This window comes from Salvelinus namaycush, chromosome 11 (assembly GCF_016432855.1).
Source record: "Salvelinus namaycush isolate Seneca chromosome 11, SaNama_1.0, whole genome shotgun sequence".
Lineage (NCBI taxonomy): Eukaryota > Metazoa > Chordata > Actinopteri > Salmoniformes > Salmonidae > Salvelinus > Salvelinus namaycush.
In genome coordinates this window covers 6454688-6508410 of record NC_052317.1, presented here as the reverse complement: position 1 = coordinate 6508410, position 53723 = coordinate 6454688, and the positions used below count along the sequence as shown (strand labels likewise).

The window sequence follows — 53723 nt, the reverse complement described above, 5'->3', positions numbered from 1 at the left end:
GTACAATTTTTGGTGGGAGAAAGACTGAGAAAGACAGTTCTGGTAACTTAAAAAAAAAACATTCTACTCCAAAAATGAATGAAAAAAAAATTATGCTGAAATTGAAAATATAACTCCCCCCTCCAGAAATGAGCCCAATAACATATTGGTCCATATTATAAGGCAGGTGTGCTATTTAGCAATAAGCATTATCACCTGATGTAGCCCACCTGATGGAGCATAATGGCTATAAATAAATAGGCTGAGGGTTGCCCATATGCATTTACCCCATTGAGCAAATCATTGTAACCTACCTGTTACATTTAGCCCCGGTCTTCCCTATGAATTCAACGCCATTGGCGAGCGCTGACGCACATAAACCATGCTAAAAACTCCAGTTCTAAAATGGTGCATTTTACCAATTTATTTGACAAATAAGTGTAGCCTAGTAACACTAGAAAGCTCCAAGATCCTCCTCTTTTAACAATGGCCACCAACACCTCTTTCAAGGTGTTTTCCTGCAACTGCATAATGTTTTTTATTTTTTATTATTATTTTAAAAAATTACCCCTTTTTGTGATATCCAATTGGTAGTTACAGTCTTGTCCCATCGCTACAACTCCCGTACTCGGGAGAGTCGAAGGTCAAGAGCCATGCGTCCTCCAAAACACGACCCTGCCAAGCCGCACTGCTTCTTGACACAAGGCTCGCTTAACCCAGAAGTCAGCCGAGCCAATGTGTCGGACAAAACACTGTCCAGCTGGCGACTGAAGTCAGCTTGGAGGTGCCCAGCCCATCAACAAGGAGTGCCTAGAATGCGATGGGACAAGGAAATCCCTGCCGGCCAAACACTCCCCTAACCCAGACAACGCTGGGCCAATTGTGCGCTGCCTCATAGGTCTCCCGGTCACGGCCGGCTGTGTCACAGCCTGGGATCGAACCCGGGTCTGTAGTGATGCCTCAAGCACTGCGCATGCGGTGCCTTAGACCGCTGCACAACTCGGGATGCCCCCGCAACTCCATTATCAACAATTGAATAGGTAACTATTCTGTTATGGAGAGAACAATTTTTCATTAGATATAAATTCAAATAACCAAAGGTACCATGTCTTAGCATCTGCCTGGCTCTAATTTGGATCATAGGTGCCGGGACTTGGACCCCGCAGGACCCTGCGCAATTTAAGCCCTGGCCGTGTCATGTGCATTCACGTGAAATAAAACATTAATGACACCAACACGGCGCAACAGGGATCTCATTAACCAGTTTTCCACTCCATAAAGTTGAGGCAATGGATGTCCACTCAACCGGAACACATTATGGAATCCAGAGGTCATGGAAGTCAATAATCATCGCGGCATGCTCACACCGGTTCCCTTTGCCTAGCCCATTAATGAGATTTACGCTCTGTTCGACATTTGTCGTTGTCCCTCCTCTCCCACCTCTCTAATTAGAGTTGTAACCTACACAGCTGGAGACATTCCATGGACGATCTCTGAGATCTATTATGGGTATCCGGTGGCAAGACAAGGTCTCCAACTGGGAGGTAATGCAGCAAGCTAACAGCACTAGCATTGAGGCTAACATCAGCTCCGATGGACCGGCCACACCATCAGGATTCCCCAACACTGTCTCCCAAGACGGATCTTCTTTAGCGAGCTGCAGCAAAGGCACCGGAAGACAGGCTGACCCAAAAAGCGCTTCAAAGACAACCATAAACACAGCCTCAAGTTCCGCTATATCCAGCCCGCCAACACAGACATCGTCTCTACCCGATCCACCTGGCACTCCAAAACCCTCACAGTAGTAGACAACTTTGAGAGGGTCAGAAAAACTGTCTTACTGCAGCCAGAGCAAAGCTTCATTCACGCACAACCGGACCAACAAGACCAGCGGAAGCACATGTCTGTCCCTCATGCCTCAGTCTATGCTTCAAAACTTGGACGCCTGAGCCACTCAAGAACCCACAATAAACCGAAGTGACATGCACGAGTAGTCATCAAAACTGACGGACTACCAGAGAGAGAGAGAGCCTACACTCTAAGAAGTAAAGGAGCCTCAAAGAACCTTTTGGGTTCATAATGGGGGAACCTTTTCAGTTCAAAGGTTCTTCGAGGAACCACTCTGAAAAGGTTACTTGAGAAACCCCTTTGTAAAGGTTCAAACAGAAACCTTTTTGTGATGGGAGGTTCAATTATTAACCTTTTATTATTATATTGTAGGTCCAGCAGCCAGATTGGAGGTCAGAAGATTGGAGGTGTGGCTTATAGGAGGCGTGGCTTTCAGATATATATTTTGGCCACCCGTGAGTGTAAATGTCATGCCTGTTAATCTGTTCTGCTGTATTATCATTATAGGTTGAACTTGTACATAGCTAGTTCTGAAGCATTGTTAAAGGCTTATATAAATGCATGTGATATACTAAAGGGTTGAATAGTCACCATGAGAATCTCCAGAGTACCTTAAATCACCTCAAACCTTTTATGAAAACACAACAGAACAACAGGCATGCAATTAAGGGTTCAATTCAATCCATAGCACTAAAAATGCTGCCTATGTTGGCTCAATCAGAAATTACCTTTAAATTCCAATCACGCTATAGCGCTAAACTTTAGCAATACGTATTGAATCAAGCCCTTACTCTCACGGTTGGCCAAAAATAACTATCTGAAATCCACGTCTCCAATAAACCACGCCTCCAATAAGCCAGGCCTCCAATCTTCTGATAGGCTGCTGCCACTTCACTATTATTGCTGTTATCGATATTATTATTATTGTTATTTATAGTAAATATATTATGTGTTAATCAACCCAAGAAAACACACCCACTGTGTGGCCTACCAATTTGATTAGGGAGTTTTTGTTCAATTATTTTTTCTGTTCATTTATCTCAAGCAAACCCTTTAGATACTGTGTACCTTTAATTTGAATTTGATTGGCAGAAGACTACAATGTAGATTATGGAGAATGCTTTCAGAATATGGAAAGATAGCCAAGCAAACTTAAACATATTTGTCTCCGTTTCAGAACCCATGGTACATTTAAAACACAGATTTGACACATTATTTATGTTTAGGGAATCATCATGAATCCTACTTCATGGAAGAATAGGGTGGTTTGATTCATTCTGAAAGTTGTCACGTTCAGTGAATCAATGGCAATGTTGAAAGTAGTATACAATATTATTATAATATGGAGAATAGTATACAACAGTATAATATAATAAATATAGCCTAAAAGCTTCTTAGGGCTAGGCGAGACACCTTGACAACTTCCGGTGAAATTGGAGGGTGCGCAATTCAAATAAATAATCATAAAAATTATGGATATTAAACATTTAGGTATATGCAAGTATCTTATATCGGTTAAAACTTGTTCATCTAACTGCATTGTCCGATTTACAATAGGCTTTACAGCAAAAGCATGCCATGCGATTGTTTGAGGAACCCATGCCCCACATCAAAATATTTTGCAACCAGCACAGGCTTCATAAAATCCCAAATAGCTATTAAATATTCCCTTAATTTTTGAAAATATTCCTCTGATTTGCAATCCAAAGGGTCCCAGGTACAACACGCATGGTCGTTTTGTTAGATAAAATCCTACTTTATATCCCAAAAAGTCAGTTTAGTTTTGAGTAATCCACTCGTTCAACCTGCAGAGAAAGGAATCCAAAAAGCTACCGCTAAACTTTGTTAAAACAAATCAAAATATGTTTCTATTAAATCCTCAGGTACCCTAAAATGTAATTAAACTATAATATTTCATACGGAAAGAAGTATGTTCAATAGGAAATCAAAATTAGCAGGTGCACGTCCTCTTCGTCGCGCGTGCACAGACTGATTTCCAACTCTGACTCCCTGCACTGATCATGAAACTGTTTGATGACGTGCCTAGTTACAATTCTCCATAGTCTACATTGTTGTCTTCTGCCAGTCAAATTCAAATGAGAAAGTCCTGATTTATTTCTACTACAATTTGTATTCTGCCTTCATTAAATAGTATCCACTATTACTTGACCCTCGGCAACAACCACAACAAATTGACAGCGTTTACAGAGGAAACAAATACAGCTAGTGTAACGTCCTAACCAGAGTTCTTATGTGTTTTGCTTGTTTAGTGTTGGTCAGGACGTGAGCTGGGTGGGAATTCTATGTTGTGTGTCTAGTTCGTCTGTTTCTATGTTCAGCCTGATATGGTTCTCAATCAGAGACAGCTGTCAATCGTTGTCCCTGATTGAGAATCATATATAGGTGGCTTGTTTTGTGTTGGGGATTGTGGGTGGTTGTTTCCTGTCTCTGTGTTTGTGTTCTGCACCAGCTAGGACTGTGACGGTATGTTCTTTTGTTATTTTGTATAGTGTATTGTTTTTGTTTTGATTAAATTCATTATGGAAAATTACCACGCTGCGTATTGGTCCTCTGATCCTTCTCGCCTCTCCTCGTCTGAGGAGGAGGACGACTTAGACTGCCGTTACAGAACCACCCACCAAACAAGGATCAAGCAGCGTGGCAACGGGCAGCAGCGACAGCAGCAGCGGTACCAGGAGGAATGGTCATGGGAGCAAATATTTAACGGAGAAGGACCCTGGGCTAAGGTTGGAGAATATCGCCGCTCTCGGGAAGAGATGGAGGCAGCTAAAGCCCAGGAGCGGTGGTCTGAGGAGGCAGCACGGAAGCGGGGCTGGAAGCCCGTGAAGAAACCCCAAAAATGTATTGGGGGGGGCTAAAGGGTAGTGTGGCAAGGGCAGGTAGGAAACCTGCGCCCACTTCCCATGCTTACCGTGGAGAGCAGGAGTACGGGCAGACACCGTGTTATGCGGAAGAGCGCACGGTGTCTCCTGTATGGGTGCATAGCCCGGTGCGGGTTATTCCACCTCCCCGCACTGGGCGGGTTAGAGTGAGCATTGAGCCAGGTGCCATGAAGCCGGCTCTACATATCTGGCCTCTAGTACGTCTCCTCGGGCCGGTGTACATGGCACCAGCCTTACGCATGGTGTCCCCGGTTCGCCAACACAGCCCAGTGCGGGTTATTCCACCTCCCCGCACTGGACGGGCTACGGGGAGCATGCAACCAGGTAAGGTTGGGCAGGCTCAGTGCTCAAGGGAGCCAGTACGCCTGCACGGTCAGGTATATCCGGCGCTACCTTCCCGCCCCAGCCCAGTACCACCAGTGCGTCTCCAGAGCCCTGTTCCTCCTCCACGCACTCTCCCTGTGGTGCGTGTCTCCAGCCCAGTACCTCCAGTTCCGGCACCACGCACCAAGCCTCCTGTGCGTCTCCAGAGCCCTGTACGCACTGTTCCTTCTCCCCGCACTCGCCCTGAGGTGCGTGCCCTCAGCCCGGTACCACCAGTGCCGGTACCACGCACCAGGCCTATAGTGCGCATCGAGAGTCCAGTGTGCCCTGTTCCTGCTCCCCGCACTAGCCTTGAGGTGCGTGTCTCCAGTTCGGTACCACCAGTTCCGGCACCACGCACCAGGCCTACTGTGCGCCTCAGCAGGTCAGAGTCGGCCGTCTGCCCAACGCCGCCTGCACTGCTCGTCTGCTCAACGCCGCCTGCACTGCTCGTCTGCCCAGCGCCGTCTGAGCCATCTGTCTGCCCAGCGCCGTCTGAGCCATCTGTCTGCCCAGTGCCGTCTGAGCCATCCGTCTGCCCAGCGCCGTCTGAGCCATCCGTCTGCCCAGCACCATCTGAGACATCCGTCTGCCCAGCACCATTAGAGCCGCCCGTCTGTCCCGAGCCATTAGAGCCGCCCGTCAGTCAGGAGCCGCTAGAGCCGTCCGTCAGTCCGGAGCCGCCAGAGCCGCCAGCCAGTCAGGAGCCGCCAGAGCCGCCAGCCAGTCAGGAGCCGCCAGAGCCGCCAGCCAGTCAGGAGCCGCCAGAGCCGCCAGCCAGTCAGGAGCCGCCAGAGCCGCCAGCCAGTCAGGAGCCGCCAGAGCCGCCAGCTAGTCAGGAGCTGCCAGAGCCGCCAGCCAGTCAGGAGCTGCCAGAGCCGCCAGCCAGTCAGGAGCTGCCAGAGCCGCCAGCCAGTCAGGAGCTGCCAGAGCCGCCAGCCAGTCAGGAGCTGCCAGAGCCGCCAGCCAGTCAGGAGCTGCCAGAGCTGCCCTCCAGTCATGAGCTGCCCTCCAGTCATGAGCTGCCCTCCAGTCATGAGCTGCCCTACAGTCATGAGCTGCCCTACAGTCATGAGCTGCCTTCCAGTCATGAGCTGCCCTCCAGTCATAAGCTGCCCTCCAGTCATGAGCTGCCCTCCAGTCATGAGCTGCCCTCCAGTCATGAGCTGCCCTCCAGTCATGAGCTGCCACTCAGTCATGAGCTGCCACTCAGTCATGAGCTGCCACTCAGTCATGAGCTGCCACTCAGTCCGGAGCTGCCACTCAGTCCGGAGCTGCCACTCAGTCCGGAGCTGCCACTCAGTCCGGAGTTGCCCCTCTGTCCGGAGTTGCCCCTCTGTCCGGAGTTGCCCCTCTGTCCTGAGCTACCTCTCTGTCCTGAGCTACCTCTCTGTCCTGAGCTACCTCTCTGTCCTGAGCTACCTCTCTGTCCTGAGCTACCTCCTAAATCATGTGGGGGCCTTGGGGAGGATTCTTAGGCCAAGGTCGTGGGCGAGGGTCGCCACTCAAAGGACGCTAAGGAGGGGGACAAAGACAGTGGTGGAGTGGTGTCCACCGCCGGAACCGCCACCGCGGACAGATGCCCAGCCAGACCCTCCCCTTGAGTTTTAGGGGTGCGTTCGGAGTCCGCACCTCAGGGGGGGGGGGGGGTACTGTAACGTCCTGACCAGAGTTCTTATGTGTTTTGCTTGTTTAGTGTTGGTCAGGACGTGAGCTGGGTGGGAATTCTATGTTGTGTGTCTAGTTCGTCTGTTTCTATGTTCAGCCTGATATGGTTCTCAATCAGAGACAGCTGTCAATCGTTGTCCCTGATTGAGAATCATATATAGGTGGCTTGTTTTGTGTTGGGGATTGTGGGTGGTTGTTTCCTGTCTCTGTGTTTGTGTTCTGCACCAGCTAGGACTGTGACGGTATGTTCTTTTGTTATTTTGTATAGTGTATTGTTTTTGTTTTGATTAAATTCATTATGGAAAATTACCACGCTGCGTATTGGTCCTCTGATCCTTCTCGCCTCTCCTCGTCTGAGGAGGAGGACGACTTAGACTGCCGTTACAGCTAGGCTAAATCAAACAATGTAATGGAAGGATACGAATTTAGGGTAGGGCCTACCAACTGAAGGGAACGTACAGTAAATTGGCAGTTAAATAGAGTATACATAGTTATTACTTACGGTTGCTACTGATAGTGGCTAAGAATATTTAACATACTGTATCGCCTACAAATGGAAAGAAACAGGAAAAGTCAGGGCATATGACTAAAACTTTCTAGACAGCACAAAGGTTCAACTTAGCGCAACTCTTTGCATTGTCATCCCATTGGTTTGGGTCTCCAAATTGAATTCCTACATGTTATAAGGCCATACAATTAAAATTCTGCATAACGACACAGCATTTCATTTTTCACTGTGGGAAAGGCGCATAAATATCTGTCCTTTTGATATGCTTCTCAGTTTCCTGCCATATGGCTGGTTTCACATTCATCTCCAGCGATCATAAGGCAAAGTACTGTAGATCTAAAACAATTGTCATTTTGCCTATATTGACAATCCCCTTATCCAAACGGACTACTCATTTACATAGCTCGTATCAATAGCTCTTGTCAATTTATAAATTACAGTGCATGGTTAATGCTGTTATTTCTATCAGGGAAAAATTAAGAAAATGTTTTTCCACTCGCTGAACCTTATTCATGGTTTCCTCACGCGTAAAGGTGGTGGAATTATGAGGCAATTACAGTAAATCAAGTTCAGAATAATACGTATCTGTAGACACACCTCTGCCACACCTTCTCCGCCCAAAATGTGTACCTGGCTGGCACTGGCATTTCCCCATGCTGAAATTCAAGGTCAGAATACGCATAGAGAGAAAAGTGCATAAAAAGTGAGCTAAATTGCATTTTCATGCACATACCTCGGGTCTGAATTCCCCCCACAGCCCATAGCTGACCAGTCACTTAGATTATGTTTAATTAAAACGCATTCAGAATTCCTATACCTAGAAAGTCATGCTTGGCAAGCCCAAGACAAAATAATGTGGCGCCTCTTATTGAAGTTCACCTTGAAAGGGAAGGAGGCAGGCCGGTAAGGGGATAGCACACAACTTTATATGATTAGATACTGTTGGAGCCCAGCCATTAGTAAGGCTACTACCTCTTCGACTGAGTGGATTAATCCTATTAGTGCAGAAGGTAGTAGTACACTTCCCTAACAAGTTCATGGCACAGTGCTTGGTGTCGACAAGGTCCAATGAAGACTACTATAAGGCGCAAATTAGAAAATGTCTTTATACTGAAGGTATTTTAAGATTAGAAGAGGTAGTGCCGTAACCTCGCGAGCCGCCTGATCATGCGAGTTTACAGTACATGAGTGGTTTGCTAGTAGTGCCGTGCACACTCTTAGAAAAAAGCTTTCCAAAAGGGTTCTTTGCAGAGGGATAGGGTTCTACCAAGAACCGTTTTCTTCTGAAGAACCCATTTTGGAAGAGAAGGGTTTTTTGTAAAGCATAAATCATAGCCCACGGACGCTGAGATGTGACAGTTCGGCGTCCCGTTGCGACATAGCAATGTGGCTCTGAGACCACCATCCATGGGGGACGGACAGCCCGAACACGCACGACCCCACAATTCCCAACCAACACATCTCCAGTACGCGTCCTCTATTTGAATGTGTTAACAGTTAGAGAAATTGCTTGAGCTGCCCTAAGAATTTGAAAAGCATGAAAGCCAACGGTCCAATATTCTAGAACTCTGCTGTGCACACACATTTGGTACTCTGATAGACCCTTTTTGATATCACATTGCAAACCACCATAATGTGACAAATTAAGAAATATTCAAAAAAGGCTTTACACCTGTATAATTAAAAGGAAGTAAACTGAAAAAGAAATTTATTTTGCTGGAGTTGATTGTTAATTCAAAACAACACTGAAAATAGTAAAATAGCAACTCTTTGAGAGTTGGATATTTACTATATTTTGTGTAATTTTAACTCCAAAAATATCAACATCATCACCAGAGTAGGTTTAACTAAATTGGGACCCCCCAAAATTGTTACATTTGACTCCATAGGTGTTGCGACTTTACTGTGTACACACTATTATGACTCCACCATCGAAAGGTGAGACTCTCACGAATATGTCATTTTGCTCTAGGACGCCCACAAGCCTCACAAGACTCATCTGAAGGTAGCCCGGTCCCCGTTAAAAAAAATTATGAAAGTATATGTGGAAGTACTTTCGTGGCAAAAAAAGGGGTTAAATATGGCTTAAAAAATATATAATAATTTCCTGAGATTTCTTATATATCTCAGATATAAGACACAGACTTCAAAACACTTCCTTTTGATAAATTGTTTGACTATGTTATGAATATGTTATTCAATGCATTTCTATGGGCTACTAGCAGTAAGGCCAAATAAAAAAATCCTCAAATATACAATACCAATCAAAAATGTGGACACACCTACTCATTCAAGGGTTTTTCTTAATTTTTTATTATTTTCTATATTGTAGAATAATAGTGAAGACATCAAAACTATGAAATGACACATATGGAATCATTTAGTAAGCAAAAAGTGTTAAACAAATCAAATATATTTTAGATTCTTCAAAGTAGCCACCCTTTGCCTTGATGACAGCTTTGCACACTCTTGCCATTCTCTCAACCAGCTTCATGAGGAATTTTCCAACAGTCTTGAAGGAGTTCCCACATGTGCTGAGCACTTGTTGGCTGCTTTTCCTTCCCTCTGTGTTCCAACTCATCCCAAACCATCTCAATTGGGTTGAGCTCGGGTGATTGTGGAGGCTAGGTCATCTGATGCAGCACTCCATCACTCTCTTTCCTAGTCAAATAGCCCTTACACAGCCTGGAGGTGTGTTGGGTCATTGTCCTGTTGAAAAACAAATGTTAGTCCCACTAAGCGCAAACCAGATGGGATGGCATATCGCTGCAGACTGCTGTGACTTGCAGGCCTGGTGTGGCCTGTAAACCAGAAATTTCCTAACACCACTATGTTAGGGTATAACCAATTGTGTATATAAACCCTGGTTTGCTGATGCTATGGATTGGCCAATGAGAGGCTTTGAAGCCACTGGTCAGCCATATTGGCACTCCCCAAAAGAACCAGTCCTCCATCGGAATTAATGGAATTCTACAGTATTTAAATTCAATGTTTCAAGGCCAAAATGAAATGTATTTAAGTATTGGGGACAGTAACATTAGAACTTAAAAAAAAAATATATACTTTAATTTAAAAAAATTTATGTTACATATTATTTCGCTCACATAATATATTTAAAAGTATGCATGAAGGTGTCTGTAATAGAATAAACATGGCAAAAAAAATGTAGACATTAATATTTTAATTTCTATAGCTTTCAAAAAATAAATACAATAGGAGAGTACCAAGATGGAGGAGCGGTGGCTTCCAAACTACGCCTTCTGTCAGTCATCTAGTGAACATGTAAATCATTGATTATAACTAGGCCCTCAAGGAAAGGTGTATGTAATGTACTGTCATATATGTAATGTATTGTCATAAATAGTTAATATGAGGCTAATATGGCTGGTGGAACCGTTTATAGAGGGTTCTAGGATGAACACTTCAAATATAAAAGGTTTCTTGGTAGAACCCTTCATAGAGGGTAGAACTCTCTGCAAAGAGATCTACTCAGAGTCATATATAGAGAGTTCAGATAGGTTTTAAAACGGCTTCATGTTAGTGCCTATATTCTCCAAATTTTGGTGATGTAACAATAGTAGAGCGCCTCCGACAATTCCCCACGAAATGATCCGCTCGCTGGCAAAACAAAACAGAGCTCAATTTGACCGACTATTTATTGATTAGCGCTCGGGATAATGTGTTTCCAAATCTGTACTGTTTTGAGGTGTCAACAAATTGCATATCTGCTTTCACTGGAGATCTTAATAGGTTCAGAAAACTATTAAAAAAAATAAACAACACAATGCAGAAGTGTCAATTATTACTTAGCAACGGCTAGTTAGGAGAAATTGGCACTCTTAGAACATTCAGACAGAAACCACATTGGCCCAACTCTCTATTCATGGGTTGCACCTCCGTCACTTGGTTGCGACATTGCTATTTTTATCAACGTTCTACAGATGCCGCAGCATATTGTTGTCCGACTGATGGTTAATCAGTCTTTCTGAACAGGGACTAATGACTGTTTCATCAACATTACTGTAACATTCGTTCTCCTCCTCGTCTGAGGAGGAGCATGGATCGGACCAAAACGCAGCTTGGGTAGAATACATGTATGATTTATTAACTTCTTATGGCTGCAGGGTGAATATTGGAAAAACTGGAAAATATGCGCACATTTTCAAACGGCCTCTTAATCAATTTTTGCTTTTACAATATGCATATATTTACTACTATTGGATAGAAAACAGTCTCTAGTTTCTAAAAACGTTTGAATTATTTCTCTAAGTGGAACAGAACTATTTTTACAGCCCATTTCCTATCCGGAATTGAGATTTCCAAATGCGATGTCTCTCTTTAAGAGCTTGTCTATAAAAGGTCATGTCACTTAGGACTGTAGAAACATGTCACACGCCTTCCTCTGGGTGTAATGCGGAAGTGAGAGCAGAAAGCAGTTGAATATCTCGTCCTGGGATTGAACACAACCTCTTGGAGTGAGACTTGCGCACTTTATTTTTTTTTCTGGGCGCGAAGTAGAATATGGACTCGGCTCATGGAAAACGCTCGTTAAAGGTGAATATGAGCTCTGGCTACGATATTATTTGATACATGTCACAAAATCATCCTAAAGTATGTTTTTTCAATATAGTTTAATTATATTATTGAAATTTATTCTGGACTTTAGACATGATGCGACGCAAGAATTGTTTGAAGAAAGAGAGGTTAGCGCCGCACGGCCAGTGTGCTTGCTAATCCAAGAGGGAAATAGTTCGTTCTGGAACCCAAACAAAGACTGTACTGGACAATGGACCCCTTTACAACATTCTGATGGAATATCAACAAAGATAAGGACCCAATTTGGGATGCTTTTTCATATATCTGTCGAACTGTGCTATGCTACCGTTTGACTAGAATCAATGCTGCCGTATGCTAGCTAATGTAGTAAGCTAATATAACGATATATTGTGTTTTCGCTGTAAAACACTTCAAAAATCGGAAATATTGGCTCTATTCACACGATCTTTGTCTTTCATTAGCTATCCACCATATATTTTTCTGAAATGTTCTATGAGGTGTAATTAGTAGTTGACGTTGGTGTCTGTATTTTCTCTGGCTACTCCCGTGCGATTTCAGACTGTAGCTATGATGGTAGCAGTAATGTAAAACTGATTTATAGCTAAAATATGCACATTTTTTGAACAAAACATAGATTTATTGTGTAACATGTTATAGGACTGTCATCTGAGGTAGTTTTTTCTAGGTTATTTAGGTTGGTTCTAGGTTAGTTAGGTTGGCTTGTGCATGCTACTTGAATCCTACTTGGGCTGTGAAAAATGTCTGTCCTCTTTTTTATTTGGTGGTGAGCTAACATAAATATATGTGGTGTTTTCTCTGTAAAACATTTAAAAAATCGGACATGTTGGCTGGATTGGCAAGATGTTTATCTTTCAAATGCTGTATTGGACTTGTTAATGTGTGAAAGTTAAATATTTTTAAAAAATAGATTTTGAATTTCGCGCCCTGCAATAGAGCTGGATGTTGTCATATTGTGGGCGGTGTCGGGCTTGCAGCCCAAACAGGTTAACGAAAGACGAAGACGGAAAAACTCTTAACAAACTACAAAACAATAAACGACGTAAACAGACCTGAACATGAGAACTTACAGACAACGAAGAACGCACGAACAGGAACAAACTAACAACCGAAACAGTCCCGTGTGGCACAAACACTGACACAGGAACAACCACCCACAAATCCCCAACACAAAACAAGCCACCTATATATGATTCTTAATCAGGGACAACGATTGACAGCTGCCTCTGATTGAGAACCATATTAGGCTGAACACAGAAACAGACAAACTAGACACACAACATAGAATGCCCACCCAGCTCACGTCCTGACCAACACTAAAACAAGCACAACACATAAGAACTCTGGTCAGGACGTGACAGTACCCCCCTCCTGAGGTGCGGACTCCGAACGCACCCCTAAAACTCAAGGGGAGGGTCTGGGTGGGCATCTGTCCGCGGTGGTGGCTCCGGCGCAGGACGAGGACACCACTCCACCACTGTCTTTGTCCCCCTCCTTAGCGTCCTTTGAGTGGCGACCCTCGCCCCCGACCTTGGCCTAGGAATCCTCCCCAAGGCCCACACATGATTTAGGAGACAGCTCAGGACAGAGAGGTATCTCAGGACAGAGAAGTAGCTCAGGACAGAGAGGTAGCTCAGGACAGAGAGGCAGCTCAGGACAGAGAGGCAGCTCCGGGCTGAGGGGCAGCTCCGGGCTGAGGGGCAGCTCCGGGCAGCTCATGACTGGAGGGCAGCTCATGACTGGAGGGCAGCTCATGACTGGAGGGCAGCTCATGACTGGAGGGCAGCTCCTGACTGGCTGGCGGCTCTGGCGGCTCCTGACTGGCTGGCGGCTCTGGCGGCTCCTGACTGGCTGGCGGCTCTGGCGGCTCCTGACTGGCTGGCGGCTCTGGCGGCTCCTGACTGGCTGGCGGCTCTGGCGGCTCCTGACTGGCTGGCGGCTCCTGACTGACGGGCAGCTCTAATGGCTCGGGACAGACATGCGGCTCTGAAGGCTCGGGACAGACGGATGGCTCAGATGGCGCTGGGCAGACGGATGGCTCAGATGGCGCTGGGCAGACGGATGGCTCAGACGGCGCTAGGCAGATGAGCAGTGCAGGCGGCGTTGGGCAGACGGCCGACTCTGACCTGCTGAGGCACACAGTAGGCCTGGTGCGTGGTGCCGGAACTGGTGGTACCGGACTGGAGACACGCACGTCAAGGCTAGTGCGGGTAGCAGGAAGATTGCGTACATGGCTCTGGAGATGCACAGGAGGCTTAGTGCGTGGTGCCGGAACTGGAGGTACTGGGCTGGAGACACGCACCACAGGGAAAGTGCGTGGAGGAGGAACAGGGCTCTGGAGATGCACTGGAAGCCTGGTGCGTGGTGTAAGCACTGATGGTACTGGGCTGGGGCGGGAAGGTGGCGCCGGATATACCGGACCGTGCAGGTGTACTGGCTCCCTTGAGCACCGAGCCTGCCCAACCTTACCTGGTTGAATGCTCCCCGTAGCCCGTCCAGTGCGGGGAGGTGGAATAACCCGCACTGGGCTGTGTTGGCGAACCGGGGACACCATGCGTAAGGCTGGTGCCATGTACACCGGCCCGAGGAGACGTACTGGAGGCCAGATATGTTGAGCCGGCTTCATGGCACTTGGCTCAATGCTCAATCTAGCCCGGCCAGTGCGGGGAGGTGGAATAACCCGCACTGGGCTATGCACGCGTACAGGAGACACCGTGCGCTCTTCCGCATAACACGGTGTCTGCCCGTACTCCCGCTCTCCACGGTAAGCATGGGAAGTGGGCGCAGGTTTTCTACCTGCCCTCGCCACACTACCCTTTAGCCCCCCCCCCCAAGAAATTTTGGGGGTTTCTTCACGGGCTTCCAGCCACGCTTCCGTGCTGCCTCCTCATACCACCGCTCCTGGGCTTTAGCTGCCTCCATCTCTTCCCGAGAGCGATGATATTCTCCAATGTGAGCCCAGTGTCCTTTTCCCTCCAAAATCTCCTCCCATGTCCAGGAGTCCTGTGTAGCTGGCCGCTGCTGCTGCTGTCGCTGCCCGTAGCCACGCTGCTTGGTCTGAGTTTGGTGGGTGGTTCTGTAACATTCGTTCTCCTCCTCATCTGAGGAGGAGCATGGATCGGACCAAAACGCAGCTTGGGTAGAATACATGTATGATTTATTAACGAAAGACGAAGACGGAAAAACTCTTAACAAACTACAAAACAATAAACGACGTAAACAGACCTGAACATGAGAACTTACAGACAACGAAGAATGCACGAACAGGAACAAACTAACAACCGAAACAGTCCCTTGTGGCACAAACACTGACACAGGAACAACCACCCACAAATCCCCAACACAAAACAAGCCACCTATATATGATTCTCAATCAGGGACAACGATTGACAGCTGCCTCTGATTGAGAACGATATTAGGCTGAACACAGAAACAGACAAACTAGACACACAACATAGAATGCCCACCCAGCTCACGTCCTGACCAACACTAAAACAAGCACAACACATAAGAACTCTGGTCAGGACGTGACAATTACACTATAGTGGCTTGGAAATACAATGACATTGCTAAAGTAGACAAATAATGAGTAGAAAACAACTTTGCCATCATTATGATTTCGTCAAGTTAACTTTAGCGAGATGGCAATGTTGCCAATATACTCAAAAGTGAATCAGCAATAGCCAGCAATGCTAAAGTTAGCTACCTCAAATTCCGGTGCCCTTCCCTCAATCTTAGCTAGCTAGCTAAAGTTATACTGCATCTAAAGTCATTCTGGCGACATCACAATAATGACAAAAGTTTGCCCTACTAATTATTTGCCTTCTTTTGTCACCAGGTTTCCAAGCCAAAGTAAAGCACTTTAGACTAAATCTTAATCAGCACCTATTGAAACTGAATTTAGGAGAACGCTCAGCTGGACATCAATCCAAAAACGAATGTTAAAAACAATCTTATAATGAATATGGCTCTGTTTCTACCTAGCACCAAAAAGGGTACAACCCGAAAAAGCCTATATAAGTGTACTTAGCACCTTTTTTTCTAAGAGTGTATGGCTTCTTATGATGCCTTCAGTCAAAGCAGTGTTAGGGTGCAAATGAGAAAGTGTCTTTCTAGGCTTTGGTAGTATAGTACCTTCATAGAGCTTCCTATGCTCTGCAACAGGGTCTCATTAGAATATGTAAAAAAAATAGTTACATTTAACCATTGTATGTTGTATGTCACTTATGTCTGTAATTTCCTTACGTTTAAGGTACTACATGTAACAATTCAACCCCGAACCGTCTCTTGCTGTCAAGTTGTCTGGGGCCAGCAAATCACTTGTTGTCAAATTGACTGTGGACAGCAAATCTGTTGCTGTAAAATTGACTGGTCGGTTGTTGACTTGACAACAAGATATTTGCTCCCGAGTGACGCAGCGGTCTAAGGCACTGCATCGCAGTGCTAGAGGTGTCACTACAGACCTTGGTTCAATCCCGGACTGTATCACAGCTGTGATTGGGATTCCCATAGGGCGGCGCACAATTGGCCCAGCGTCGTCCGTGTTATCAACTCACAGTCGTTGATATCGTTTCCACGGTAACATGCCTTTACATGACGTGATAAAACTTTGAGTTGCAAGCTACTTTGGTAGCAAGGTGTTTTAGAACTAGTGTCTCATGAAACACATTCCAGACACTGATACGTCTTGCTAAATTGGCATAACTGTGATATGACAGAGAAATATCAGCTAGCTAGATAAATACATCTGGCCAGCCTATCAAATCAAATCCAATCAAATTGTATTTGTCACATGCGCACGAATACAATCTTACCGTGAATTGCTTACTTACAAGCCCTTAACTCTATTTCTTGAACTGTCACGCCCTGACCATAGAGGGCTGTTTATTCTCTATGTTGGTTGGGGCGTGACAGTGTCTAGGGTGGGTCATCTAGTTCAATTGTATTTCTATGGTGGCCTGATATGGTTCCCAATCAGAGGCAGCTGGTTATCGTTGTCTCTGATTGGGGATCATATTTAGGTAGCTATTTCCTCATTGTGTTTCGTGGGATCTTGTCTACAGATAGTTGCCGGTGTGCACACCAGTAGCGCCACGTTTCGTTTGTTCTTGTGCTTTATTGTTTTGTTTGGTGAGTTTCAATTTATTTAAATATGTGGAACTCTACGCATGCTGCGCCTTGGTCCAATCATTACGGCGATCGTGACATGAACTGCATTGTTGGTTAACAATTGTAAAAAAAAATCTAATATAAGTAACAAAATAAAATAACAATAACGAGGCTGTATAATTCTGTTGTTTTTCTGTTTAAAAAAGTGTGACTTTGAGAACAAAACCGGAAAAAATGTAAACCTGTGAATTTCGGGCTCAGTTGACAGACGAATTTATCTGTTTCAATAGTAGGCCTAATATTAGCCTACTTGCACAGTACATCTTGGGTTAGCCTGAATGTGAAAGACCAATATAGGATTGATATAACTTTTCACACAAGGGCGCTTTTCCTTTGCCGGGTGGCCTGTTTGGAAACGTTTTGGCAAAATTAGTGTATACCTGTCACGGCTGTCGTCCTCCTCTTCTGACGAGGAGAAGCGAGAAGGATCGGAGGACCAATACGCAGCGTGGTAAGTGTTCGTCATTTTAATGGAAAAAACTGAACACTACAAAAACAACAAAGAAACAACCGTGAAGCTAAATACCAATTGTGCTGACACAATTGGTTCCCAATCAGAGACAACAACTAACACCTGCCTCTGATTGAGAACCATATCAGGCCAAACACAGAAACAGACAAACTAGACATACAACATAGAATGCCCACTCAGATCATACCCTGACCAAACAAAACATATAAACATACAAAGCAAACTATGGTCAGGGCGTGACAATACCCACTTCTCTAAGCTATGCTGATGATGCTTAGCTGTATGTCTCCACAAACACTGACACTGCCAATGCTACTGCACTCCTGGTCAGCTGCCTGCAGGACATCAAAGTGTGGAGGCAATTGAGTTTCCTGCAGTTAAACTGCAAAGACAGAGGTCGTCCTGATTGTTAGTCGCACCATCATAACTAAATCAACAGCTACAGCCTCAATATGGGTGGTGTCAAGGTCCTCCCCTGAGGTTCACAACCTGGGTGTGATATTTGACAGTCAGCTCTCGTTTGTGGCCCACATCAAGAGTGTGACCAATGTCTAATTTTTCCATCTACGTAACATTCCCAGGTTACGGTCTATGCCATCACAACTGCAGCTGAGCGACTCAATCACGCCTTAATTTCATTCCGTCTGGACTATTGTAACACCCTTTTATGGTGGCGCATCTGTCAAGTGCCTAAACAGGCTACAATATGTCCAGAACTCTGTTGCATGTGACCTCACCCACACGTCCCCCGCGAGCACATCACTCCAGTGCTGTTCAACATCCGCTGGCTCCCCATATGCTCACCCATCAACTACAAAATCCTGGTTCACACCTAACAAGCTATCCACAACTCTGGACCCAAGTACCTGTCTGACCTCCTTCTACCCTCCTGCCCAGCACTGCACCCTTCGCTCCTCTAGGTCTGTCTCCCTACAGCAGCCCCGCAGCAGGCTAAAAACTATGGGTGACAGAGCTTTCAGTTGCACGGCTCCGCGGCTGTTGAACGCACTTCCAGATACTATTAGGGCTGCAGAGTCTGTGTTCTCCTTTAAGGCATAGCTCAAGACCGTGCTGTTCAGAAACGCTTTCAATGACCTATGCTAATTCTGTTCTCCAGTCCACCCGGATCTGACGACGCCTGTATATAACTTTGTTGTCTGTGTTCTATGTTCTGTGTTTCTGATTGTTTTAATTATTATTAAGAATTATTATTATAAAAAAATATATATATATAATTATTATTCAAATAAATGAGTGCCTTGGGTGTGAGAAAAGCACTTATCAAATTAAATGAATTATTATTGCCAACTGCTGTGATTGGCCATGAAGATTATTGAAGATGATCCTGCAGCCTCGGATCAAAGTCATTCCACAGTGGTGAATGGGCTTCAGTGGGCCTTGGGGGCCTATTGACCTACTCATAAATACTACTGTACCCTGACAGCATGACAAGGAGAGAAAAGACATTACAAGGAGAGACGTTACACAACAACACCAAGTAAGCAGAGATGGGTTAGGGCTTATATTTGTATTGCATTTAGACCAAAGACCTAAATCCAGGAAATGTACAGAAATCGATCTCCAAGTGAATGTTTATTTGGCATCATGCAACCAGTGTAATAAAAAATGGTGTAAATGCAAAAATCCCATGTTTTTTGTGAGAGCACCTTTGTTGAAGCGCATAACTAAGACACATTATCAAACATGCTTGATGAAATGGCAAAAGACCTGAAAAACCATATATACATTTCAATTTAAACTAACCAAACACAAAATATGCTAGATACACACACAATAGAGTTTCATAACACTCGGGGCTCAGTCCTGAAGACCAAGGGCTAAGGGGTTTGTGGGTCCAAGAAAAAAAGAGACTTTTCTAAAATAATCTCCTGCAATTCTATGTCATTTTACATGACTGGAAACAATACTCTTTTTTTATACCACACAAATGACAAGCCACTCTGCCATTGACATACTGAGATCAATTAAACAAACGACCCATGTCTTCAACGCAACCAATATCATAGACCAATGAAAATCCTTTTAGATCAAAACACGTTGTTTAGAATATCTACCTCAGTGCCATTGCTGAACTTATGTAGATATTCTAAACAACGAGTTTTGTTAAACTTTCAAGCGTAACAGATCCATGTAGAATGAACCATCCTTTATATTTGAAGCTTTGGCTGTGTTTGCTTTAGGATGTACGGTATGTAACAAAGCAGTTGTACACGAGAGGGCTTGTTAAACAACGTTTGTTAGCATGTCTGTGCAGCGGTCATAGGTATAGCACGAGGAGGAGTACCATAGATCAGCACAACCTCGAGTGTACAATTGCTTTTCTACAACAGGTTACCAATTAAATAACACGTTATTTTTGATGTTTTCATAGGCTACTCATTTCGTCCCTCAATGAAAATATAGGCCTAGTCCAGACATCTATAGTTGCAAAACAACTGTGGGAACGCACAAGGCAGGTAAATGGGATTGTAGGGACACCGACAGCAGTTCAACGTCTGGTCCCTGATAAGAAAACAGACACCACCACCGTGATGTTTCCCACTAGTAGCAGGTTCTCGCTCCTGTCTGATCATAGTGAAACCAGCTGGCTCCACTTCGCTGTTATTCACGCAATCATACAGGAAGCTCTTAGTGATTGCCAGGATGTAGGTGTCCCGGTAGTCATGCAGGTAGCGCAGGTCAGACGTCCACTTTCCCCTTCAAGGATTGGGCGTTGATTGGCAGAGTAGTCGGCAAGGGAAGTTTATTCCTCGTGGCTTTCAATCACCACCGCATCCCACCGCATTTCCCTTGTTTGCGTGGTCATAGCTGAGTCTATTTGTGCTTGCAAATATACTTAAAAGTATTAGGATCAGTCCGTAGCTCCACCACGTAATTGCTATGATTAAACACTGACGATCAAGTACAGTTGATTAAAACATCACATGAAAACAATAAAAAGACACCAACAGCTGCGGGTTAGTTACCACTTTATTACTATACTAAATAAGCAATGTTGTTATGTTTTGTGTACAAACTGAACATGAACAGGAATGACATTTACTCTAACCGGTGGTCTGAAAGAACTACCTGAAAGCCACACTTCAAATAAACCACGGCTTCAATGTTCTGATAGGCTGCCACCTCTACAATATGTTATTAAAAAGGGGGGGGGGAAATGGAGCCCCTCCATCACAAAAAGGTTCCGGTTTGAAAATGTACACAGGTGTTCCTCAAGGAACCTTTTTGAACTGGAAAGGTTCCAACAGTGTGGCAATTTTTAGAACCCCAAAAAGGTTCTTCCAGGCACCTTTACTTCTATGAGTGTATAGCGTCAAAATATGGCTAAAAGTCGAATTTTGATATCAATGATGCATCCATAGCTCTGTCTATTTAATTTGAGAGTGGTTACATTTATCCAGGCACATCCCTCAGCTTTTTACCAAAACAGAGCTGGGGTGACCGCTTTGTTATGGTTTCAATTAAGGACTCTGGCTTTAACGACATACTGTAATTATGTCAGTCTGAATTACATATTTTATGTCAGTCTGAATGACAGTGTTATGAAGTCAAGTATAGTTCCTGTGTCATTAACCACACCAATCAAGCTACTGTCTGAATACCCCTATATGGAGGTAATGAGTAGTCTCTCTGGTCAGCTATGTATGTTGGACTTGGTACCAGACATGGGTTAAAATAGTATTAGACAGTTTCAAAAAACTTAATTGAGCTTGTCTGGTAAAATCGAACCGATTGAATAGTCCCAAAAGTGCAAACCCTGCCATCTGGCAGTCCAGGCATCCTCTACCACTCAGCTAAAGTATTTTCAAAGAAAACCAATGCCATTTGAACCAAGGTCTGTTAGACACCATGTGGTGACCTGACGTGGTAGTGTATTACCCTGCATACAGCCTCAGTCAGTGCAAAATGAACCCTTACTTTGATGGGATTTGAACAATGATGGGATAATAGTCATATTGTAATGTCTTTATAATGGGGTGTTCTTTCGGACATACTCCAACCACACAGTCCCTTAGAAACATGGCTGACGGCCGAGGACAAGGTGATCACGCACAAAAACAATTCAAACCGCTCCACATCCATACCCTTCAAGACCCGGAGTGAGGGTAGCACTTTATTTTACAGTACAGAAAAGAACAAGGTATTGTTATGGCGATTTCACATGAATGACATGTGAATGACTTATTTGGGATTCATTAAAACAAGCACTACTAAGGACCATTCAATACCAGGTAGTTACAAAGGGTGGTGAGTTCTTGAAGAAAATACCAGAAAGTACCTGTTGTTAGCAAATAAACTCCTATTAAATAATAGTGGAAACAGTACCATAAAATGAAGTGCTACCGACCAGTGATCTACACTACCTGTCAGTCAATCTCCTTAGCCCCTCCTCCCGGTGGTAATTTACCCAACTCTTGTTCCGGCCCCGGGCAATGTTCAATAGGGTTTCCTGCAGACGCGGCAGCGACTGATGACGTTCTCTAGAAGACGCCCCTTCACAGTCTGGGGCACAGGCTTACTGCAGGGGAGGAGATCAAAGAAGACGAGTTTAGTGTGGTTTATAGGTAAGGCCAGACAGAATCTGTAGAGGCAGAATTACCTCAACTACCCTAAAAGTATTAGAATGATCCTAAACACGGTCACAAAACATAAACAACACAATGCTGTACAGGCATTGAGAAGAAAACATCCCCGTATGTGGCCATAACTATTGATAATTCAAATCAAGCTTTATTTATACAGCATATTTCAGACATGGAACGCAACACAATCTGCTGCACAGGACAAAAACGAGTGAAAACAATGAAAATTAAAAACAGAAATATTTACTACACAACAAACATAAGAGGATAAAAAAAAGAAAAGAATAACAGTACAAACTGAACGACTAGAAAGCACTCTACCGAAAAGCAAAGCTTAAAAGAAGCACTCAAAATGAAGCTTGATCTGAACAGTGTAGTATTGTATGCAGTGAAAAGAAATTGGTGGCTAAACGCTAATCACCATTCGCGGTGAATAAAATAACGCTCCCTATATCTTCTGTGCATTTTTTTTTTTTTACTACACCACTGATCGTATTGTGTAGACACTGAATCGATCTCTGATGTGATGACTCTAACCTGAACATGCGATCCGGGTCGAGCGAGGCCAGCCAGTAGCTGTAGGAGTCTGGGAAGTAGTTGCAGGTTCCCCGGCCGTGGCACTCGATGAAGGGAACCTGGCGGAAGTGTTCCAGGCACGAGCCTGGGGAGACTAGCGCCTGCCCCGAACCCTCAGCACCCGCACCCGTTTGCTGGGAAGAACAGAGAGGAGGAGCAATGGGGTATGGAAAGGAGGAGAGGAGGAGAGGAGTATAAAGAACAAGCAGAGATGAGGAGAAAGGGACAGAGGAAAGAGATGACACGATGAAGGGCCGGATGGGGAAGAAGAAGTGAGGAGGAGAGAAGTATAGAGAAGGTAAAGTAGAGTAAGTTACACTGAGTTTTGAATTATGTCACCATGGAGTGTGCAACGACATGCTCCTACTATGATGTTTCATTTGCAGCATTATCATTCATAGCATTATCATTCATAGCATTATCATTCATAGCATTATCATTCAACCACAAATCCAGATGTGCAAAGCTGATACAGACATACCCAAGACGGCTCAAAGCTGTAATCGCCGTCAAAGGTGCTTCTACAAAGTATTGACTCAGGGGTGTGAATATTTATGTAAATGTATTTCATTTTCAATAAATGTGCAAACATTTCAAAAAATATGATTTCACCTTGTCATTATGGGGTTGTGTGTGTAAAAGAAAAATAATGATTTAATCTGTTTTGAATTCAGGCTGTAACACAACAAAGTGTTGAATAAGTCAAGTGGTATGGATACTTTCTGAAGGCACTGCAGGTACAGATATCAAACAGTATATCGATATAATATACGGAGCAGGTTGTTACCATGACAAAGGAGTATCCAGTCCAGAGGGATTCCCAGTCACGAGGACAGTCTGGGGTCTGGGTGGTCTGGCTGTGGATGGCGATGGCATTGGAGCTGCCCTCACACACTGAACACCTAAATCACACACCACCAACAAGTGTAGCGTCGCGTCATTTCTGTGCAACATGTTCAAATGTGTTCCAAAATAAAGAGTGCAAACTATAGAGACCCTGTATTTTATTAGCCTGCAAGAATGTGTGTGTGTGTAAGCGTGCATTGATGACTGCGTGCATGTGTGTGTGTGTGTGTGTGTGTGTGTGTGTGTGTGTCTGTCCCTCCTCCCAGGGCTGTGTACCTGCTGATGTAGCTCCCGATCTCATCTCCTCTGATTAGGTCCATGCTGCGCGGCATGGACTTCTCCGTCGACAGCCAATAGGAGTAGTCGTTGCGGGCGGCGTAGCGACAGGTGTTGTCCGTGTCACAGAACAGGAAGGGCATGGTGGAGAAACGAGGTAGGCAGCTGCCCATGGAGCCTGGGGGGGCAGTGGTGAGGTCATCAAAGAGAGACAATGTCAAATGAACAGGAAAAGTAAGAGTGCTGAGTTAACATCACAATTTTTAGAAACTCATTTGCTCAATCCCAAATCGAACTGTACACTCTAGATCTGAGAGGATTGGATGCGTTAGGTATTAACCAATATGCTATTTTACACACTCTGCCTTTCGATATGCTTTGTAAGAATTTCACCATATTGCTAACTTACACCTATTCATGGTTTGCATGTTTTATCACAATATTGTTCTGAACTTTCGTTTCGGACTGATGCCCGACTGAGCATCCTACTCAATGCATCGTCTATGAGCGCTAATGAAGATTTCATCAGAATCTTGGCTTGGAAATACAATGAGATTCAAAAGGAGGCAAAAAATGAGTAGGAAAACTTTTGTCATCCCTAGTATAGCCTTTAAAAAAAATTTTTTTTACAAACTTTCCTAGCTAATGACAACATTGTCATCTGTCTAAAGTCAATTTGACAACATGATAACGCTGCGTCCTACTAAAATATTTGACTACTTTCGCAATGTCATTGTATTTCCAGGCACCATAGTGTAATTTAGACACTCCGCCCAGAATGACGGGGCTTATCGTGACTTTAGAGTGCCACTGTTGTGCCGCTGGTAGAGGCTAGCTTGAGAACATTCAGACCGACGGCTTGACGCGCCCGAGTGACGGAGGTGCAACCTATGAATACAACCGCTCTGCGTTTGGTGAGGTTTTTTTGTGTTGAGCACTGTGTGTGTGTGCCTCATTAGTATTAATGTGTGTCTCCATGCTGTTTACCTAGGTCTTGTCCGTGGGCTCTCTCATTGCCATTGATGAAGAGCAGAGAGTATCCAGAGTAGATGAGGGTGGTACCTCTGGGGCAGTCAGGCACTCTGATCGTCTGGCTGTGTCGGGCCAGCAGGAAACTGTCAGCCAGGCCTGCCGTGCTGGAGCCCCACGGGCCACGAGAACCCTTCTGACCCGGAGACCCCTGGTAGCCCACCGGCCCTGCCAGAGCAAAAACACTTAGATAAAATACATGTTTTCCAACTGTTCGCCTCATGTTCAACAAGATCACCGCCACACACATTTATATAAATACCTGTCCGTCCCGGTGATCCCTTGTCTCCCTTGCGTCCAGGGAACCCAGGCAGGCCTGGAGGGCTGTGTCCATGCTGACCCTTAGGGCCTGTGGGGCCTGGCAGTGAGAGGGCAAACTTGATTTTGGCAAGCAATTTAGTTAGCCAGAGCTAAAGTAGGAGCTATTGAGACCCATTGTGCTAATGTTAGCATGCCAGTCAACACAAGCTAAGACATGGCATAGGTTGCATTCACTCCTTCCCCATAGACTATTCCATTAGTAAGAAAGAATATGACGTTTGGTTGAAGTGAATCATGGTTGGCCTGACCATGTGGCTTGTAGTTGCAGATGATAAAAGGATACCGAACCTGCAAATCCTGGCCGTCCTGGCGGCCCACTTGGACCTGGAAATCCTTGGTTCCCGGGGTGACCAAGTGGGCCTGGATCCCCTTGATAGAATCTCACTTGTCCAGACACGTCAAGCCCTGGACGACCTGTAGATGTGCATGAAAAAAACCTTTGATTGAACCACTAGAGAACAAATTCTGCTCAAGATACCGTTTAGAGTTAGGATGCGTTGACGAATTGAATATTGACCCAATGGTTTTCAGTGTTGAATTTTCAGTGTTAAATGTACAGATTTCAGTGTTAAATGTTGAGTTGTTAGTGTTAAATGTTAAATATTGACCTGGTGGTCCTGGCCGGCCTTTGGCCCCATTTGGTCCTTTCGTGCCGGGGTTATAACTATGATCACCCGTCTCACCTAAAACAACACAGTTCATCAAGAGACACTGAATCACCAACTGCACCACACACACAGTTGGGTAAGGTTACTTTCGAAATGTAATACAAGCACATGTTACAAGCACATGTCCAAAATTGTAATCAGTAACTTAACGTTTGGATTACCCAAACTCAGTAACTTAATCAAATTCCTTTTTGGATTACTTTTCCCTTAAGAGGCATTAGAAGAAGGCCAAAATGATCCATCAAACACATTTGGTGTCATCATAGTGGTATCAGACTTGTGGTCAAAATATCTCAATTGAAACAAACCAAACACATTTCCTACACGCACATCACACACTATCTAGCATGTCATAACTAAAAAACCTAGGGATGACATTTCGATGGCTGCAACACATGGCACACATTAACAGGAGGCACAGTCATTTTTCCAGAGCATGTCACCTTACTAGGGAAAACTCTTTGCCCTAGAACTAGAACCCATTTCTTCATGGTCAGGATAAACTCCTGGCCACACTCAATACTACGGTGTAATGACAGATTTGTCTTTGTAAATAAAAAATGACAATGCAGAGGATTGTTGTCGATGCAATAAGATTACCGGGGATTCCTGGGGGTCCAGGGTGACCTGGGTCACCTATTGGTCCTGGAGGTCCAGGGATGGCTCCTGGTCCCTAGAGGGTAGAAAGCAATTCAAGCAATAATCCAATACTTCAAATTATACATATAATTACTTATGACACCTATATTTTCCAGCGTTCAAGGGATATTCCAAAACGTAAACAACATTTAGTTGGTTTTGTACTCTTCAATGGAGTGACTCACCCATGGCCCTGGAAGCCCTGGGTCCCCTCTGGGCCCGTCGAAGCCTCTGCCCCCTGCAGAGCCTGTGTCTCCCCTGTCCCCTTTATATCCATAACCTCCAGACCCTGGCTGTCCCCGTGGACCCCGTTGCCCTGCAGACAGAAATGATTTCAGTCAGAGGCATGTTTTGGTAGAGCAGCATTCAGGGCCGGTGGGAATAAGGGAGATGTTGAGTTAGAGTCAGAGATAGAGATAGAGTTTGACTTACTAAGTCATAACTATTGAGTTTTGGTTAGTCAGGAGGAATAAGAGTTTGAAGAGTTTGAATGAGTGAGTTAAAAACTAACCAATAGTATGAGTGAATCAGAGACAGTTGTTCATAATGAGTCTGAACCTAGTCATTGACTAAGAAGCACTTAATTCTCTGTACTGTCCAGAAGTAGGCTTAATCTGTGTCTGGGAATCCGGCCTATAGACTACAGGCCCACAGAGTCAAGGATAGAGATTGAATTTGATTCAAGGGTAGAGTTTGTGCCAGCACAACTGACACAGTTTCAATTAGATTCAGGTATAGAGCTAATCAGTGACAGAGTTGGTGTTCAAAGCCACAAAGAACAGTGCGTCCTCACCAGGGCTTCCAGGTCTGCCGTGAGGACCAGTGTCTCCTTTCAGCCCTTTGAGACAAACGGCTCGGTGCCCTGGCTCACCACGAGGACCTTGGGGTCCTTCAATGCCTTGGTCTCCAGTAAACCCTGGGAGCCCCAAAACATTGGGGCCAGGAAAACCCACATCTCCATTTGGACCTATAGGGAAACAGAAAACAAACCATTTTAGCCAACTATACCAATTTTAGCCATGAACCGAGCCGATAATAACTTATTACAGAACCAATTCTAATTAATAACACGAGTTTAGCCGATAACAATCCAATGTCGAGCCAGTGGTACATGGCTGAAGGTATAGGAATGATGTCATCAGTCTGAGACTCACCTGGCTGTCCATTCTCTCCACGTAGGCCAGGAGTCGACCCCACAATCACTAGAGAGAGCACAGAGGATATATTATATCCACAAAATGTCAAATTATTGGGGCAAGAAGCATAGATATAAACACAACGCAAGTAGAAGTCAAGGTGTCTGTCTTACATGTCTCTCCCTTCTGACCAGCAGGTCCAGGAATGCCATCGCGACCCTGGTTACCTTTAGGACCACAGGGACCAGGAGGGCCAGGTAACCCTGGTTGTCCTATGAAAGAGGATATGGTCAGACACCCCAAAAACATATATACACATACTGTATTTTCATTGATATACAGTATTTCCTGAATAAACCTTAGTGATGTTCTGACCTGGAGCTCCATATGATGGAGTGGGTCCTGGGGGGCCTGGAGGACCATCGGTACCTGGTGGCCCTGCAGGACCTAGGGGTCCTGGATCACAGAAAGAAAGATGGAAAGAAAGAACACATCATCCTCATGATCATCTATCATAACTATCATTACTAGTATTTCAGTGGTAGTAACCATGATGTCCATGATGTCCTGGGTCTCCTTTGGCTCCAGTGGGCCCTTGGGAGCCTGGACGACCTGCGCAACCAGGAGAGCCTCTCTCTCCCTTGGAACCATGGCTGTTACACAAGGCTGGCTCGCCCTAAAGAGAAGGCGGAAGGAAGGGAGAGAGAAAGAGAAAAAGAGACAGAGAAGGGTGTTATCAGAGCCAGGTAACAGTCACCTTGGTGTTTAAATGGTATCTGTAGTTTTACAGTATTGTGTTGCACAGTGGCAGTGATTTAAATTGCTGGTAATAGACTGTGGTTCTGTTTGTTGAACACACCTTTTGTCCAGGTGGTCCTAGGCGGCCTGGTTGAGCATAACTGGGCTCTCCTTTAGTTCCTTTAGTCCCGTATGGACCGGGTCTACCGTCTTGTCCCAGACCTCCATGGTAACCCAGAACTCCCTTTATTCCATGGGGACCTAAGAGATCACATCGACACAACTCAATAAGAACAGTAAGAACATAATCAATTGGCTTTTAATTCATTTGAACCATTTTCAGTATGACATCATAAGCTGGTATGCGATGCAGTATGCCAAGCATTCAAGGATACTTTTTGTTGTGATTGTGTGTGTGAGTGAGTGAGTGTGTGTGTGCGTGCACATCTGTGAGTGTGTGTGTCATTGTGTGTGTGTGTGTGTGTGTGTGTGTGTGTGTGTGTGTGTGTGTGTGTGTGTGTGTGTGTGTGTGTGTGTGTGTGTGTGTGTGTGTGTGTCTGTGTGTGTGTGTGTGTGTGTGTGTGTGTGTGTATATGTGTTAGTTACCTGGTAAACCCATGCTCCCAATATCTCCCCTGGGTCCAGATGGGCCTGGTCCTCCTACTGAATATAGGTCATCGGCTCCACGATCACCTGGGGGACCTAACATACACACGTCATTAGTGTCCATGCTAAAAATTAAAAAACTCTCAATCTGACATACTCTTGTTATAAATCATACTAAAACAGTTACTACTATTACTACCACTGCTGAAGTCACTACCAATGAAATGACTACTACAGTCATTACCACTTCCACTGCACATGTTGTTTAACCCCACTGACATTTATAAATAGTTTAAATATTCCAAGACAAGCAAGCACACACATTTTATTTAGAAAATGTCCTTTTCTATTTTTGAGGAGAAAGGTAATAATGGGTTAAGTGAACACTGCACAGTCATCCTTCTACTTTTGAATGTCTGTTATGATCCTTAGGATGAGCTGCATTTGGTTACAGTATGAAGTAAGGACATAGGTGTGTTGTGTCACTGGGTTTGTTCAGCCCATCCTCCACAGGGTTGGACAACTGCCGTGTATCAGTGGTTCCTAATAGCCAATGGGTGGTAGGGCTTCTGCAGGGCCGACTCCTAACATTGAGGAATACTTTGCTAGAAAGCATCAAAAGTGCATCATCTGCATAATCGCCTTATCAGGTTGGAATATGATTTATTATGAATTTGTTATCATCAATATGTTTTACCACTGGTATCAGCAGTGTGATTTATTCGTCTTAAGTCATTCTTAAGATTATTAAGCTAATTTTTTATTATTATTTAAAAAAATGTCACCCCTGAAATGTATCTGGTTAAACTCGGTTCATGTACTTTACGGTTCCGGTGTGTTCATTAGCATATCGTATAGCTGAACTCTGTGTGAACTCTTGTTGGTGGTTCTGACTTCTGAAAATCAGGTTCCGGACAATTACCACTCCCACTTTATCCTTGATCAATAGAGCGACTACCGCCTTGATTGATAGCGTGCTGCTTCTTGTGCTGAGTCTACATACAGGAGGTTGAGTGTGTGTCTGTAATGCTGAACTTTGCTTTACCTCTGGGCACCGCTGTACTATTGATTATGTTATAAATATTTTTAATTTAGTGCTTTTTTTTTATTACATTGTGTGAACAGCGTGTGCAATGTCGATCTTGCCCACCTGCCATCTTGTTTGCCAAAGAGGATCACAATGGAAATAAGCCTTCAGACTGTATCCTGTTTTTACCCTCGATAATATTTAACGTATGCAATGTTGTCTCCGACTGGAGCAGCCTACTACTTTTAATTATAAAATAAAATCGATCAATTATTCAATCAAATCTAAAACTATGCGCAGGCTCCACACGTGTCTCCTTACTTCATCCTGCGAGCAGCTTATCATATGGATCATAGGCATGCAAAAGCAGAAGAGGGATTGTGCAGGGTACACAAAACTCATTACCTTTGTCCTCAGACACGCCATGTGTGTAAGGCGTGTCTGTAGAAATGAACCTCTACTGTAAAGGTCTGGTGACATCATTGAGAGCAGAGCATGTGAGTGGAGTTGAGAGGTTGGAAATCCTGCTCGCCGCTCTGGTGCTCCATGTCCTTTCCTACTCTCTGCTAAAAACCGCTCCGTGCTCACAGGGGGGGAAAAAGTCCCTCTCCAAATTCGCTCCATTCATTAAAATCCCAATTTTAGAAGGCCAGCATCCCAGAGTTGCCTCTTCACTGTTGATGTTGAGACTGGTGTTTTGCGGGTACTATTTAATGAAGCTGCCAGTTGAGGGCTTGTAAGGCGTCTGTTTCTCCAACTAGACACTCTAATGTACTTGTCCTCTTGCTCAGTTGTGCACTGGGGCCTCCCACTCCTCTTTCTATTCTGGTTAGAGCCAGTTTGTGCTGTTCTGTGAAGGGAGTAGTACACAGCGTTGCACGAGATCTTCAGTTTCTTTGCAATGTCTCACATGGAATAGCCTTCATTTCTCAGAACAAGAATAGACTGACGAGTTTCAGAAGAAAGTTTTTTGTTTCTGGCCATTTTGAGCCTGTATTCGAACCCACAAATGCTGATACTCCAGATACTCAACTAGTCTAAAGAAGACCAGTTTTATTGCTTCTTTAAATAAGCACAACAGTTTTCAGCTGTGCTAACATAATTGCAAAAGGGTTTTCTAATGATCAATTAGCCTTTTAAAATGATAACCTTGGATTAGCTAACACAACGTGCCATTGGTGGTTGCTGATAATGCGTTGCTGTACGCCTATGTAGATATTCCATATTAACAATGTCTACACTTTATTTCTGATCAATCTGATGTTATTTAATGGATGAATTTTTTTTAGCTTTACTTTAAAAAACAAGGACATTTCTAAATTATCCCAATCTTTTGAACGGTAGTGTATATATAGTTAGGCCTAATGGTTTTTAGGCAAAATAACCCAATCAAAACAGTCACCCCCACAAAGCAGGACATGTCCTTTTCACACGCACGCGCGCACACACACCTCTAGGCCCATGTTTTCCTGGGTCACCATCCCTCCCATCAATGCCTTTTGGTCCAGGATATCCAGGGTCTCCTCTTGCACCAGGAAAACCAAGCAGACCTATTGTACAACAGATAATCCACATTAAATTACCATTTTACTCACAATATTTGATTACATTTTTGGTCCGTGATTCAAATGGAACCTGTCATAGTATTTTATTGCACAGTGTCCTTGTGTATTTGCACTCTGACAACATCTGCCCACTGTACCGGTGAGCGGAGTATACCTCATAGTAGTAGTAGTAGCAGCTTTTTACACAAACTGCATAAATACTGCATTGTGGGTTTGATTGAATTGATCGCAGAGTCTCTATGGTGCTCACCAAGCTTTCCAGGGTCCCCTGGGAGCCCATATAAGTCTGTGATAGGTGCTGGTCCAGAAGGGCCTGTGGTTCCTTTGTCCCCCACAGGGCCTGGTACACCTCTATGGCCTTTATCCCCATCACGGCCATCCGACCCTGCCCAGAAACACACAGCATAATAATCCTTATACTGTATATCAGTATCATCATCATCATCACCTTTATCATCATTGTGTTTTACAGTATATATGGTACTTGTGAGTGTGCGTGTCTGTGTGTGCGCACGCCCATGTGTGTAAGGCGTGTCTGTACATATGTGTGACCTCTGGGGCCGGGTTGTCCTCCAGATCCAGGGAGTCCGTCAGGGCCCGATCCAGATCTTCCATCCAGCCCAGGATCACCTCGAGGACCTGTGGTAGGTAACATACACTGCATCAGCAAAAAAAAAAAAGGAAAAAAAATGAATTACCTAGGTCCCTGTGAGGCATTAGACTAACTAAATGTAATGACACTGGAACACTCAATGTCTTTGCAGATTACATTTAATCAAACTTTATTTGTGACTGGTAACAGAATCCTATACGTTTGACACTAGATAATACTTCACAGGAGGGCTGTTTGATTATTTTTTTAATGCTTTTTTGGGGTATGATACTTATGCCTCTAACTTTGTCCCTCATCATTATTCACAATGAATTCATGATTATCCTTAATCATGGAAGCATCCATATTAATGTAGAAGCACTCAGAAACATATTCTATTCTTATTTACAATAAAAGTGATATACAATACATTATTTACCATTCATTTCTATTCGCCACAACATAATCTGAAACAACCAAAACAAACTACAAATGAATCCAACAAGTTTGAAGAGTCACAAGCTTGATGTAATCATTGTAAGTGAATTTCACACCTTCAAATAGTGGTACTAGATACATAAAATGCTTTCATTTCTAAAAGGTAAAACAGATATACAGTATATGAAAATACCCTTAAATGAAAAGGTGACATTCTGTACTGTCGCCTCATACACAGAACAAAAATCTAAACGCAACACTGTTGGTCCCATGTTTCATGAGCCGAAATAAAAGATCCCAGAAATGTTCCATATGCACAAAAATATTATTTCTCTCCAATTTTGTTTACATCCCTGTTTGTGACCACTTCTCCTTTGCCAAGATAATCCACCTGACAGGTGTGGATTTTTCTAAATTGAACCTTTAACTAGGCAAGTCAGTTAAGAACAAATTCTTATTTACAACGACGGCCAACACCAGCCAGACCCAGACGACGCTGGGCCAATTGTGCGCCGCCCTATGGGACTCCCAATCACAGCCGCATGTGATACAGCCTGAATTCGAACCAGGGTGTCTGTAGTTACGCCTCTAGCACTGAGATGCAGTGCCTTAGACCACTAAGCCACTCAGGAGCCCTTGTGCTGGGGACAATAAAAGGCCACTCTAAAACGAGCAGTTTTGCCACACAACACAATGCCACAGATTTCTCAAGTTTTGAGGGAGCACGCAATTGGCATGCTGACTGCAGGAATGTCCGCCAGAGCTGTTAAAATGTCATGTTCATTTCACTACCATAAACCGCCTCCAATGTAGTTTTAAAGAATTTGGCAGTACGTCAAACCGGCCTCACATCCGCAGAACACGTGTAACCACGCCAGCTCTCAGGACCACCTCAGGACTTTCAGTGGGCAAATGCTCAACTTCGATGGCCGCTGGCACACTGGAGAAGTGTGCTCTTCACGGATGAATCCCGGTTTCAACTGTACCGGGCAGATGGCAGACAGCGTGTATGGCATCGTGCGGGCGAGCGGTTGGCTGATGCCAACGTTGTGAACAGATTGCCCCATGGTGGTGGGGTTATGATATGGGCAGGCATAAGCTATGGACAATGAACACAATTGCATTTTATTGATGTCAATTAGAATGCACAGAGATAACGTGATGAGATCCTGAGGCCCATTGTCGTGCAGTTCATCTGCCGCCATCACCTCATGTTTCAGCATGATAATGCACAGCCCCATGTCGCAAGGATCTGTACACATTTCTTGGAAGCTGAACATTTCCCAGTTCTTCCCTGGCCTGCGTCCTCACCAGACATGTCACCCATTGAGCATGTTTAGGATGCTGTACGACAGCGTGTTCCAGTTCCCACCAACATCCAGCAATTTCACACAGCCATTGAAGAGGAGTGGGACAACATTCCACAGGCCACAAATCAGCAGCCTGATCAACCCTATGCAAAGGAGATGTGCCGAGCTGTATGAGGCAAATGGTGATCACAACAGATACTGACTGGTTTTCTGATCCACGCCCCTACCTTTTAAAAAAAAAAGTATTTGTGAGCCAACAGATGCATATCTGTATTCCCAGTCATGTGAAATCCATAGATTAGGGCCCAATGAATTTATTTCAATTGACTGATTTCCTTACATGATTTCCTTCCTTCCTTACTGTAACTCAGTCAAATCTTTGAAATGATTGCATGTTGCGTTGATATTTTTGTTCAGTTTATAAAACATTTGATCTCAAAAGTTGGTACACCAGTTTTTACATTTTCAAAGCAGCGTTACTTTCCCATTACTTTCTCAAATTGCAGTGTATGATATACCATTTTGAAGCTCCGACTGTACTTTTGTAAAGTGTAAAGAACAGTTTTTGTCAAAAATGACAATACGCCTAGGATCCTGTAACCAGTCACATTTGTCCCCTAGGTGCATTTCCTATTAGGGCTATGGGGATGCATCAGACACATACAACAAACAGGGACAGACAATACATAGACAAGAACATTCTTTTGTTTGAGACCACTGTAACTTTGCTAATCCTTATAATAAGACAGTATAATATAAACGCTCATACATGCTTATAACATATATATATATATATATAGCACATTATATCTGTTAGCTTTGAAGTGTTACCAATGTGTTGAATGTGTCCGTTCTGTTAATGTACCTGGTGTGCCTGTTAACCCATCTCTCCCTCTGCCTCCCTTCTGTCCATCTAATCCCTGCACTCCGGGTCCGGAGACCCCAGGGGGCCCAGGGTCACCAGCCGGGCCTGAACGTCCAAAACCTGGAGCGCCAGGGGCCCCAAGCGCACCCGTCTGTCCATTGAAACCTGGGCGAGGGGAGGGACAGTGGTCAATTAGTGGATGAGAGCCAAACAATGTAATTTGTCAACGTATTGTGACGTGGAATCTACATGGAATAGACATTGGATTTTTTTTAAAGTAATCAACGTAAACTGCTGTTTTGAGGGTGAAATGTCAACCACAGGATTGTCATCATGCTAACCAAATTTAAACATAGAAAAACCTTGAATAAAATATGTTGAATTTGTACCTTTAAAACAATGTCAGATCTTCAACGTTATATCCACTTTAAAAAAAAAGAAATATATATATATATATAGTCTGGGCACCCTTTGGTCTCCTATCCAGGGTTTTAATCCAGTCTAGCCCTACTAAATTATGATATTTGTCATTGACTATATTACCAACGTTCTATTGTGAGAATGATTGTTGAGAGATCTCTACTTAAAAACTAAACAGATTTACTGTTGCTATTGAAGTCATTCCAAAGGGTAGCTTTAATAGAGCAAATGAAATGTAACCAAATCACTCTTTTCATCAATGATGCTATTTAGCTATATAGCATTTGATGTTATATAGCATTTGCAGTCATCAACAGCTATTGTTTCAATTCAACCCAGAATTCAACTACAAGTAGACAATACAATAGGACTAGGATGTCAAGCTCTGGTTGATTTTAAATGTAGTGATGTTGAATTTGTCATTCCCTGATCTGTTTCACCTGTTTCGTTATTGTCTCCACCCCCTCCAGGTGTTGCTTGTTTTCTCCTATGTATTTATCCCTGTGTTTCCTGTCTCTCTGGGCCAGTTCGTCTTGTATGTTTTCAAGTCTACCAGCGTTTAACCTTGCTCCTGCTTTCTATTTCTCTTTGCTAGTCCTCCTGGTTTTGACCCTTGCCTGTTTTCTGGACTCTGTGCCCGCCTGCCTGACCACTCTGCCTGCCTCCGACCCTGAACCTGCCTGCCGACCTGTACCTCTGCCTTCCTCTGGATTACCGACCTCTGCCTGCCTTGACCTGTCTTCTGCTTGTCCCTGTTGGAACATTAAATATTGTTACTTCGACAGTCTGCATCTGAGTCTTACTTTGATTCCTGATAGAATTATGTTTGGTTGTCAATACAACCAGATATCAACATTTGAAGGAGATGTTTCTTCTGCTTGGATAGTTTAATCTGTGCCACTGATTTAGTCTGGATTTAATTCCATTTTGTCTACAATGAATAAATGCTGTTAGGTACACGTCTCCCTCTCAACCAAAAATCTAAGTTAAAGAATAGGACTAAATACAATCAAACTTTTTAAAGTGCATTTAAAATGTGATTTTATCCTTTTTTTTAACAGAGTTTTGTTTGAGATGGAAACGTGAATCCAACATATCAATTATTAATTTGTAGAGACACTGCAATTAATTAGTCAGTGGCACAGGTGGAACTATCCAAGCAGTAGATAAATCTCCGTTAAATAATTATATTTAGTTGCGTTTGTCAACCAAACACAATTCAATATTACTTTTATAGTATAGTGACCAGCCTAAAGTTAAGGCTATCTTACAAACAAACTAATGTAACATTAAACCTTAAAATGTGACCATGGATGTGTCACTCATTTTAAGGTCACTAACTATACATTTCTTCTGAGGTAATCATATAAAGCATGCATGTTCAAAATAGCATGCATAGGTCATCGCAGGTCTGTGGAGATTGTTTTGGAAATTCAACACCATGTCTTGGAAATTACCACCAGGGACACTCGAAGTCAATCCTAAATTAATCATCCTTTATTATCAGCGCGCTGGAGAGGTTCCAACCAACTCAATGCACCATAGTACACATGTCAATCAGGAGCTCTGCTGGGGCAGTCCCAGCAGTTGTCTTATATACAGCTATACACAGACAAGTTATATTTACATGATTTTACATAATTAATTCATCATTACTGTTTTGTTTCATTCATGTGACTGACCAATACTGGTTCATAACATGTGACAGACCAATACCTCCCTAGGCTTCTTCTCTCTAAGCTGAGACCTTGACACTGAGATAGCTTTTGTTCTTAAAACAAAGGTCTGGGCGTACTGCCAAATTGCAGCTACTGATAGTGAGGATTTGTACAGTCAGTCACTTGCATGATCACAGAAAACGGTTAATAGAAAGCACAGACATAAAAAATTCCTGCACAACATCTTCACACTTGCTGTAATAATCTGATCACTTGCACCATGTACTTTTAATTGTCACGCCCTGACCTTAGAGATCCTTATTATTCTCTATGTTTGGTTAGGTCAGGGTGTGACTCGGGTGGGAAATTCTATGTTTTCTGTTTCTTTGTTTTTGGCCGAGTGTGGTTCCCAATCAGAGGCAGCTGTCTATCGTTGTCTCTGATTGGGGATCATACTTAGGCAGCCCTTTTTCCCACCCTTAGGTTGTGGGATCTTGTTTTCTGTTTAGTGTCTGTGCCTGACAGAACTGTTCGCTTTTGTTTTTTGTCGTTGTTATTTTGTTTTGGTGTAGTCAATAAAAAGACGATGTACGCCTACCACGCTGCACCTTGGTCCGGTCATTCTACAAATGAGAGCCGTTACATTAATGTAATCTCAACTGTAATCGAAGTCATTTGGTTCTGCTATTAGATTAAGCACAGCGATAACACAATCTGTCATATAAATAAAGAAAGTATCTGACAATGTATTCCCATTCGAACTTTCCTGGGCTTTTAAAATGGTTGAAATCGCAGTTTAAGACATTTGGGTGAAAATTTACCCAAAAATCTGACATTGTTTCCCCATTGGAATTTGGTTGTGCTTTTAGATGTTTGAAAGCATAGTGATAACACATTGGAAATCCAACTATCTTTTGGCTGTCTTTTTGAGTGGGTGAATATAGATTGTAATCTGATTGATCAATGTCTCAACCAAATATTACCCAATTATCCATGTTGAAATGACATGGTGCTCCCAGTGATGAAAGAGAAGGAAGAGTGAAGACAAAGGGAAGAAGCCACATAAGAATAATCAAGAATGAAAGAAACTGAGTGAGATGCCTTGAAGAAAGATGTATTTTCTGACATGGTGTGGGGACATTAGCAGGCTCCACGGGCTCACCTGGAGGTCCGGGTCTGCCTGCTGGTCCTGGCGGACCAGGTGGTCCGGTTGTGGCTCCTGTACAGTCAGTATGTGCGTAACCAGGTGGTCCTTGGGAACCTACCCAACCTTTACTTCCTACAAACAGACAAGGCCATAACTGCTTTGGGAGTACATGCACCAGTATGTAAATGCATCTGTGTGTATGCTGTTGAGTGTGGATGAATTCGTTCAGAGAGCTTTAGTGAAGTGTGTGATAGAAATGGAGTTAGCAAAATGTGGGTGTGTCCCACGTCTGTATCTGTGTGTCCCATGCCCATCCCGTGTCTGAGTCTGTCTGCCTGTCCTATCTCTGTGTCCATCCGTGTGTACAGTAAGTACCTTTGGGGCCTGGTGACCCATTGAGTCCTATTGGTCCTGGATTCCCTGGTCGTCCCAGTAGCCCTGGGTCTCCTGGAGGTCCCCGGGCCCCAACACCACCTTGGAAACCTTCAGGGCCGACTGGAGCTGGGGCCCCAAACCCAATATCACCCTGAAAGTAGATGGAAGGATGCATAATGGTTAGCGGGATGGATGGAACGACTGAGGGAATTTTGAAGGCTATATGGATGAAAGGATGGAATGGTGGGGGGATGGATGGATGGGTAATGACAGACATAGATCGACAGACAAACATGGCAGGTTCGGTGTTCAGTTGACCTTTGACCCTGGAACCCCAGGGATTCCCAGTGGGCCGGGTCGTCCAGGGTAGCCGCTTCCAGAGGTACCTGGGGGTCCCGGGTGCCCTTTGTCACCTAGGAGACAGACAGCAACACTAGTCCTACTAACAAATGCACACACACATACATTCACAAGTAACTGGATGTAAAATTTTGGAAAAAACTTGAATATAATACAATGTAAAATGTATATTTTAAAGAGATGTTGGCATGACTCACCTTTCGTTCCAGTGGGTCCTCGTCCTCCCAGGGTGGAGAATCCACCACTGTCTCCTTTCTCCCCCTGGTAACCATGTACTCCATGTAAACCAGCACTACCACGAGGACCTGTGTGGACAAACTCAACTCAATGATTATTTCCTATCATGTTTTGACCATAACGGTCTTTGTCAGGTGCTAATGGCAGTAAAGCTACTAAAAGCAAAACTTCAATTAGGGTCGGAGTGGAGTTTGGTGTTCAGTTCTAGCCTGGAAGCAAAGATGATTTGCTCTGTTTAACCATTGTAACAAAGCATATCGGTTTGGAAATGCCACCAAGCTCAGCGTAGTATAGACCTCCAGCCACCCCTCTCATGCTGTGGTTAGGGCCCCATTTGGGTTGCTCACCTGGGGGGCCCTGTAACCCAGGCTGCCCCATCTGTCCTGGTGGGCCTGGGACTCCCTGGTAAGCCACTCTTTTGCTGGGCTCACCTTTCTGACCTGGTGGGGATAGAGGGGGGGAGAACATTGGGTTAGACCATCAGCATAAATAGGGCCAATTATCAGGAAGACAGTCATCATAGACACACACACAATTAAAGAGTATAATACACGCAAAGGAGGCTCAAATGTGGTACAAGTGTATGTGTTTGTGTGAGCCATGGACTGTATATGAATGGTCAAAGCCATAGATCACGTGACACCATTCATTCCTATGTAAAGACTCAATAGCGCATTTGAAGCCAAGTAAGTCGATTTTAGTGACTAAGATGGCGTCTCATGGGGGAGATTTTCAAGACATAACATGCGTTTGAGCTACTCCAGGAAGTGACGTTGCAGGCTAGCTCTATATTGCCCCCTCATTGAGTATCTCAAGTTGGTCGACCTGGGTACTGCAAGCTGCTGCTATTAGCCACTAAATTATCCTGCAATTTTTTTTTTTATCAATTGAAGGACATACAGTTGAAGTCGGAAATTTACATACACCTTAGCCAAATACATTTAAACTCAGTTTTTCACAATTTCGGACATTTCATCTTTGTAAAAATTCCCTGTCTTAGGCCTGTTAGGATCACCACTTTATTTTAAGAATGTGAAATGTCAGAATAATAGTAGAGAGAATGATTTATTTCAGATTTTATTTCTTTCATCACATTCCCAGTGAGTCAGAAGTTTACATACACTCAATTAGTAATCGGTAGCATTGCCTTTAAATTGTTTAACTTGGGTCAAACGTTTCAGGTAGCCTTCCACGAGCTTCACACAATAAGTTGGGTGAATTTTGGCCCATTCCACCTGACAGAGCTGGTGTAACCGAGTCAGGTTTGTAGGCCTCCTTGCTCGCACAAGATTTTTCAGTTCTGTCCACAGATTTTCTATGGGATTGAGGTCAGGGCTGTGTGATGGCCACTCCAATACCTTGACTTTGTTGTCCTTAAGCCATTTTGCTACAACTTTGGAAGTATGCTTGGGGTCATTGTCCATTTGGAAGACCCATTTGCGACCAAGCTTTAACTTCCTGCCTGATGTCTTGAGATGTTGCTTCAATATATATACATAATTTTTCTCCCTCGTGATGCCATCTATTTAGTGAAGTTCACCAGTCCATCATGCAGCAAAGCACCCAAACAGTTCTATTTTTGTTTCATCAGACCACAGGACATTTCTCCAAAAAGTATGATCTTTGTCCCCATGTGCAGTTGCAAACCGTAGTCTGGATTTTTTATGGCGAGTTTGGAGCAGAGGCTTCTTCCTTGCTGAGCGGCCTTTCAGGTTATGTCGATAAAGGACTCGTTTTAATGCGGATATAGACACTTTTGTACCTGTTTCCTCCAGCATCTTCAAAAGGTTATTTGCTGTTGATCTGGGATTGATTTGCACTTTTCGCCCCAAAGTATGTTCATCTCGAGGAGACAGAACGCGTCTCCTTCCTGAGCGGTATGACGGCTGCGTGGTCCCATGGTGTTTATACTTGCGTACTATTGTTTGTACAGATGAACGTGGTACCTACAGGCGTTTGGAAATTGCTCCCAAGGATGAACCAGACTTGTGGTCTTGGCTGATTTCTTTTGATTTTCCCATGATGAGTTTGAAGGAAGGCCTTGAAATACATCCACAGGTACACCTCCAATTGACTCAAATTATGTCAATTATAAGCTTCTAAAGCCATTATATAATTTTCTGGAATTTTCCAATCTGTTGAAAGGCAGTCAACTTAGTGTATGTAAACTTCTGACCCACTGTAATAGTGATACAGTGAATTATAAGTGAAATAATCTGTAAAGAATTGTTGGAAAAATTACTTGTGTCATGCACAAAGTAGATGTCCTAACTGACTTGCCAAAACTATCGTTTGTTACAAGAAATTTGTGGAGTGGTTGAAAAACGAGTTTTAATGACTCCAACCTAAGTGTATGTAAATTTCTGACTTCAACTGTACATCTGGTGTAATAGAAGTAATTATTGGTTCCATGATTGTCTTCAAATTTGTTGTTTATTTACACAAATATTGCCCAAGAAGATTGCAATTTTCACATTGACTATAGGGGAGGCTTTTGAAAAACAACAGCTTGCAGTACCCCGGCATTCATGGCTTCAATGAGAGGTGGTGTGTGCATGCAAGTATGTGTTTTGCTTTACCTGGGTAGCCAGCTATGCCAGGTAGACCTGGTACCCCACTATTGCCTTTGGATCCTGGGTGGCCAAGAGGTCCTATGCCTACTGGACCTGGCGACCCATCTGGTCCTTGGTATCCCTGTGGTCCGGGAGGGCCTGGGACACCAACATCTCCCTTCAGACCCGGCGGCCCATAGTACTGGCAGAGAGGACAGACTATAACCTCAGTCCATCATCAAACATCAGATCTTCACAAAACATTCGTTTCCATAACATTACTGCTTCACAGTAACAAATGTTGAACATTCATAAAATGTCATTTCCATGTAAAAGGTAAATGTAAAGTTAATTGGAAAATGTCAAATTGGGCGTCAAATGAAAGCTAAGAGACTATATTTTGGGGAAATTAAGGCATCGATACATTTTTCAACTATATTCCCCCGAAAAAAATCTGGCATTAGCAAAGGCTTTGATTTCAAGTCAAACTGATGGAAAAGGGGTCTACCAGAAAAAGTCTTAAACGGTATTGGAAATCCACCAAAACACAATAATGTTGAAGTAAAGACCCCTGCTAACTAATATCAACATTTATATTTAGTTTGAGAAATTATTTGATACTGATACTGTAGTTAACTAAGGGATGGCAGGTAGCCTAGTGGTTAGAGCGTTGGGCCAGAAACCGAAAGGTTGACCAAATCCTTGAGCTGACAAGGTGAAAGTATGTCGTTCTACCACTGAACAATTCAGTAAACCCACTGTTCCTAGGCCGTCATTGTAAATAATAATATTTTTTCTCAACTGACTTGTCTAGTTAAAAAAATAAATCAATCTAAAATATATAATATGGCTCTGGCAGAAAATAACAAAACGTGTTAGCAAGCATTCAGCAACGTACACAGCTGGCAGTTGCATAGTAACGGTGTCACCGGCCTGAATCTATTCTCTTTATAAAGCATATATATTATAATCCAGGCACCCTCCACTCTTAGTGTGCGGAAATACACCGCATAGTCTGCAACACTGAGGGAGTCCTACCGAAGCTGGAGTAACTTCCGTGCAGCCTCTCTCCCGAACACCTTAGCTTCGGAAAAATGTTCACCTCCGCCACGAATACCTCCAGACTGAGGCAGACGGTGGATTGTTGCTCCCACACCACCGTGACCCAGGCGAGTGCGCTCCCGGTCACCAGCGTAATAATGTACGCCATCTTCAAGCGGTCCGAGGGGAACAAAGACTGCTGCAGCGTGAAAACGAGGGAGCACTGGGAGAGAAAGGCCCGGCAGGTTCTGGAATCTCCATCGTAGTGCTCCGGGGGAGGTAAGTGAGGTTCCCGGGAAACTGGGGTGATGGCGCTGCTACGAGCCGGGTTACTGAGGGGCTGGGAGGTTACCGTCGTGGTAGGCTGCCTAGTAGCCAACCCACGGAATTGCTCCCGCAAAGTGTCCAATGCTAGGACGTGACATTCGGCCACATCCTGGAACCTTTCCATCAGACCACGAATCATGTCCTCGTGTCTACCAATGAGGGCTCCTTGGAGGAGATGGCGTTGCAGAGCTGGTCCAAGTCTGCTGGGTCAGTCATGGCCAGTTCGTACTATCAGGTTTCAGGTAAGATCCAAGTGCAGACTGTGTTGAAGTAACAATGTTTATTGTAATAACAGGAGCAGGCAATCGACAGGTCAAGGCAGGCAGGGGTCGAGGTACAGTGGCCCCACTATCCAGAGTAGTGGGGCCAAGGTACAGGACGGCAGGCAGGCCCAGGGTCAGGTCAGGCAAGGGTCAAAACAAGGAGGACGAGAAAGAGAGAGACTGGGGAAAAGCAGGCGCTGAGACAAAACGCTAGTTGGATTGAACAAACAAGACGAACTGGCACAGACAGACAGAAAACACAGGTATAAATACCCAAGGGATAAGTGGGGAAGATGGGCGACACCTGGAGTGCTTAAAAAGTGCTCTTCACTGATGAGTTGCGGTTTTGTTTCACCAGGGGTGATGGTCGGATTCGCGTTTATCGTCGAAGGAATGAGCGTTACACCGAGGCCTGTACTCTGGAGCGGGATCGATTTGGAGGTGGAGGGTCCATCATGGTCTGGGCCGGTGTGTCACAGCATGATCGGACTGAGATTGTTGTCATTACAGGCAATCTCTACGCTGTGCATTACAGGGAAGACATCCTCCTCCCTCATGTGGTACCCTTCCTGCAGGATCATCCTGACATGACCATCCAGCATGACAATGCCACCAGCCATACTGCTCGTTCTGTGCGTGATGTCCTGCAAGACAGGAATGTCAGTGTTCTGCCATGGCCAACGAAGAGCCCGGATCTCAATCCCATTGAGCACGTCTGGGACCTGTTGGATCGGAGGGTGAGGGCTAGGGCCATTCCCCCAAGAAATGTCCGGGAACTTGCAGGTGTCTTGGTGGAAGAGTGGGGTAACATCTCACAGCAAGAACTGGCAAATCTGGTGCAGTCCATGAGGAGGAGATGGACTGTAGTACTTAATGCAGCTGGTGGCCACACCAGATACTGACTGTTCATTTTGGTTTTGACACCCCCTTTGTTCAGGGACACATTATTCAATTTCTGTTAGTCACAAGTCTGTGAAACTTGTTCAGTTTATGTCTCAGTTGTTGAATCTTGTTATGTTCATAAAAATATTCACACATGTTAAGTTTGCTGAAAATTAACACAGTTGACAGTGAGAGGACGTTTCGTTTTTTGCTGAATTTATATAAGAACCAGGTTTGTCGGTGAGGTTAAACTCTCTGCAACACACTTTAGAGTGTGCGGTCGACCAGCTTCATCATTTAAACAATTAATCAATATTAAATAAAGATGATTGTTTGAAGGAATGAGAAAGTCTCTCTCACTTGATTGGAATATTCCACGACACGAGAAGTCTTCAACTTCAAAACTTTTCTCCATAGCAAAGCTAGCTTCGCTTACCTCTCCATTGCCCTTTTTTCCCACATGAAACCACACCACCAAACCACACTCCCAAGATAACTTACGTTTGGCTTCAGTCATGTCCACTAGCATTTCATAATGAGCATGCTAAAAAATCAAGGCCAAATCAGTAAGCTCAGCCCCCCTTTAAAGGGACAGTTCACCCAAATTACAAATTTACTTCAGTTTAAAGATAACCTAAAAATGCATTCAAATCATTTCTCTGCATTTCAGAAGAAAGTAGCTATTGAAAATCCTCACTGGATCACCCTTGGGGCCTCGTTGGCCCTTGCGTCCAGGGAAGCCAGGGTTCCCGTGATTGCCGTCCTGCCCCGATCTGCCAGCTAGTCCTGGGGATCCTTTCTCTCCCTTTATCCCGTGGTGGTTGTGGGAACCTGGATTTCCCTTCATCCCCGGGGCCCCTGGAACACCTGAGGGGCCGTGGGGACCCTGTAAGACAGACAGGAGTTGTCATGGATATGGTAACCCAGAAACCTTCAATAAATTATTGCAGCAATACCATAGATACAGTATCCTAGCAACACCATGGATATGGTATACCAGCAGCACCATGGATACAGTACCCAAGCAACACCAATGATATGGTATCCTACCAACAACATGGATACAAGATCTGAACCAGTGGTTTTCAACCGGTGGAGCTCAGGTGTGCTGCAAAACATTTCCTCATCTTGATCATTTTTTGGAACACTTAGAAAAGTGACCTGTGGAATGCACATGGCATTTTGAATTGGGAGCACCAGTGCCGCTCAGATAATAAATTGAACGGCACATGGTTACATCTGTATCGTTGTTTCAAGTCCAGTGCGCTCAGGCTGTTACATTTGTATCATTTGAGGGGCGCGCATCACGAGAAAAGTCACTTGTATAATTTTTTTTTGCTTGTGAGAAACATTACCACAGATTTGCTATAGAAACAAACAGAGTATTTGGCTTTGTGTTCATGGTTGCACCTTTACAACGCATACAACCGCTGGTCTCTAGCTCAAACCTTTCCAAACTAAAGACCTATTTTACTGGAGCTTTTTTTCTTTCTGGCGAGGATTGCGGGACGCTCTTAAAAGGGGCACACAAAAATGAATCATCTTGAGTAAGGAACTATGCAAACTATATTTCAAATAAACCCTATTTCATCTATTAAAAATGTTTTGTCACAGAAAATAGATGATTTGCAGTATGGATCCGATGAGATGGCAGTCAATAAATACATTTATGGGGAAATTTAACAGTTCAAAAAAGTTTGGGAACCACTGATCTCAGCAACACTACAAAGGAAGAGGTGTCACTATGGAAATAATACAACTGCAAAACCCCAGGCAGTGTCACAGTGACATTGCAAGGTAAAATAAAATAGCATTTAGTATCTGTATAGTGGAGTAATGATGTAGGTAGTCTTACCGGTCGTCCAGGTGGTCCTGATGGGCCTTTGAATCCTGGCTCTCCTTTGGGCCCTGGTCCTGCATTAAAGCCTGTGAGACGAGGGTGTATTCAAATGGACTCTGAGTGTTACAGGTAGAAATATAATGAAGAGCTGACACTATCCCCCGTTCTATGTGACAGACAATCAGTTTTGTTCTACACAATAAAAATGTTCTGTGTATGTATTTTATCCCCTTTTTCTCCTCAATTTCGATCTCGTCTCATCGCTGCAACTCTCCAACAGGCTCTTGGTTGAGACACATGACCCGCCAAACCGCGCTTCTTAACACCCGCCCGCTTAACCCGGAAGCCAACCGCACCAATGTGTTGGAGGAAACACGTTCGCCTGACGACCGAGGTCAGCCTGCATGCTCCTGGCCTGCCACAAGGAGTCGCTAGAGCGCGATGAGCCAAGTAAAGCACCCCCGGTCAAACCCTCCCCTAACTCAGACGACGCTGGGCCAATTGTGCGCCGCCCTATGGGACTCTCGATCACAGCCGGTTGTGATACAGCCCGGGATCCAAGCCGGATCTGTAGTGACGCCTTAGACTGCTGCGCCACTCGGGACGCCCTTACACAATACATTTCTATGTGAACTTTTTTTTATGCTGCAGGTGTTGTTACCTGGGATTCCAGGCTGACCGGGGGGTCCTGGGGGTCCCGGCTCTCCAGACCCTTTTCCTGTACACAACCTACAGACCTCTCCTTTCTGACCTGTAGTGGAGAAAGAGTGACACAATGACACAAAGTGACACACACACTTGATACCAAGTGACACACCACAATGCCAACGTCGGTGGAATTCCACCAATGAGACAGAAGGGTTTGTGGACAGCCCCGTCAACAAGCAGTGATGACCCCAAATGACCATCCAATCATAAACCATGAAGAATCAGAGGGAGCTCACCATTTAAACCATTTTGGCCACTGTAACCTTGTTCGCCTGTCAAGCCCTTGGCTCCCTTTTCCCCTGGAGGTCCTATGAAGCCCTTAAGATTTCCTACAACGAGAAAAAAACAAGTACCTTATTTTTAATCAAACAAGATCCCAGTGGAATCAAAAATTTCTCAATAAATGACTGTGGGAGTAATTTATTGATTTGCTTCATTCCTCATGTGAAAAGTAAACGTGAGCTCGTGAGATCAGGTTGACTTAACAAGGCTGGAATATCAGAGCTGTGAACATGACATTATTTCTGGAGAGTAAGTCTACCTGAGTCTCCAGATGGTCCTGGGGGTCCAGGGTCTCCACTTTCCCCAGTTGTTCCTGGAAAGCCCTCTCTGCCCGGCTCGCCGTGGATGATGGGTCCTTGGTCTCCTTTATCTCCTTCAGGTCCACTGCGGCCCTTCGCTCCGCGATTGTAGGGATCATCTCCGTAGTTAGGAGCTGTGAAGGAGGAGATAGAGCCCGTGTACACACTTGATTGCGATGATGGAGAATGAGTGAGTGAGGGAATGAGTGAGTGAGTGAGGATCAGCACTTACCTGGGGGTCCAGAAGGCCCCTGGAAACCGGTGCTACCTGGAAAACAGGTTGATATGTTTAGCTATACAGACACACTTATTGGTCAAGTTGGTGAATGAGGCGGGATTATACAGTGCTACTCAACGTCTGATTGGATAGGAGGGTGAATATCAATGAAGGTGTGTATGCTAGATGTGCGTAGAGTACCTGGGGGACCAGTAACTCCAGTGGGACCCGGAGGGCCAGCCAACCCTTGTTGTCCTTTGGCACCCCCGGAGCCAAACACGGCCTCGCCAATCATGGTCACCTATTGGGAGACCAGAGAGACCAGGGCATGTGTTCCTAAAGCGTCTCAGAGTAGGAGTTCATGTAATCTCAGTCATTCTAATTCTATCATTATGATCTAAAACGCTAAACTGATCCTAGATCAGCACTCTCTGAGATACTTCTCTACCTATATTGATACTGACATTATCAGGCAAAATCTCAGGCACATTGACTCACCTCCCCGGGGTCACCATCTTGACCGTGACCACCTTTCTGTCCCTGTAGACACATAAAAAAATCTATCATTGGCAGACACGCATGCACACGTACAGTGCAGTCGGAAAAAGTCCCTTTTTCCACATTTTGTTAAGTTACAGCCTTATTCTGATTAAATAAATATTTTCCTCATCAATCTAAACGCAATACCCCATAATGACGAAGCGAAAGCAGGTTTTAAGAAATGTAAGCACATTTAAAAAACAGAATTACCTTATTTACATAAGTATTAAGACCCTTTGCTATGAGACTCTTTGATATGAGACTGAGCTCAGGTGCATCCTGTTTCCATTGATCATCCTTGAGATGTTTTTACAACTTGATTGGAGTCCACCTGTGGTAAATTCAATTGATTGGACATGATTTGGAAAGGCACACACCTCTTTATATAAGGTCAGACAGTTGACAGTGCATGTCAGATCAAAAACCAAGGCATTAGGTTGAAGGAATTGTCTGTAGAGCGCAGAGACAGGATTGTGTCGAGGCACAGATCTGGGGAAGGGTACAAAACATTTCTGCAGCATTGAAGGTCCACAAGAACACAGTGTCCTCCATCGTTCTTAAATGGAAGAAGTTTGGAACCACCAAGACTCTTCCTAGAGCTGGCCGCCCGGCCAAACTGAGCAATCAGGGGAGAAGGACCCGATGGTCACTCTGACAGGAGTGGCAAGACGGAAGCCACTTCTCAGTAAAAGGCACATGACAGCCCGCTTGGAGTTTTCCCATTGGCACCTAAAGGACACTGACCATGGGAAACAAGATTCTCTGGTCTGATGAAACCAAGATTAAACTCTTTGGTCTGAATGCCAAGCGTCTGGAGGAAACCTGGTAGCATCCTTATGGTGAAGTATGGTGGTGGCAGCATCATGCTGTGGGGATGTTTTTCAGCACCAGGGACTGGGAGACTAGTCAGGATCGAGGGAAAGATGAAAGGAGCGAAGTACATAGAGATCCTTGATAAAAACCTGCTTCAGAGCACTCAGGACCTCAGACTGGGGCGAAGATTCACCTTCCAACAGGACAACGATAGATTGATGAGGGGATAAAAAAAAAATCTATTTTAGGATAGGGCTGTAAAGTAACAAAATGTGGAAAAGGTGAAGGGGTCTGAATACTTTTTGAATGCACTGTGTACACACACACACACACACACACACACACACACACACACACACACACACACACACACACACACACACACACACACACACACACACACACACACACACACACACACACACAGACACACACACACACACACACACACACACACACACACACACACACACACACACACATATTATAAACATGAAAATAATTGTGGTAATGACTGACCCATGGTCCAGGGATTCCATCAGGACCTGCTGAACCGTGATTCCCCTTTCTCCCCTGAAGGGCAAGACTGTATAATTAATCTAACCTTACAAATAGCACTGTTGTGAGATGTGGAAAGCCATAGTCAATCAATCAACAATATAGTCATTACTAAAAATATCAATCTTCAACAATCTGTAGATACTATGCGATTAGAAAGGTTAAGAATTTATTTAACACATCCCAGCACAGTTTAAAAATATATGGCACGTGGAAATCATAAGAGGGAGGTTTATGGAGATAGGTGGGATGGGCTGAGAGGTGAGATTAAAAGCTCATTATCTATAATATAGTTTTAAATAAATAAATGCATACCGGATCTGTTTAAGTACTATCTATCCAGATGTAATATATGTCAAATAACTGATGGGTTAAATGCGGAAGACACATTTTGTTTGAATGCATTCAGTTGTGCAACTGACTAGGTGTCCCCCTTAGTCTTTACTCTCCCGTTTTACTGTGTAAAAAAAGTGCCATGTATGTAAAATGTGTGTAGAACGTACATGTAACAGCAAAAACGTTAAGTTATCTCTGTCCTCTGAAGAGAATGGGCCAATAAATTAAAAAATCATACATGAAAATAATAAAATAGTGTAATCAACATAGTTATATGTACAGTCACACAACATGCATCAAAAAACACACACACACACACACACACGTTTTATTATCCTTATGGGGACTTATCCTTATGGGGACTTTCCATTCAAAATCCTAACCTAAACCTTAACCCCTTAACCCCTAACCCTAAAGCGTATCTCCTAATTCTAATCCTAACTCTAAACCCAACCCCTAAAATTAAAATAGTCCTCATAGGGACCTGGGAAATGTCGCCACAAGGGAAGTTTTCCTTGTTTTACTATCCTTGTGGGGACTTCCGGTTACCCACGAGGATAGTACGACAACCCCTGGTCAGTTGATAAGACAGCTACCTTATATCCAGCGAGTCCTCGATCCCCATCCTTCCCTGGCCTTCCCTAAAAGGGAATTCATGATAGTCAGTCCTCCAAAAGGAGAAGGCATATCTCTCAGTCCTCTTATCCCTTAGTACTGTTTCACAGCTAATCATCGAAACCCCCACCACATTATCACATTGCATCACATGTTCATTCTATCACACTGCTCAGAGGCATGAAATCCTCCCATCACTCTCATCATCCTAACCACATCGGTCATAACATCATGTATCGCGTGTCATTCCGTAGGTCAGTCACTTATACAGTATAATGGCATAATGCTCAAATAACATTTATACCATATGTGGAGTCAGTGTTATACCTCAGTACCAAGGTTCCCTTGGTCCCCTTTCGCTCCTTTAAAATTGATGTGGCCAGCATAACCCTGAGGGCAGACAGGAGAGATTGAACAAACAGACAAGTCAAGACAGGACAGTTCATCTAATTGACTGTTAAACTTCCGAATCTAAAGCTAGGATTCCAGGAGACGCTATATGATCGCGTCACTATGACATGAACATGATGGCGTTATAACATGTCCATTTACGGCCACTCATGTCAGGTGACCATTATCGCGACAGAGGTAGCCGGTTTGCATTACAACTGTACTGACATAACACCCATGGACAGACACCTCCCTATGTCAGGGGGTGTCATATGGTAGACTAAAATGTCATAGTGTAACGACACTGTCATATGCATGCCATACGACCCTGCAAATAAGATGTAAGTGGATTCTGCCCATAAAACATACTGTAGATGATTAAAAGCTAGATATGCATGAGTGAGAAACAAGGAGATGACTTACAGGTGAACCCTTACAGCCCTTCTCACCCAGTTCACCCATCTCTCCCTGCAGAGAGAAAAGACGAGGGTCAGCTGACCTCCATCACACCAATCAGTGAGGTTGTCTGATTTGTCATACAGATTTCTTATAGGGTAGATATTACTCCACACACATCACAGTGTTTATTGATTAATCACAATAATGATAATCTTAATCACTAAAAAGATTATTATCAGGTCACAATTGCGGGCACTAAAAGGTCATGTTGTGGTATTGGTAATCTCTCGTGGACAGACTACGTAAACATAAATGGTACTGTAGATCTGTCCGGTGGTTGGACAAATCACGATTTTGCAGGAGTTAGCATCTTTTGAAATTCTGAAGGGGAGGGGACATAGATTTGCCCGTAACTTGCAAAGAGAGAGGGTGGAGCTCTTCGTTCAAACTTTGATCCTCGTTTTATCTCTTCTCTTAACACGTATGGACCCAGAATTTAATGGAGCATCTGACCAATTACGGAATACTTTCGATCTGGGTTAACCGAAATGATGGTGAAACGTCAGCTGTGCTCTACTGAACTTGCCTGTTGCAATGAAACCAATCGAAAATAATTAAAAAAACACCCACTTCGCACTCCAGGCAGGACTCCAGGCAAATGCTCAAAGTAGTTTAAAGATTTCAAATAGTGTTTGAACCCAGGTCTGACATGGCTTGACAATACCTTCATATCGAAGGGAGCGTGAGCGTATAGTTTGATCCCTTTCGGTCCCGGGACTCCAGGAGGCCCTTGGTGTCCCTAGAAGAGAAATGGAACCAGTCACACATATATCCTGTACATTGAATGGAATTCATATTTCATCCACCTGTATGTGTAAAGGACATCACACTGCTTGCTTAGCAAGTACCACCTCCTCCCGAGTCGGCCCATACCTGGCGCGAACTCTGGACCTCTGCCTCGCAAACACACGTGACCGTGCTCCCTAAAGCATCTTAGGTGATCGCGCCACCTCAACAGCTAGCTAATGAGGCGAAGCAAGCTGGTCACTTAAGGCTGAGGAGTAGTTTCACACATCCCCATGGGCTACATATACAGTACATGCACATGATGATGTTAGGATGCTAGGATGAGCTAGTCATTGAGAGAAACCTGGTCCAAGAGGACAGCAGGGTTAGTATAACAGATACCGGTAATCACAAACATTAACACACATTTACATTATGGTATACATGTAACACAAACAAGAAAACACAGAGAGTTCTCGCCTTCATATTTCAAGTGCAGTTCCACAGACTGGCCACACGGTGGCAGTGCAAAGAAGGCCATGTCTTTATAACTACAAAACATACTCTAAAAGGCATTCATTGCCACCAATTATAAGGTACTGAAGTAATTGGATTCTGTATAGGTACAAATTATATTTATGTTTATGAGTTTTAGCATAAGAGAAACGAAGGTGAGATACAATCAAGCATTAAACGTAAGCAAGTATTCCATTTGAGAGATTCAGCTAACGGAGATCGGAGGACTAGGAGATTTAGGCGAGTTATACATAGGATGAATAAAGCAAAAATAATGAGTTACAATGAAGGACTGTCTTTACCTTTAGACCACGAGGGCCAGGGATACTAGAGCTGCGTCCCTCTTGACCCTACAGAAAAGGTCAACAGTTACAGCACAACTGAGCTACCTTCCATTGACCTCAAATAGCCCAATGTCATACTGTTAACACACACACACACACACACCACACACACACACACACATACACACACACACACACACACACACACACACACACACACACACACACACACACACACACACACACACACACACACACACACACACACACACACACACACACACACACACACTAACCTATTACCTTTAATCCTGGTGCTCCAGGTAGGCCTATCAATCCCTTGATAGAGAGAGTAACAATAACACACAATAAGACATAACTACACAGTATGTTACCACCCTTACATAAGTATTATCTATTGCACCTCAATATTATACAAACCAATGGCATATCTGTGAAAAACCTAATAAAGAACACAAGTCACAAGGCATGTGTAGCATAGCCAAGCTCAATCCAGGCAAAACAATTAACTTACCTCAACCCCACGAGGCCCAGCTTCCCCTGGTGGTCCCGTCGGTCCTGGTGACCCAGAGACACCCTGTAAGACACCACAGAGAGTTGGGTTAATGCCTATCTCTGATAAATCAAATCAAATGTATTTATATAGCCCTTCTTACATCAGCTGATATCTCACAGTGCTGTACAGAAACCCATAAAGACAAGAGAGACATGCCCAGTCCCAAATGCCACAAGCCCATAACCCATATGCACTAGTGGATGACAGAGGATTTGACAAGTGTAAGCATGGCAAACATTACATCTATCCTATCAGTAGGCAAGGGGATCCATATTGCTAATGTAAAGGACGAGACACTGCTTGCTTGGCGAATACCACTTCTCCTTAATCCGGCTCAAGCGCAGGAAGTAGGGGTCCATTTTGGATGAAGGAAAAGGATGAATAGATACAGAAGAAGAAGACATATCGAGGATGTAGTGAGGAGATGGAGGGTGAAAGAGAAGTAGAGTATGGAACTGGAGTTTGAGGAGGGACAGAGAGAAGGGAGAACAACGAGAGTGATGTTATATTACGGGATGCTGCTGGTTACCTGGTCACCGTCTCTTCCTCTAGGTCCAGGTTGCCCACTTCCAATTGTTTG

General features: G+C 44.1%; 1 protein-coding gene across 1 annotated transcript; it reads right to left on the bottom strand.

The window, feature by feature from the left end:
- Positions 1–21382: 21382 nt before the first annotated feature.
- Positions 21383–25775, bottom strand: LOC120056242 (collagen alpha-3(IV) chain-like). Its single transcript, XM_039004491.1, has 8 exons — positions 25746–25775; positions 25386–25497; positions 25079–25174; positions 24775–24984; positions 23788–23965; positions 23453–23567; positions 22627–22799; positions 21383–22025 (listed from the first exon to the last, which is right to left on the bottom strand). The coding sequence occupies exons 1-8, from the start codon at positions 25773–25775 to the stop codon at positions 21944–21946; spliced, it is 996 nt and encodes a 331-aa protein (XP_038860419.1). The 3' UTR covers positions 21383–21943.
- Positions 25776–53723: the final 27948 nt, after the last annotated feature.

Excerpts from the sequence above, each read along its gene's own strand:
- LOC120056242 (XM_039004491.1), bottom strand. The coding sequence starts at position 25,775 with ATGGGGCCAAAGGCCGGCCAGGACCACCAG. Across the intron at positions 25,498-25,745 it reads AGGCCGGCCAGGACCACCAG|GCCCACTTGGTCACCCCGGG; the intron begins GTCAATATTTAA and ends AAGGGGATCCAG. Across the intron at positions 23,966-24,774 it reads AGCCCACGGACAAGACCTAG|GCTCCATGGGCAGCTGCCTA; the intron begins GTAAACAGCATG and ends CTGCCCCCCCAG.